This window comes from Zalophus californianus, chromosome 1, assembly GCF_009762305.2.
Source record: "Zalophus californianus isolate mZalCal1 chromosome 1, mZalCal1.pri.v2, whole genome shotgun sequence".
Lineage (NCBI taxonomy): Eukaryota > Metazoa > Chordata > Mammalia > Carnivora > Otariidae > Zalophus > Zalophus californianus.
Window position 1 is genome coordinate 112,642,568 of NC_045595.1, and position 72,089 is coordinate 112,714,656.

The following is a 72,089-nucleotide window of genomic DNA, read 5'->3' on the forward strand; positions in this document are numbered from 1 at the left end:
CCATGCCAAAGGTGACCAGGTAAAACCATAATTTATTGCTCATATAATCACTGTCCTGGTAAGGCTGGCTTTACAGATGGTGCTACCAAGACTGCTTTCTCTCTATATTTCCTGGCTCCACTTTCTCCAAATTGTCTTCATTTTCATATGTACTCCCCTGTCATAGTGACAGGATGGCTGTCATAGACTCCACTCTTTCATTTACTGATGTGTAAATCCAGCAGGAAAAATTATGCCTCAGCCAGGAATTCCTGGGATTAGCACTGATTGGTCCTATTTTGTTTTAAGTTCTATGTTTATCTCTGAACCAACCATTGTGGCCAGGGGAATGGAATGCATTGATTGGCATAGGCTTTGGTTAAATGCTCCAACCCTCGGACCCAGGGGAGAGAATTGGCTTCATCCAAATTCCATATATTTAGAGTGAGGGAGCGGTGGCTCTCCTAAAGCATATTTGGGGTCTTCTTACAAGAAAGGGAATGAATACCAGGCAGCAAAACCAACAAATGCCTATAACAACTTCTCTGATGTGACAGTGCCCTGGTATGTCTCCTACTTCACTCTTTTCAGTCTTATTCACTGTATTGCCCTCTTCAACTTGATCCTCAGGGCCCAGTTCCAGACCTTCTCCCCTTCCATGTCTATATTTACTCTCAAGGTAATTTTATTCAGGCCATTGCAAAAGCAGATCGGCATAGCCCAGGACATTTTGAGTCAACCTTGACTAACATGGTAGTTGAAATTGTAGGCATGGAATTTAATAAGAAAGAGTGTTGAATGGGAATTCTTGAGAGGAAGGATGATTGTTGACATAAGTGTTTCTGAGAATGCAGAGCATCAAGCTACCCCTTATCCTTTGCTCCAAAGATAAGGGACAAGGTTGGAAAATATTTACAAATAGTTACCATAAATGCACAAAGAATAAAACGTATTAGTCAGGTGGGTTAAAAGTCCTCTTAAGGCTAGATCTCTATATACGTGCTCTTCTGCATGTGAAATTGAATTTCTGGCTGGTTTATTTGCTGGGAAGGTAAAGAAATCTCCTGGGATATTTTCCTTTATTACAGAGGTTTATTGTAATCATCTATGGAATATAATCTTTAACCCAAGGCTATGGTTACTGCAAAGTTTGTTTTACATATTTGTTGTGGGGCATTGCATTTATTCACTATGTGTCAATTATAAGAAATTGTATGTATTGGAATATGTCTGGGTAGGAGTATGGATTTATGCACCTAAGCTGTTGCATGCCAACCCGCGCTGTTAATGACCTCACTAACTTTATTCCATAACTCCATTTCTACATAAATTCATAAATCCAATTTCTAGTCAGAAGCCATTAGAACCCTTTGTCTTGGCTTTCTTGTTACAGGTTTACTTGAGGAAAATAAATCTGTGACTCCACAAGAATAATTTCTAACCAGTATGTGAAGCTTGCTTTTTTCATGCCACCTATGTCTTCATAACCCCCTCATCTATACCCACAGCCCAGTTCTGTCCCCTGAGCTCCAGCCCCGTGTATCCAACTGCCCATTTGGCACTACCTGGATATTTATAAATTTTACCAGCCTAATGTGGCCAAGAGTGAGCTCCTGTTTTCCTTGTTTTCCTCCCACCAAATCTCTCTGCTTAACATTCTTCATAATTTCAGTAAATGGGGCTGTTTCCCCATAGTCCACTCCCCGACTTTCACTCAGTCCGGATTGTTCTGATGTTGAGTTTGGTCCTAGGACTCAAATCACAAGGCCATTTCCCTGAAAACCTGTCCATTCTTTGAACATAACATGTTTGTTCATGACCCAGAGTCTCTGCGATTCCTACCCCCACTCCTTGGAACACATTTACCATAGCTCTTTTCTCTGCATGGCTGAATTCATCTTATCCTTCAGATCTTAGCTAAAATGTCATGTTCTCAGAGAGCTTTTTAGTGTCTAAAACAATTTGTGCTGTAATCCCTTACTATAGGACCTTGTTTACTTTATATGTATGTGTGTGTGTGTGTGTGTGCATGTATAAATATATATAAATATTTTTTTTACAAAATCTGTGTTTATTTATTATTTTGCTTGGTTTTTGTGTATCTCTCACTAAAATGTAAATTAATTAAGGTCAGGGACCTTGTCTGTCTTGTTCTTTATATCTTTGGGCCTAGCAGTGCCTTGTACATAGTACGTACTCAGTGGATCTTAGCTGAATGAGGGATGATCCTTTTTATTTTCTTAGAAGGGAGGGAGACAAGTGGCTTGCTCTGCTGAGGGTCATGTCACCTCTCCCACCCCAGCAGGATGGACTTTATTGCTGGATTCATACAGATGATAATGGGCTAGCTTCTGAGACAGTGGTTGTTGGACGACTACCATCATGGATGGGCATAAAGAGAAGTAGCTTGAGCCTTCATCCTCCAAGGCCTTGACTCGGGGAGTGTTGGACTTCTCTCTGGCCCCTTCTCTTTAGCCTCCAATTTAGAGCTCTAAACCAATTTAGAGCAGTTTAGAGCAATCTTAATTTCACGCAAAGATCTTGTTACCTTTGATATGAGATGTGCATTCTTGAGAAGGATAAGTAAAAAGCATCAGGAGTAATCCCACAACCAACTTTTCACACAGCTCTTGGAAAGGAAGTTCTGTGCAATGTGGAAGTGAATACATAAAAGAAAAAAATATGAATTATGGCTTGTTCTCATCTTTAAAAATAGTGTATTGGGCTAGTCTCTCTAGTCACAATGTTTTGAGTTGTTTATGATAACTGACCAAACATTTTTGTTGTTTTTGCTTTTTTTAAAAAAATATTAATTTATTTATTTTAGAGAGAAAGAGATAGAGAGTGTGTGCACAAGCAGGGGGAAGGGCAGAGGCAGAGGGAGAGAATCTCAAGCAGACTCCCCACTGAGCATGGAGCCCGATGTGAGGCTTGATCTCAAGACCCTGAGATCATGACCTGATACTGAAACCAAGAGTCAGATGTTCAACCTGCTGAGCCACCCAGGCACCTCTGTTGTTTTTCCTGTTTGTTGATAACCGTATCAGCCAGCTTTTACTAGATTATGCTGCAGCAACAAAGAACTCAAAATCTTACTGGTTTATGATGGCAAAGTCTTGTTTTTCACTCCCAATGTGTTAATTGTGAGTCAGGTTCAGCTTTTCTTTGTGCTTCTTCATCCCAGGATTCAAGCTGAAGGAGTAGTCCCAATCTGAGACGTGCTTGTCTTATAGCAGAGAGAAAACCAGAGAGATAAAGGAAACATGAAATAGCTTTTAAAGCTTCTGCTTAGAAATAGCATGCTTCACTTCTAGTCACATGTCATTGGTCAGAGTAAGTCACACAGTCAAGCCTGTTACCAATAAGGTGGTTTAATCCTCTCGCAGAAAGGCGGAGCAAATGATTGAGAATGTTAATATAATCTTCCACAGGAATTTTCTACTGAAGACCTAAAATACTCTTGCCGAAAAGTTATGGCAATATGAGATGAATCAAAATTTTAAAAAGAATGAATATTTTTAATTGTTATGATGTATTAGCATTATGTGCTAGTCACATAATGTAGGACAAAGAGCATGAAATGGAGGATCTGGAGTCTTTGTATGCCAACAGTTAACTGTGTGAGCTTGGACAATACATTTATTATTGCTGGGCTCCCATTTCTGTAAAACAAAGGGTTCAAATGAGATAATCTTCAAGTTCATTATAAATAAGAAATATCTATGCTCCTCTGATTCCAAGTACATGATGGGTGGTGGTCCGAGTGATGGCAGAATTGAGGACTCAATTTGTGGGGCATCTTAGGGCTGTTCGAAAGCATTGCTCTGTACTTTGTAGGCAAGTGGGGAGATCTAAGACCTCCACCCTCAGCCAACTTTCAGGGGATGGATCCTGTACTTAATTTCTTCCAAACTGAAGCCTTGCCACTTGCCCACATGAGACTACTGTTCAGTTTAAAAGGATTTTTCATTCTTAGTTCACTTAGCCAGAGGGCAAGTTCTGACAAGGTGGCTGTTTGAGTATTGTCAATGAATGATGATGAAAAAAAGCAATGAGCAGTAAGATGTGAATGGAAATCCTGACTCCAGCCTGGCCCTAAACTGTTAGTTTTTGGAAAGAAAAAATTAAGAAAACTGAAATCAAACTTTAAAAATCTCATCCATCTGCAACTAATTCTGTGTAACTCTTCATGTTGGATGAGCCTCAGAGGTTATGGGAAACTTGTCCAGTGAGAAGCTAACCTGAACCTGTCAAGATTTTTTTTTTCTCTCAGTACACCTATTCCTGTTTTTTCTTGCTATTTAGGTCTAGTTGGCATATGTCTTAAATTAAAAACATTCAGCTCTTTTCAACCAGATTTTCAGCTTATATCAGACCCTGCAGAGCTTCAGCCACTGAATTAACCACTTGACCAAGTTCTGGTTGACCTCTACATGCCCATTCATCTCCATATAAGTGATTTCATATATTTTCCAATATGTTTCCTGAAAATGGTGGCTTTGATTTATTCCCAATAACTTAAACATATCGCTGTCATTGTTGTCACTATAGCAATTAGGATATTAGTTCAATTTGGTGGACTACTTTCCTCTAATGTGTTAAAACGTTTTACAAAGATACTGTCCCTCGGGGATGCTCTCCTACATGAGCATCAGGAGGTAGATAAACACAAAGATATTCACTGCAATATTGTTTGTGATCAGAAAAAAAAGAATGCCCAAATATCAATAGGAGAATTGATGTATATATTGTACTATAATTATACAATATTCATGCAGCAATTAAAGTGAATGAGCTAGAACTATTTGTATCAATATGAATATATCTCAAAAACATGTTGGGTGAAAAAAAGCAAGTTTCAGAATTATACATACAGTATGAAACCATTTACTTAAAGTTCAAAAACATAATACAAGACTGCATGTTATATATAGATACACACATTTATAATAAAAGTAAAAATAAAATGTAGGATAAGGGTACACAAGAATTTTGGAATAATGGTTACCTCTGGGGAAGGAAGGGAAGATAGACACAGGGGGAGTGATTTCTGTCTGTAATGTTTTATTTCTCAAAAAACAAAAACCCCAATAGTGTAGGCTGTTAACCTTGGCTAAATCCTGCTGGTGAGCATGAGGTTATTCATTACTGTTTCTTTATGCTTTTTTGCATGTGGGAAATATTTAATAATAAAACAGTTCATCCCCCTTCCCCATTATCTCCCTTTTCATCTTACCGACTTCCAAGCAATCTAATAGCATTGTATGCGGAAAAACAACTTCTAGAAGTCCCGGTTTACTTTATGTGGTTTGGAGAAGGTGACCTCTTCTTTCTGTTAAATTTAAAAACATTACCTCAAACTCAGATTCGAGATTGGTTTTGAGAAAGAGCTGGTCAATCAGGGCCTTTTCGTTCACAGTGATTTGTTTCACATATCCCAGAGGCTCTTCCCCCACTTCTGCCACCTGCGTGCTCAAAATTCTCTAATGGCCTCCTGTTGTCCTCAGAATGAAGCCCCAGGCAGCCTGCAGCCCTACAGCATCCTGCCCCAGGCTTCTCCCCTGACTGTTGGACTTCTGACTTCTCCTATCACAGTCCCGGTTCTCCCTGTCCAGGGTCTTCACAGGTCAGCAGCTCTGCCTGGCTTACTGTTATCCCTCATCTCCCTTCAGCTTTAAGCTCTAGGTGCTTCTTTAAGGTTGGCCCTGACCCCTCTGTGGGGTCTGTGTTGGTCTCATTCTTTGCTCAATCTTCACAGTTCCTAGGACACATGATCAATACATATTTATTAACTCTTACTAACCTGAAATTAGAATTGTAGAGATTAAATGAATCAGGTTGCACCCTAACACCTACTTGTCCCTCTTTATGAATGGTGATATGTCTATTTATTCTTGCTTCATTTTTGCTATCATAAGACAATAATAGGTATAAAGTTAATTATCTTAACAGACTAATGGAAATTCCTACCATGGGTTTTGGACATATCTCAATTTAATATTACTTAGTATTTAGTAAGTGACACATAATACAAAGGGAATCATGAAGTAAGTATTAGTCATTATTTTTAAGTCAGGTACCTGTAAAACAGATGATCTGTGCTCCAATTTAGGAGCATATATGGGTAATGAAAAATCCTTAGAATTTCTCTTGAGTTTAATTTCAGTATTGGCAAGCACTATGCACAGGAAAAAAGTCACTGAAACACATTCTAGGAAAGTAGAAGTCTATCTGAAGCAGACTTGTTTTACACCGGAGAGCTTGATTACTAAAGTGTAGGATTTTTTTTTTTTTTTTTGAGATTTTATTTATTTATTTGACAGAGAGAGACACAGCAAGAGAGGGAACACAAGCAGGGGGAGTGGGAGAGGGAGAAGCAGGCTTCCCGCTGAGCAGGGAGCCCAATGAGGGGCTTGATCCCAGGACTCTGGGAACATGACCTGAGCAGAAGGCAGACGCTTAAAGACTGAGGCACCCAGGCGCCCCAGGATGATTTTTTGATAGTTTTCTTTTATCAGGTAGTTCCTTGGGAAGGATTCACAGGGTGGTGTTAGAATCAAAATCCTCTGAGCTTACTAGTGCAAGTGAAAATTTATATAGCGTCTCTCTTGCTTTTGTGTAAGGGATTGAAAGTCTGCAAATCTTAGTAGGGTATGTCTAATAACATGTTAATAACCCACAAATTGCCAGCTTTGGACTACAGACCTTGAGTGAAAGGGTCTTCATAAATTATACATGTCTGACAAATAGGTGATACATTTTTCAAATCACATAAGCTCCTCAGAATCAAGTCTGCGCTGTGGAGATAATTAAAGAAAATCAATGTGTGTTGATTGATAGATATTTGACTTGAAAACACATTCTCCACGCTGCCTCAGACAATGGGGCGCCCGAGCTTTAAGACTGTTCTCTGAAGATGGTATGAGGAGTGCGGTGGAAGGCTTGAGTGTGCTGAGTGTAGTGTTTATTACTCCACATGGCAGTTCTCACCTCAGTGCTGGCCCTGACCCCAACTCCCCACACTGCCAAGCGCAGCTGATTTGACCTCTCTCTGCCTCCTTCCCTGAGTGAAAGAGTAGGACTCTCTGTTTTAGTCTCACTGGGACAGTGGGAGGCTTAATTCATCAATGTTGGTAAAGTGCTAGGAAGATGAGAAGTGCTGTGTCTACTCTAAGCAACATTATTGATTCAATTTTTTCCTTGTGGTTAATATAAAATCCTCCACATATCAGATAATGGCTCAGTATTGCATATACAGCCAAGAATTGCTGGCAGAAGAGATGTGGCCTTTGTTTTCCCTTAGGAAAATTGATGTCTGTAAAAGGCCTTCAGTTTCTCTGAAAAAACATTATTACATGATTTAAACTGATTATATATTGTTATTGTATTTTTATTTGCCTATCAGAGTATTTTCTTCTTATTTGTTTGGTTTGGTTTGCTTTTTAGTAACTGTCTATAGTAATGTTGTGCCCAGTAAATGCTTTAGATTATGGAAGGTCTAGACTGGTAAACATTTTGCTTATCCATTCTGGATTATTCTGTTCATCAAATAATAGGGGAACACGGATGTTGTGTGTATTTCCACAAATATATATATATATATTGAACATATGTAATATATAATACATATTGAATATATATAATATATATGTGTGGTGTGTGTATAGACATATATGTATATATAAATATAAAATCTAATTTGCTTTATCCATAGTGCATAATCCTGTTCATTAAATAATAGGGATAAATAAATATATATATCATGTTAATATGCTTATCTATGTCTGCACTATTATTCTACTGAAATAGTAAATATGATAAGTAACTACTAATTATGATATTTAGGTAATTCACCATTCTTAAAAAGATTTAGGAATTGCACTCCTAAAATTACTTCCCACAAGGTATTTTTTTAAAATCATATGAGAGATCTTGGCCAGTTACTTTACCATTATCTTAAAAAACCCCTTAAATGTAATAATACTGGATCATCTAGCTTATTATTTATCAGACTTGGTTCTGGATCACTTTTCCATGCTTCCAAACTCCAAATAGAGCCTTGGAAGATGGAAAATTCAACATCATTGGTTATTGTGAAACAAAATGTGCAGGGGGCTATAAATATTGCATTGAGGATAAAGACTCTCCTTTGGGTACATGGGGTCTGGTTTGTTTGTTAAAAAAAATTCTGTTTCTACTGGTATTATGATTATGGCTCTTAAAAAGTTTTTATCTTCTCATGATACCTACTGGAAAAAGAAATTAGTTTCATTATCATATGGTCACACTATTTGTATGTAGCTCAGCCATGAAAGTAGAGTCTACAAGGTTTTATGAATTTGCTTGTTTCATTTGTTATTCATCAATTTATTTCCTACACCATTTATTGGATGCTTGGTATGTACTAGATGCCATGAAATGTGTTGGAGAGTAGAAGATAGTCTTTACTCTTAAGGAAGTTGTGATCTAGTTGAGTCAAAGAAAATGCTCTAGAGGCAAGAGATGATATAAATTACGATGGTCAGAGGCTGGTAGTTGTCCTCCAACATCTGTTCTCCTCTTCTTTTTCAGTAACAGAATTCCCAGTTTTTAGCTGGCACATGGCCGCCCAGAGTAAAGATGCATCTCTGAGCCTCACTTGCAGCTAAATGTGACCTGTGCTAAGTCTGGACAATGCTGTGTAAGAGGAACTGTTCTGTGGCAGCTACTGAGACCCTTATTTTCCTCTATGTCCCCTTTGGCCCTTCTTTTTCATGTCTTCTTCTTGCTCACTGGATGTGGATGTAACTGCTGGAGCTCCTGTGATCATTTTGGACCCTGCAGATGAGGGCCTCACCTAGGAATGGAGGAGTGAAGTCTGGCAGGAGCCTGAGGCCCTGTGTTTATGAGACTGTCTTGGGCAGCCTACCTCTGGGCTTCTATGTGAGAGAGCAATAAACTGCCATCCGTCTGTTATTTTAGGTATCTGATACTTCCAGCCAAATATAATCTTGGCAGGCACATCCTGCAAAGTGTACATTGTAAGCGTGGAGAGGACAATATGCAGAGCAGTGATCAGAACGGGGAACAGCCATGAGGGAGGGCTTCTTGGAAGGATTTTGCTATCCCCGCCCCAACTCTTCTCTTACCTATTATTTCCTTCATCTCACCATTTCTTGAATTTGACAACACTCTCTCTTCCTCACCTTTGCTCATGCTGTCCCTTCTTGCAATGCTTTCTCTATGCATCTTCCTGCCTGTCAAGTTCATTATATAATTATATTAAATTATATAATCCCCAAAAGCACTGAACACAGTTAATTAAACTGTGTAAAACACTCAGTACATTTAGCTGTTATCCTCATTGTTATTATTGGCCAGCTCAAATTTTGCCTGTTTTCTAAAGCCTCTCTTGAACACTCTCCCCCTTCCCTCAGACAGAACTGCCCCTCCATAGCCTATAACCCGGCACTAAATAATACTCAAGGAACTGAACTGTTTGGGGAAGTGACTGGCTAGTTACTTGTGTAGCTACCTCTCGGGAAGAATGGAGGGGCAGGAGGAATGTGGCCTTCCAGCATTCCTTCTGTGCTTCCTGGCTGCTTCTTTGACACTGTGTCCCCTCCCTATCCCCAGGCTGCTGTTTCCATAGCCACTTCTCAGAAAGAAGGCCAGAGCAACTCCTGGATCCTGAGCTTTCCCAGCATGAGTTCTCATCTTTGCTGTTTGGGGTCAGGAGAGCCCCAGCAAACAGATTAGAGTGTGGGCCTGGGGACAGGCAAGCTGTGTTTGTAAGATTACCCCACCTCTTTTTTTTTTTTTTTTTTTTTGATAACTACAGGACTGGCATTGTAAGACCAACTTTACAACCCTGTTGTGCTGCTCTTTGGTTTCCAGGTGTTTCTGCTATGGGATTGCTATGCCAGCATGCCCCACACATGGGCCTTACCCTTAGACACACCACACTCAGGGGTGTTCCCTGCACAGGTGCTCAGGGGTCCTCCCTGCACTTTCCTCCCTCCACCCTGTTCAGTTGCTGTCCTAATGGGCCGGGACATAGTCACACAGGTGGCTGTGCAGCTGACCACGCGTGGTACAAGCAGGCACTATTCTGGCGTCTCATTTGGGCTAGCACGGAGATTTCTTGCTTTGTCTTTGGGAGTTGAAACACAGCAAAACAAACAAACAAACAACCCAAACCAAAAAAACTCCCATCAGGAATAATGAGGGCCTTGTCACTCACAGAATGAGGTGGTTTTCACTCCAGATGGTGGTCTTTAGAAAAAGAAACTGGTACTGTCAGATTTGAGGTTTTTAGTCACTGAAAAAGAAGGACTGATTTTGAGACTCATTTCCACAGTCCCTCCCCTATTCCTTGGTCTTGTTTCTGTCAGAGAACTGAGTGAAGGAAGATGTCCATTCAGCTTTCTCCCATTGGTGCTGACATACCGATGCTGGCTGGATTTTTGTACCATATTCTATAGTGGCATGTCTCACTTTCCTGAGCCAGGCATACACAGGATGATATTTCATTGTAACTGCCTATTTCATTGAGGCCTTATTAATCTTACTTGCTTTACCCAGTAGGGCAAATTCTTCCTTATTTAAAAGTTTTCTCCCGATAATAGGTGATTATATTTTCTTCATCTAAGCCTATCCACTTGTGTTTCCCGAAGAGTAAAGTTCTCCAGGTGAATATTGGCTATCTTTTTTTCTTCTTTTTTTAAATAAAGAGGCTGGGAAGATTGAGCTCTAATATTTTTTCAGTGCTATTGTTTTTTGAGTCTACATTGAGAGTTAAGGACATATTTTTTAAAAATACAGTTAGACCAGGATATGTAGATATACATACATATATATGCATATGTATCATAACTTGCATTTAGTAAACAATACCAATTGAAAAGTAGAATTGAAAGTGTTTCTGGAATTGTTTAGAACATATGCTGAAAAAAAATTTCAGCAGTGAAAAAAAAAATCCTTAGCATACAGTGTGTAAGGAACCACCTACTAGCTGAAATGTAAACTAAGGGTATCTGATATCTTATTATATGTTTTTTTTTTTTTTTTTGCAAACCTGGGTTAAGTAGGGCTTACAGAGCTGGGGGCAAATCTGGCCTCCAAATACTTGGGAAAATGCTTTTGAGTTTCATTGCTTAGATTTTAACAACCGTGCACAGAAATCTCATGATCTTCTGAGCAGCTCTGCTGGCTCATGAGGGCAGAGAGGCGCACAAAACCTTTGCGTCTCTTACTTATTGAGACACCTAAGATTAGGGGAACTAATCATTTCCGTTTCTGAGAGAAGGCCTCCCCCCCCACCCCCACGCAGTGGGAACCAGTGGGCCTACAGTCAGTCCTCCCGGCAGCCCTCGCGGACTCTGCCCGGTGCGGGGCATTGTGGGAGTGAGGAGGCAGCAGCCCGCCGAGCTCACGCTCCGCGCCCAGGCGCGAGGACGCACGAGGATCTGGGGGAGAACACTGGCACCTCACAACCGGGTGGCTGCAGTTGCGGTTGCGTTGGAGGAGGAAGTTCATGGCTGTAGCGCTTCTGTGTGCCTGTCGCTCTGGGAGGTATCCTCCAGGATGGAAAGGCAGATAATTAAGTTCCTATTCACAAATAAGGGGTCCTGGGAGAGCAGATGGGGTGTTGGGGTCAGTGTGGAATGAGTGTGGTCTTCTCAGAAACGCTTCTCTGTTGGATTCCAGAGTACCCCCAATTGCAGTGAAATGTGGAGAGCAAGAGTTGAGCTGGCCAAATGTAGCTTTGCCTGAACAGGCATAACCGTTGAAGGTGATTGCGTTTGCGCGGCCAGTGCGCCATGCTTCGGGCTTGAATGAGCCCCGAATGAGCCCCGAATCTCAGAGGTTGAGGGGAAGGCTGGGAAATGCAGAAAATCTGTTCTTCATTAGGAGGCCAGGTGGCTGAGGGGCATGTTTGCAGTGTCATCGGTTTGTCGTCCTGCTTCAAAATCCGGGGACCTATAGGCAGGAGGTAATGGTACTACACGGATCAGGGCCAAAGACAAACACTGGTAAACTTTCTCAGAGGACTGTGAAAACTAGCATTTTGGTCAGTCTTCTGAACACTCCTGCAAGGGAGTTGTTAGCTTTAGTTTACAGGCTGGTTATCTTTGTTTGTTTTGGTGTGACATTAGAAAATGCCTAAAAAAGAGCTTTCCCACTGTGATTTTCTTTTTCTCCCCTTGTCTCCTGGGTTGGAACAATAATGCTAGCAAAATGGCAGCTCTAGAATGGCGAGTGGCCCACAGACTTTTTATTTGGCTTTGCAGAGGATTTAACATTTTGGGGGGAATTAGTTCCTAATTAGTAAGCGGGAAATTTCACATAAAAATGATTTCCAACTTCTCCTGAAAAGTCAGTTTCATTTGATGACAAATGAAACGTCTCATTTGATGACAGTCAGCTAGTACTGGCTAATGACTGCCTCTCTTAGCTGAGGCGTTTGCTCACCAGGTCAGCGTGGCGCACATTTGTATAGTTTTGTTCATTATCGGTTCACCCTCAAGAGGCATTTCAGTTTGAGACCCTTGACAGAGCTGCCTCCCTAGCTGTGTATATGTGTGTATATATATATATATATATATATACACACATATATATATTTATTTTAAAAGCCTTTTTAGAAATCACTCCTTTCTACCTGACCATGACCTGTTGAAGTGGGGATTATTATTGCCCCTCTTTTGCAGATGAGCCCTAGAGAAGGGTCAGAGCACCTGCCCCAGGTCTTAGTCACTCAGTCCAGCAGGGCATCAGGAACCTTTTAAAATTTTTTTAAAATTTGAAACTAAAAAAAATTTTTATCTGCATTGTGCATGGCCACAATTTTAAGCTTGAATGTTTCCGTATACAGAAATGTATGTAATTTCTATGTATTTATATATATGTAAATGTCTATAGTCACAGCTTAGCACACAAATATCAGGATTATTACTCACATTCACCCTATCAATGCCATTAAGAGACCCCAAGGGGGAAAATTTCCCAGGACTACTTACACCTGTAAATTTCTCAATTTAAACTTTTGGCATCCTTAACTATTAAATATTTTTTAAAGATTTTTTATTTACTTATTTGAGAGAGAGAGAGAATGAGAGATAGAGAGCACGAGGGGGAAGAGGGTCAGAGGGAGAAGCAGACTCCCTGCTGAGCAGGGAGCCCGATATGGGACTCAATCCCGGGACTCCAGGATCATGACCTGAGCCGAAGGCAGTCGCTTAACTGACTGAGCCACCGAGGCGCCCCTTAACTATTAAATATTAAAAACAAATACATTTTTAGTATCAAAATAGACCTTGGCACTTCTAAATATTCAGAAATTTGCAAACCACCATCATCTTTTAAACCATATCCACCTACTATTACATTCTTAAAATTTTAAAATTTAAATTGACTCAATTTAAATTTGAATTTTAAAATTTTAAGAATTGGGCTCCTGGGTGGCTCAGTCATTAAGCGTCTGCCTTCGGCTCAGGTCATGATCCCAGGTTCCTGGGATCGAGTCCCACATCGGGCTCCCTGCTCTGCTGGAAGCCTGCTTCTCCCTCTCCCACTCCCCCTGCTTGTGTTCCTGCTCTCGCTATCTCTCTCTGTCAAATAAATAAAATCTTAAAAAAAAATAAAATTTTAAGAATAGCCACATCTTAAATAATAGAAATATGGAGTTGGTTTGCTAGTTGTTTTTTAAATGTCAATGAAAATAAATATATTAACTACTAATTTCATTTGAAGGTTCGTTTATTCGTATTATCTAAAATCATGGCACATTTGCTACTGTTTGGGAAACTCTGCTTCTGATGGAAAAATCATGCAAATTGTAGCTCTTTATATCTGTGTCACCAGTGAGTTTCCTTGGCTTAGTGTTGGAAATGTATAATGTATAATACAACAGTCATGAAACAAAATCATTGGGGGACTTGGCAACATCTGTGTAGTTCTCACAATCTGTCAGGTCTTCCTAGGATTTTGTGTGGTGATGGGCGAAACTGGTGCCTTGGTGGTTATGGGATGTGCTGGGCACATATAATGACCTATGTCCTTATGGTGTTCCTGCCCCAAGGCTGAGGACCTGCATTCTTCACCTGGCTTTGTGGAAAAATCTAAGTTCATCCCTGGTTGGTAACCTCCATCTATAAGAACTCACAATAGGAACTGTCATATGAATATTTATTTTCTCTAATCCAAAATGTTAACTTGGTTTAAGAGATGGTAGGAAAATATTCTTCATGTCTTGAACATTGAATTTAAATGTACTTTAGAGTTGTAGCAGTAATTCATTTATTTTATCTTATATATTTAGACTTTGAGCCTTTTGAACTCAATTAAGCAAATTTATGTACATCATAAGCTAGTTATTAATTTGAACAAAAGGTCCTGATCTTTTTTTAAATAGATTTCAAGTACTGAAGATAAAGTGAGAAAATTTTTATGTATTTATATAAAAATATCTGAGTACTGAAAGCAACACTAAAACCAACAGGAATTCTTGTGGTTTAGGTGCCAGAAATTCACATTGTTTGGATCCCAGTGTCTTCCCAAGCACTGACTTTATTTTATTTTTTTAAAGATTTTATTTGACAGAGAGAGAGAGAGAGAGCACAAGTAGGCAGAGTGGCAGGCAGAAGGAGAGGGAGAAACAGGCTCTCCGCTGAGCAGCGAGCCCGATGTGGGACTCGATCCCAGGACTCTGGGATCATGACCTGAACTGAAGGTTGACGCTTAACCATCTGAGCCACCCAGGCACCCCTTAAAGATTTTATTTATTTATTTGAAAGAGAGGGAGACAGCGAGAGAGGGAACACAAGCAGGGGGAGTGGGAGAGGGAGAAGCAGGCTTCCCGCTGAGCAGGGAGCCCGATCGGGGGCTTGATCCCAGGACGCTGGGATCATGACCTGAGCCGAGGGCAGACGCTTAACAACTGAGCCACCCAGGCACCCCAGCACTGACTTTATTAATTGAGTTATCTATATGGTTCATATTGGTAGGGGAAGATGGAGTCATCTTACAAGATCCAGGACAATAAAGAGTTTGGGAGATGACCTTTGGGCAACTTGCAAAGAAGAAGGCTCTGATAGTGCAGCCTACATATATATATATATATATATATATAATCACCTCAGTCTTTTGAAGACCAACAAAGCAATCACCGTGTGACATTTCTTAATACAGTTTTTGAAAAGCTTATAATGTTCTTTAAATATGTTTACCCATCGTAATAGGCACTGTAGTCTTCTGAAAAATAATTCATAATTTATAATTTGGGAGTGATTATATTTTTTAAATGTATGCATTCAGTCTAGAATAGCTCTCAGAGGATATGCTGCACATATAAATACCAGGCTGCAGACAGGGCTTGGATTAATAGACCATGGAGGGCTATTTTTATGCAAAGTTTAAGTGCATATTATTATTATTCCCAAACTGTATTAATAATAATATCCTACACATGTCCAGCATGCGTATGACATTTTACTGTTCTACAAGAGTGCTGTTGCATATGTCATCTCATTTGTTCCTCGCGGCAAGCCTGGGAAGAAAGTTAGGATGTTTTCAAATGTTGACATTGAAATCCTTTGCTGGAGATAAATTCCTAATAATGTGGGGCCAGGGGGAAGATGCTATAGAAACACAAGCATTTTTTTTACTGTATTTTTGACCGATGTCATAGCAATTGCTTAGATTGGTTCTGGACATGTTAGTCTCCAGGGAGAGACAGTATTTCATCATTTCTTCTGCCTGGTAGGAAAAAAAAAAAAACAAAATACATGAGTGCTTTTTTGGAGGAAGAACTGCAAGATTAAAGGATCCACTTCCACTTCACAGCAATTAACAGAAAACCCTTGGATTCCCTGTCGAGCTCTTCTCTATATCCTTCTTGTTTAAAAACACTTTTCTATATCCCTCTTGTGCCAAACATGGTAAAATCTGGAGAATCAAGTAAGCACGTAGAGACCGTCAGAGGAAACAAACTATTTTGTTATTATAGTCAATAGTGATTAAATTTAGATTTATGTATTATTTATGTAATATTTTGGGCTTTCCTGTTTTACCAACAGCAACAAGGGAACTCAGAGACAACAAGCTGCATGCGTATTGATAGTCAGACTGGAATAGTGAACCCAGGACTCTGGTTTCCTAGAATCTGTGCTGAGAAATACTTAAATAATTTATCATAATGATTATTTCTACAGGATACAACTCTAGGATTAAATGATAATTTTATTTGACTTACATAAAGGGGAATTATTACAGCAGTTACTTTTAAAGAGCTCCCTGGGTTTGCAGGGAGTATCTGAATTAACAGAAAATTGAGCACCATTACTTATTAATGGGGTCCAGCTGATATATTGGTGGTATATCTGGCAATTAGCCATTCTGCATAGTGTCTTTTGTTTGGCCATTACTTTTTCACTATTGAGTGCAAGCTCAGAGATGAGCACCTTGAACCAATGGGGAAGTCTGGCCTGTCAACCTAATAGGGCCTTGCATCATTTTAATGGTGAATTATGACGTGTCTTGAAGGATATTTGGACACACTTAATATCTTTTGGATGACAACCCTTGGAGGCATAAGTGAAGGTACATGTTGTCATTGAACCACTAAAAATCTTTATTCATCACTGGATAGCCATTATATTATATGAATCTCTTTGGACATTTTTTTTTTTTAATTATACACTTGCTTTTGGCTTTTGTGGCATTTATAGAATGAATTGCTGTGAGTGAACTGTAGCACAGCAAGTTATGGCCAATAGTATTTATTTGCAAGAGTCACTTTGGGGTGCCTAATTTGTCCTCAGGAGAAATATCTTTTGCTCAGCCTGCAAAATGTTGTAATAAAAATTGATGATTGATGTTGATTATAAGATTAAATGGCTGGGCCACAGTGGCCAATGTCATAAATTAAAGCAGCCCAAAGTTGTGATTGGCCACTAGAGAAGGTTCTAAGTGGGAGTGTTTTTTTAATGAGTCACTATATTTCAAGTCTTTATAGTATTGACTCCTAAAGTTTATTGAAACTGTATTTAAAACATCATTCTACAGTATTTTAAATAAGTTTCTAGTACAGTTTTATTTTGCTTACCTAAGCATGCAGTAGTGGAAGAAAATAGATAAAAATGTCCTTGTGATAGGGAAAACAATTTAAAAGATGGTTAGCATAATGTTGATTGTTCAGCAAAAGACTTGATCTTCTCAATCCATATTTTGTTTTTTCCTTTTTTTGTGTCATGAAGAATGCTCTTTGGACATCGAAAGGAAGAGTGGACAGTGATAAAAGTTTTGAGGGGCTGGAGATGGGAGGTCGTGTTATAACAACACCTCTGGCTTTTTAAAAGTGGTTGTGTTATATTCAGGGTCATAGAAGAACTTCCCTGTGAATTTTTTAATCGATGCTTATAATTGCCGAGGAATTATTTTGCTCCTAGCTGTAGATAAGAGAAGTCTGGTAGTCATAGTTGACCCAGACTTCAGAAAGGCAAGAGACAATGCTTTTTCTGATAGCTTCTGTCAGTTTATATATTCTGAAAACACTTATTTACCCCTTACTGTCTTAGTTTATTTGGGCTACGTATAACAAAAGTACCACAGACTGGGTGGCTTATAAACAACTGAAGCTTACTTGCCACAGTTCTAAGAAGTTATGGCTCTGGCATATTTGGTATCTGGTGAGAGCTGTCTTCCTGGTTCATAGATGGCTGTCTTCTTGTTGTGTCTTCACAGGGTGAAAGAGGAAAGAGGTAGTTCTCTGGGGTCTTTCTTATAAGGGGCTAATCTCATTCATGAAGGCTTTACCCTCATGACCTAATCACCTTCTAAAAGCCCCATGTCCTAATACCATCACATTGAGGACTAGCCTTCAACATAGGATTTTTTTTGGGGGGATACAACATTCAGTCCATAGCACTTACTGTATGTGAATCACAGAGGATTCAATATGAATGTGATATGCTGTCAAAGAATATGCAGGGTGAGTGGGAGATAATACATAAATAAATGTGATATCAAACATGGGTTGGCAAATTATGGTCCATGAACCAAATCCATCCTGCCACCTGTTTTTGGAAATAAAATTATTGGAACACAGTCATTCCCATTGATTTATATATTGTCTGTGGTTGTTTTCATGGTAAAATGGAAGAGTTTAATGGTTGGAACAGAAACTACCCAGCCCTTTTTTGAAAGTCTGCTGACCTCAATATAGAGCAAAATTGCTGTTAGGAATCATAGTCAAAATGCTACGGAAACATGGAACCAATTAATTGTGGTGGTGGGGAGGTACATTTGGGAAGTCTTCAAAAGATGGGAGCAGTTGAGTTGGACCTTAATGATATGATGAAAATTCCTAGAAGGCCATAACCCCTTCCCTCTCTTTTCTCTTTCTTCACGCTCCAGCCTTCTTATTGTTCTCTATCTCTATCTCTACGTCTATCTCTCTATCATTTTGTTAAAGTTGCCTTTTCAGTATTTCATAAAGGTTTAATTCTATATGCTTCATGTTCTAGTCAACTTGGATATGGAAATCAGCAAAAGTCTGTGAAGTGTAAGGCCAGGAAGTGGTATTACTATGGTGAAGTAGGTGGTCAGAAATTCTTCATTTTGGTAGGCAGATATCTGGAGAGTGCTACAGAGTGGTATCTGGAAAAATGACCTAAGAATGATGTTACAGCCACTCCTTGAATCTACTGTTGGTGCAGAGTTGGGTGCTGTTCTTGGCTGTGGTAGACCAGTGTGGCTCCAAAATTTCTTGAAATTACATGTTGTAGTACCTATGACTATTTCAAATTAGTGAATCATTTCATTAACTGTATTTTTATACAGCCTGCTGCTGAAGCCATTATCTCGTAATTCTAACCTAGTTCCCTTTAGAGTTTCCTTTCCACTTTCAACAGAAGCCAAAAGGAAAGGTGACATAGGGTTGGTGGCTCCTTCATCTCTGTCTTCCCCAGGTACTCGTTTTCCCAATCAGTGGGATAACTTTATAATCTCTTTTAGCAACTGAGAAAGATTTCCTTCTGCCTTCCATCTTGCCAGGTGCTAGTTGAAATTTTCAGATAATTTAAGTACAGTGGTTAAATGTACTCATTAACCACTTCACTGAAGCTCAAAACTCATAAACGTGGTTCAGAACACAAACAGCTTTCTGTCATAGGGGCCATATCACTTCCTAGTGACAAATCCAAGCTTAACCAGCATGTATATTTCCAAAACACACTCAGAATTAATTTAAAAGTTTATAAGAACAAAACTATAAAGAAATTTCACCCCAATATATTGTTATTTATTTCAGATTATACTCTTGGCCTTTTTATCAGATGCTCTCAGGGATTGAATCCAAAGCAATAAACAGTGGGGTAATTTTCTGGAATCTGGAAAGATTATAAATAAGGTTTCAGGAGCAAGGGTTTTATTGCCCTTCAGTTGCCATTTTGGGTTATTATTTACTCATAGCCAGGTCTTATTTAGAATCCCAAATGTTAACAGAGTAAAAATTCTTTTGCTCGTGGTTCCTGAATCAAATAAGAGAAAACCACCAGAAAAACCCCAGTGGTTCTGTTGCTTGACAAAAATAGAAGTTACGTCAGTTGGGAAAACCTAAGCAACAAAGCCTTTCTTTTCTTACAACTAAACCACCAGTCAATTTGGCAATAGCATATTCCCACTAGAAATAAACACATTTATCTTTTATTGTTGAGAACAAGGAAGAAACCCGAGACTGCTGCAAATAGCTTTTCTCCCTCACCAAATGAGTATGCCATGTAGATTAATCTGCTCAGCATTTATGCATACCAGCTTTGTGCAGGGGCTGCAATGGGCAATGTGAAGATGTGAAAGTAAGTCCTAGGTTAGTCCTGAAGAAGTTTTCTTAGTACATGGCTTTGCTTTGTGTGGTTTCTTAAGAACCTGGGGAAAGTGAGAGGTAGGTCTTGGTAGTTGAATCAGTAGATCTCTCTCACGAAGAGCAAGTGAAATGTAATTTGGTGGCTTCCGTCTTAAGGAAATGGGACTGTCAGAATCATCACAACATTGGCCTGAGCAACTAACTGAACTAGGCTTTCATTTAGCTTTGCACATCTTTTCTTGTTGTGCACTAATTGTTCACTGTGATTCATACATTGTTCTGACAAGATGGCAAATGGAAAATGTGGAAAGTAATTAAAATAAGTGTGTGGTTTAAATTATAATAATCTATTGTCCTTAGCTGAATGCCATTATCAGGGGAAACAGGAAGAAGGGCTGCATTCAGGCATAGAGGACTAGTAGTTTCTGGGTTTGTCTTTATAACAAAAATTCAACTCAAGGAAATGAACTGAAGAGAGACTTGGAGCTTAACCTGATAGTTCTCAGAAGTTGAAATAAGAATTCTGTGTCATTGGTTAAGATCAGATTTTCTAGGGTGTTATCCATATATATAAATTGATTAGGAGGGCTATGATTGAATTTATATATGCTTTGCATATGAAAGTATAAATTTTGACTGTTAATTGAAGTAACATTAGAATGTAGGTCTTGCAAATATTCCTTATAAATACAACTGTACATCTCTAGAATTATTTCCCATAGACTATCAAATATTTGCCTATTTAGAAATAATCAAATATTTGCCTATTTAGAAAGTTTGAAAAGTGCTTTATTACAAATAGCTTACATTTATTATTATAAATATAACAATGCTTACTATAGATATTTTAGAAAACAGACAACTGTACAGAAAAAAATTCTTTGCATTCCCATTAGGCTCATCTGTGTAGATCTTCTGGTCTTTTATTTTTTAAAAAATAATGTGTGTTTGTATGTTTACATAATTAGTTTTACATTGTACGGTGTTTCATATCATGATTTTCTTCATTTTCCATTTCATTTAAACTTCTAGAAAAGTTTATTTTTGGTGACTACATAATATTTGATTTTGGGTCTGGGCCATAACTTGTTCAACCTATATATAGACATGTGGGGTTTGCCCACATTTTTGGTGCACAAACATTTGACCGCACCTTATTGACTTCTCCTACATGGATTCCTTAAAGCAGAATTTCTGGGACAAAAGGTTTGATGCCATCTTAAAAGGTTACTTTAGTACAAATGACAAATGTGGAACAGTTGAATTGAAGTGGATCTCATTTTTAGAGTCAGGGTATTATTTTTGGATTATTTTTCTTCTGTTCTCATTTGGTTTTCATGGTGCTAGAGTTCTTTGGACTTTAGAACCATGAAGACCAAGATTCAGATTCTAGCTTGGCTCCTTATTGCTACTTGATGTTGATCAAATGGTTTAGCTCCCTATCTAGTGTTCTCATCTATAAAATGGGATCAGTAGTAGGTTTTCTGTGAGGATTGAGTGCCTGTCTCTTTCTAGAGGCTCAAGAAATCCTCATTCCCTTTTCAAGGTGTGTACAGAGCTGATAAAGATGTGCGGGCATCTGGTGGCTCAGTGGTTAAGCTTCTGCCTTCGGCTCAGGTCATAATCTCAGTGTCCTGGGATCAAGCCCCGCATCTGGCTCCCTGCTCTGCGGGAAGCCTGCTTCTCTCTCTCCCACTCCCCCTGCTTGTGTTCCCTCTCTCGCTGTGTCTCTCTCTGTCAAATAAATAAATAAAATCTTAAAAAAAAAAAAAGATGTGAACATCAATTAGATGATGAGGGCAACAAAAATGCTTGCAGTTATATTTTGAGATATCTGCTTCCCATTATTTAAAATTTAATATGAATATTTACAGTAGACAGGGATCAAAACCATATATCATTCAGGGGCGCCTGGGTGGCTGTTGGTCAAGTGACCGACTGTTGATTTCAGCTCAAGTCATGATCTTAGGGTTGTGAGAGTGAGCCCCGTGTTTGGCTCCATGCTGAGCATGGAGCCTGCTTAAGATTCTCTCTCTCCCTCTGCCCCTCCCTCCCTACCACTTTCTCTGTCTCTAAGAACTTAGGTGCTCTGCTGTGCTGTGCTGGCAGAATCGCTGGAAATCTGCCCTCTGAGGTTCAGGAAAGCATCCATAAGAAGGTACCATACCTTGGAACTCACCTCAAGGTGACCCAAGGGGAGGCTGGGGAAAGCCATTCATAGACATATGTGTTGCCACTGTGAAGCTGCCTGAAGGGGTGCTGGGGAAAGCTTTTGGCCACTGGGGACTGCCAGATGCTGTATGCCATAGGAACTGGTGCTGGAGAAGCTGCTTATGCCATAGGAGCAGATGCTAGTGAGACCATGTATGCTGTAGGACCTTCATGAGAGGAGCACACCTGACTAGAATAGGAATCCCTTCCTTCTCCAGTACCATCAAGTGATTAAACCTATCATGCCAGCTGGCAAAAGAGAAATATTTACAGATCTCAATACCATAGAGGAGGTAATAATGGGTCTATCTGCTTCTCAGGGGCAGTACATTGATAATTGCTACAGTACAGTCCTTTGGTTACTCCGCTTCCATATACACTCTGCTATAAATATTTGAACTTCTGTACAACAATGAATAAATCCTTACAAGTGAGGAAGATCTTATCCTTTTCCCAAAATGAGAGGACACACAGTCCCAGCAGTCATTGTATCTATCACTGGCTATATTCATTACTCATCAGATTCTGTCAAAGACCCACAGAATATTTTGTTTCTCACAAATGAAATTGTAAAGTTAACTTCCAACAACTTGTATATAAAATAAAGATGAGAAGGAGATAGAAGAAGAAAATTGTTAGCATATATAAATATACACATACATATGGCAAGCAAAGAGAAAATATGCAAAGCTACTCTAGATCTTGTTTCTCTAAATGGTCATAAGGCTGTAATTGATACCAGTGGCATTATTTTATTTCCTCTTCCTTCCTGCTAGAACCTCAGCTGGTTGGGGTTATCTGGTGGAGTAACCCAAACCTTCCTGAAGGCTCTGACTCCTCAATTATCCTGCATTTTGTTTGGTTGCTATAGTTTTACATTAAGCTTTACTATTGTTCTTGGAAATGTGGAGAGATCACTGCAAAGAATCTCCTGTGTTCCAGAAATAGTTCTTTTTGCCCTCATTTGTAGCAGCAGCCTAATTTTCCCTTGCTAATTGGAATCAATTACTCCAGCCAGAAGAGTAGTCTTTTTTTCCCCCCTGCTTGTTGGTTTAGTGGCATAGACCTAAAATGGCCAATCTCATTTTCTAGTTCAATGGAACCATTGTGCCCTCTGCGTGTAGCCTTGCCCCCTTGTGAACTAAGACCTCCAAATTAGCAGAGCTCAAGTTGCCAGGACAGGAAGCAACAATTCTGGGAGTGATTTATTAGCTATAATAATAAGAGGAGCCACTCCCATGTGTAGGGTCCTAACTAGTGTCATAAATGAGTCTTCAGTAAATTACTCCACTTTTCAACTAGCCAGTTTATTTTATGGGTATAAGCCCATTGCTGCACTTTGCTGTGGAATAAGTTCATTGGTCAGAAGCAACAATATGAAGAATGCTATGACTATGTATGACATACTTTGTGGGTTTATGGATGGTGATTCTCCACTGCCACCTTCCCCCTTCAGCAGGGCAGGCAAATCCATATTCAGAATAAGTGTCTATTGCAGTGATGATGAATTTATGCTCCATCCATGTTGGATGCATTGTAATCAACCTGCCACCTGGTAGTGGTCTGTACTCCTGGAAAATGGTGCCTTAACTTGGGGTCAGTGCTAATCACAACTATTGACAGAATTAATCACACTTAGCCTCGTCATTTCTAGGGAAAGTCCATGTTGTTGAGCATAGGCATAGCCTTCATAGTCACTTTGTTCATGGTCCCATTGAGAAAGCCCTGGGGTAACTGGGGAAAGAGAATAACTGGCATCATTTTGCCATCTGATTACTAAGAGCTTCTCTGCAGTGGATAAATATGGGGATTCTTGTGGAACACAAATATCTTTCTCAGTCACTGGTGTCATAGGAATCCAAGGGTTGAGAGAGAGGAGGCAATGCAACTGGAGTTGTGTTAAAGAGGTCTGAGTGACTTGTTAATACAGCTTGTCGAGTAGAATATGACACTGCTAACCAATGCCTGGGGAGGACTCCAACTACATGGATGATAGCAAAGATCACAAATGCTAGCCACCAGAAATGGAACTCAAACAGTTCTACCCCACTGTCTTAGGATTGGAGTCACCAAGGAAGACAGAACACTGTCATGCACTGGATAGAACAGTGCTTTTCATAGAGAAGACAGAGCAAGATCAATTCTAGTAGTGTGCTTTGGTCTCTCATGACTAGAGGCTGCCCGTGGCAGCCAATGCAGGGCAATTGACTTATATGCACCTCTGTCATGCCTTGGCAGAAGGACTTCTCCCCCACTACCATGGAGTCTGAAATACTGAAAGCTAGGGCTATGCCTTTGGGTTATTGATGCACACACTTAAGGAGAACAAAGGAGCAGACATAGAGCCAAAAACAGGAAAAGGTAATACCACATAAGGCAATAAGCCCAGCACAGGCTGCATGAACTCTTTATCTCTTGAGAAAGACATGTTCAAGACCCCAAGGCCCATTCTAACTTGGCTAAGTTGGGGTCAAAAGACTGTGCCCAGGAAACTGCCTTTCCCAGCACAACTTTTTTATACCTTCCAAACCTGCTTCATTTTTGTTTTATGATAGGTAGATTGCTATTGCACATGCTTCACCTATGGCTAGAAAGCACTCAGTTCATCATGGGAAGTTCAGGCCTCATGATCACCTGCTGTCCCATGGTTAGGAGTTCAGTCTCTATCAGGGCGCAGTAGAAACCCAAAAGATGTTTCTCAAAAGAATAATAGTTATCTACAGAAAAGGGCATACATTTTTTCCATCCTAGTGGCCTGCATTGTGAGGCCCCTATTGGTACTTGCCAGAGGTTCTAACCAACATCCCTATTTGCCTCAGAGATTTCAACTGTCATTGAATTTGCTTTGCTGGATAGTAAAGGTCAAGTGGTAGAGAGGCTTGTACTGCAACTTGAACTTACTGCAGTGCCTTTTCTTGTTCTGGGCCCCACTTGAAATTGGTAGACTTGTGTGTGGCTCTCTAAAGGAGTTAAAGTAGCACACTGAAATGTGGTATATATTGCTTCCAAAATTAAAAAAAGGCCTCTCAATCACTATGCCTTTAATTTGGTGGTAGTTGGTGTGAAGTGCAAGAACTTATTTTTAACCTTGGAGGAAATATCTCAACTTGTTCCAGACTGTTGAACCCATAAAAACTTCACTGAGGTGGTGGTGTGGGGGTTCTGAAATTTTGGGGGGTTTATTGCCCATATGTCTTACTAAGACATTAAGTATTTGCTCCTTCCTGCTCGTTAGATCCCATCGGCATAATCTTGTCAGTGTAGTGTGAAGTTAGTGGAACATCAAGACAAACAAGATCTCTGCATATTATATTATGGCAGAGAGCAAGAAAATTTATTGGGTATTTCCTTTTTTCCAGTGTGCAGACACTCCAGCAAATAGCTATACATCCTTTGGGGAAGATTTGGAGGAATTTATAGTGAGCAGTTATGGTCTCTTTTAAGGCAAATTTCATCACAAAGTTAAATAGCTAGGAAATATACAGTTTCCCTGAAGCAAGACTGTGAAGGTATACTGTCTTCCCTTTGAAGTAAAACCATTTCTGATGGTCTTGGCAAATTACTATGGAAAGAAAGGCGTTAGTTACATGCCATGTGACAGACTATTTGCTTTAGTAAAGATACCGCATCTAGGTCAGCAGCTACATTTATAGTCACTACTTGATTAAGACTGTGATAATCCACAGTCATTCTCCAAAATCTATCTGATTTCTGCACAGACCACATTGGTGAGTTAAGTGGGTATGTGATAGATACCCCATCGCTTCTTTCCAGACTTTGATGGGGCCCTTAATCTCTGAAATTCCCCCAGGGTTACTATCTTGGTAGGGAGGGGAAGTGCCAATAACTTTCACCCATAGAGATACTTCCATTTGCCAAATGTGTCTATTCCAATTATACATTCGGAAATTGAGGAATAACTGCAAGGTAGGTCCATGGACAAGATGGGGCCACTGTAATTTGAAATTCATGTAAGACTCCATCTATCACATAAGCACTATAAGCCCCACATATAGCTCACAGTGATATTGTTGGTTTCTTAGAAATTAGTGTCAGTTCAGAGCCAGTGTTTAGTAATTTTTGAAAGATTTGGGTATTTACTTTTTTCATTGTATAGACATTGTAGTAAATGGCCACAGTCTTTTAGGGAAAACTTGGGGGAATATTTATAGTGAGAACTCATGGTCTCTTTTGAGGCAAATTCCATCAGAAACTTAAATAGCTAGGAAATATATAAAGATTAACATCTTTATCTGAAACTCTGTTTTATTGGTTAATTTATCAATAGTGTGGTAAACATTTCCTCCAAAAGATACAGCAACAGGAGAAAACATTTGCCTGACTTTTCCAGCTGAAATTAAAGTCTGGGCCATTTCAAGGGCATCATCACTCAAACCCTGGTTCTTTGCAGACTTGCAGAATAATATTTATAATGACCCAGACCTGATATTGGAAACAATAAAATGAAAGCTAAAAGAATCATTCTCTTACAGACCAGAAGGCAGCAGATTACTATGACAAAGGTCTTTGCAGCCAGCAAAGGTCAACTTGTCACCTTTGTTCTAGCTGCAAATCCTTTTCAACGAGTTGCCTTTGAAAAGTTACTTAGGGCAATAGACGAAACATGTGCTTCCTGACTATCTGAAAAGACAAAGCAGTAGTGAGCCTAGACATTTGAAATATAAAAGCTGACCAATTTAAGGTGAGCAAAATACTCCCCAATGTTGCAAATGACATACTGGATAAAGGGTTAGTATCCAAAATCTATAAAAAAATTATCAAACTCAATGCCCAAAAAACAATTAATCCAGTTAAGAAATGGGCAGAAGACATGAATAGACACTTTTTCAAGGAAGACATCCATATGGCTAACAGACACATGAAAAGATGCTCAACATCACTCATCATCAGGGAAATATAAATCAAAACCACAATGAGATATCAGCTCACACCTGTCAGAATGGCTAAAATTAACAACACAAGAAACGACAGGTGTTGTCAAGGATGCAGAGAAAAGGAACCCTCTTACACTATTGGTGGGAATGCAAACTGGTGCAGCCACTCTGGAGAACAGTGTGGAGGTCCTCAAAAAGGTAAAATTAGAACAATTCCAGCAGTAGGTATTTACACAAAGTATACAAAAACACAGATATTTTTTTTGAAGGGGTACATGCACTCTGATGTTTATAGCAGCATTATCAACAATAGCCAAACTATGGAGAAAGCCCAAATGTCCATCAAATGATGATAAAGAAGATGTGATATATACACAATGGAATATTACTCAGCCATCAAAAAGAATGAAATCTTGCCATTTGCAATGACGTGGATGGAACTAGAGTGTATTATGCTAAGTGAAATAAGAGAAAGACTAGTTAGAGAAAGACTAACTGAACTAAGAGAAAGATAACATATGATCTCACTCATATGTGGAATTTAAGAAAGAAAACAGAACATATGGGAAGGGGTTTGGGAAAGGAAGAGAAAGAAAAAAACCATAAGAGACTCTTAACTATAGAGAACAAACAAACTGAGGGTTGATAGAGGGAAGTGGGTGGGGGGATGGGCTAGATGGGTGTTGTGATGAGCACTGGGTGTTGTATATAAGTGATGAATCATTGAATTCTACTCCAGAAACCAATATTATACCATATGTTAACTAAGTAAAATTAAAAAAAAAAGTGACCAATTTAAGGTGAGCAAGATGTTCCACAGTGTTACCAAGTTAGGGAAAAACTCAAATCCACACTTGATTCTTAGAGCCTAGTTGAAAACTGTATATTCATTTGTTCACCCCATTACCTATTTTACTGGTTCTACAAATTACACCTACAGAGCTTGGCTTGAGGGTCATCCTTCTCTTTCTGAATGTACACTGTTACTGCTAATGAGCAAGGACATAAGGACTTGGCTCAAAGTGGGTGTGAAGCAAAGAGCTTTGGAGAAATCACAAACTGGAAAACTTGACAAATAATTGACAGCTTAGCAGCCTATGCAAGCGCTGTCCAGAAGCCTGCTTCCACAAGTACAGAGGCACAGCATTACTTTCCTGGGAGGAAAGGTGACCTTTGAAATTACGTGCTAGAAGCTTTCACAGTTCAGATTGGGCTGCCCATTCGAGGGAATAACTTATTTAAAATGTCTCATTTGAAATCTTTATTGCTAAAGTTCATTTGTCTAAGGCCTCTTTTAACAATAATCTCATTTCTAGTTTTAAATAATTTTAAAATCATTGGTTTCTCTTCTTTTCTTTGATTTATTTTATCTTTTTAAATTTTATTTTATTTTATTATGGTATGTTAGTCACCATACAGTACATCATTAGTTTTTGATGTAGTGTTCCATGATTCATTGTTTTTGTATAACACCCAGTGCTCCATGCAATATGTGCCCTCCTTAATACTCATCACTGGGCTAACCCATCCCCCCACCTCCTCCCCTCTAAAACCCTCAGTTTGTTTCTCAGAGTCCATAGTCTCCCAAACCCTTAGTTTGTTTCTCAGAGTCCATAGTCTCTCATGGTTCATCTCTCCCTCTGATTCCCCGCCCCTTCATTTTTCCCTTCCTTCTCCTAATGTCCTCCATGCTATTCCTTATGTTCCATAAATAAGTGAAACCATATGATAATTGACTTCCTCTGCTTGACTTATTTCACTTAGCATAATCTCCTCCAGTCCCATCCATGTTGATGTAAAAGTTGGGTATTCATCCTTTCTGATGGCTGAGTAATATTCCATTGTATATATGGACCACATCTTCTTTATCCATTCATCTGTTGAAGGGCATCTCAGCTTTTTCCACAGTTTGGCTATTGCAGACATTGCCACTATGAACATTGGGGTGCATATGGCCCTTCTTTTCACTACATCTGTGGCTTTGGGGTAAATATCTGGTAGTGCAATTGCTGGGTCATAGGGTAGCTCTATTTTTAATTTTTTAAGGAACCTCCACACTGTTTTCCAAAGTGGCTGTACCAACTTGCATTCCCACCAACACTGTAAGAGGGTTCCCCTTTCTCCACAACCTCTCCAACATTTGTTGTTTCTTTCCCTGTCCATTTCTGCCATTCTAACTGGTGTAAGGTGGTATCTCAATGTGGTTTTGATTTGAATTTCCCTGATGGCTAATGATGATGAACATTTTTGCATGTGTCTGTTAGCCATTTGTATGTCTTCTTTGGAGAAGTGTCTGTTCATATCTTCTGCCCACTTTTTGACTTGATTATTTGTTTTTTGGGTGTTGAGTTTGAGAAGTTCTTTATAGATCTTGTATACCAGCCCTTTATCTGTAGTGTCATTTGCAAATATGTTCTCCCATTCCGTGGGTTGCCTCTTTGTTTTGTTGACTGTTTCCTTTGCTGTGCAGAAGCTTTTTATCTTGAGGAAGTCCCAAAAGTTCATTTTTGCTTTTGTTTCACTAGCCTTTGGAGATGTAACTTGAAAGAAGTTGCCGTGGCCGATGTCAAAGAGGTTACTGCCTATGTTCTCCTCTAGGGTATTGATGGATTCCTGTCTCACATTGAGGTCTTTCATCCACTTTGAGTTTATCTTTGTGAATGGTGTTAGAGAATGGTTGAGTTTCATTCTTCTGTATATAGTTGCCCAATTTTCCCAGCACCATTTACTGAAGAGACTGTCTTTTTTTCCATTGCGTATTTTTTCCTGATTTGTCGAAGATTATTTGACCATAGAGTTGAGGGTCCATTTCTGGGCTATCTGTTCTGTTCCATTGGTCTATATGTCTGTTTTTGTGCCAGTACCATGCTGTGTTGGTGATCACGGCTTTGTAACATAGCTTGAAATCGGGCAACGTGATGCCTCCAGCTTTGTTTTTCTTTTTCAACATTTCCTTGGCGATTCAGGGTCTTTTCTGAATCCGTACAAATTTTAGGATTTAGATATACTTGTTTGACATTTCATCAGATTAAAGCTTAGATCTGGCTTGCTTTTTAAAACTACTTTCATGGAGGAGAGAAGGAAAGATGGTGGAGGAGTAGGGGACCCTATTTCAACTGGTCCCTGGAATTGAGCTTGATATCTACCAGACCCCTCTGAGCACCCACGAAACCACCCTGAGATGTAAGAGGATCTGGATCTCTACAAGCAGAATATCACAGGCAGTTGGTTTTGAGGTACGAAGTGGGGAGCCCTGATTCCATGGGCAGATATCGGAGGATAAATGGCAGTGGGAGGGTGCCTGTCCGTGGGGATCCTACACCACCAGTGAGCGACAGCCTCGTGAGCTGGGGGCGGGGCACAGACTCGAAGACTGGTAGCCGCGGGGGGGAAAGGACTTTCGGGCAGCCCCCGGGGCGGAAACCCTGAGCAGCAGGGTTGCGTGGGCGAACTGGGAGCGGCTGGCGGTTTTAGAAGCACAAAGGGCAGATATGTGCCCCGACCTGGAGGCAGGACTGTGGGGGTGCTGCAGAGGGGTACACAACCCAGGATGCTGCAGTTTATAGCAGCACAGACAGAAATGAAGACAGTGTGGCCTGGAGAGCTCACTGAACAGACTGCGGTCTCTCTGCTCTGAGGCAGAGGGTTGGAAACAGTGTCTTCTGTTCTGACTCGCAGAAGAGACATGGAAAGCCACCAGAGAACAAAAGCCCCCAAAACTGATTCCTGCTGAGCCCATCCCCCACCACAGCGGGGCAGGGCAACTCCGCCCAAATAGGGTTGCCTGAGTAACAGCGCGCCAGGCCCCTCCCCCAGAAGACAGGCTGGGAAAACAGGAGGCCAGCAACCCTAAGGTCCCAAGAAAACAGGTGCATCTTTCTTGGGTTCTGGTCAATAATTTGGACTCTATACATTCCCTCAAGCACCCATCAACAGAATGACTAGGAGGAGGAACCCCCAAAATAAAAAACTCAGAGATTATGATTTATGCTGCAGATTTACAAATGGATGCAGATATATCCAAGATGTCGGAGATGGAATTCAGGCCAACAATTGTGAAGACAATGGCTAGAATGGAGAAATCAATTAATGGCAACATAGAGTCTCTAAGGGCAGAAATGAAAGCTGAATTCGCAGCACTTAAAAACGCTATCAATGAGATCCAATCCAATCTAGATAATCTAACAGCTAGGGTAAGTGAGGCAGAAGAACAAATAAGCGACCAGGAAGACAATATAATACATAAAAAGGGAAAAGAGGAGGCCAGGGAAAAACAACTCAGGATCCATGAAAATAGAATCAGAGAAATAAGTGACACCATAAAGCATTCCAATGTCAGAATAATTGGAATCCTGGAGGGAGTGGAGAGAGAGAGAGAGGACTAGAAGATGTATTTGAGCATAGCTGAGAACTTCCCTAATCTGGGGAATGAAACAAACATTCGCATCCTAGAGGCAGAGAGGACCCCTCCCAAGTTCAAGGAAAACAGGCCAACACCCCGGCATGTAATAGTAAAACTTGCAAATCTTAGAACCAAGGAAACCATCTTAAGGGCAGTTAGGGGGAAGAGATTCCTTACATACAGAGGGAGGAACATCAGAATAATGTGAGACCTATCCACAGAGACCTGGCAAGCCAAAAAGGCCTGACAAGACATATTCAGGGTACTAAATGAGAAGAACATGCAGCCAAGAATACTTTATCTGGCAAGGCTGTCATTTAGAATGGATGGAGAGATGCAGAGCTTCCACGACCAGCAGAAACTGTAAGAATATGTGACCACTAAGCCGGCCCTGCAAGAAATATCGAAGGGGGTTCTATAAAAGGAGAAAGACCCCAAGAGTGATATACAACAGAAATTTACAGGGACAATCTATAAAAACAACATCTTCACAGGCAACATGATGACAATTAGTTCATATCTTTCAATAATCACTCTCAACGTGAATGGCCTAAATGCTCCCATAAAACGGCACAGGGTTGCAGATTGGGTAAGAAGACAGGATCCATCCATATGCTGCCTACAAGAGACTCATTTTGAACCTAAAGATACATTCAGACTGAAAGTGAAGGGATGGAGATCCATCTTCCATACCAGTGGACCTCAAAAGAAAGCTGGGGTAGCAATTCAGACAAATTAGATTTTAAAACTAAAGTGTGTAATTAGAGACACAGAAGGACACTATATCATTCTTAAAGGGTCTATCCAACAAGAAGATCTAACAATTGTAAATATCTATGCCCCCAACATGGGAGCAGCCATCTACATAAGCCAACTGTTAACCAAAATAAAGAGTCATATTGATAACAATACGTTAATTGTAGGAGACCTCAATACTCCACTCTCAGCAATGGACAGATCATCTAAGCAGAAAATCAACAAGGAAACAAGAGCTTTGAATGATACACTGGACCAGATGGACCTCATAGATGTTTACAGAACATTCCACCCTAAAACAACAGAATACTCATTCTTCTCAAGCCCACATGGAACTTTCTCCAGAATAGACCACATACTGGGTCACAAATCAGGTCTTGACTGATACCAAAAGATTGAGATTATTCCCTGCATATTCTCAGACCACAATACTTTAAAACTGGAACTCAATCACAAGAAAAAATTAGGCAGAAATTCAAGCACTTGGAAGCTAAAGACCACTCTGCTCAAGAATGTTTGGGTCAACCAGGAAATCAAAGAAGAACTTAAACAATTCATGGAAATCAATGAGAACGAAAACACATCGGTCCCAAACCTATGGGATACTGCAAAGGCGATCCTAAGGGGGAAGTACATAGCCATCTAAGCCTCACTCCAAAAAATAGAAAAATCCCAAATTCAGCAACGAACTCTACACCTTAAAGAACTAGAGAAAAAGCAACAAACGATGCCTAAGCCATGCATTAGAAGAGAAATAATTAAAATTAGAGCAGAAATCAATGAATTAGAAACCAGAAACACAATAGATCAGATCAACGAAACCAGAAGTTGGTTCTTTGAAAGAATTAATAAGATCAATAAACCACTGGCCAGACTTATCCAAAAGAAAAGAGAAAGGACCCAAATTAGTAAAATTATGAATGAAAGGGGAGAGATCACGACTAACACCAAGAAAATAGAAACAATTATTAGAAATTATTATCAACAATTATATGCCAATAAACTGAGCAGTCTGGATGAAATGGAGGCCTTCCTGGAAACCTATAAGCTGCCAAGACTGAAACAGGAAGAAATCGACAACCTGAATAGGCCAATAACCAGTAACGAGATTGAAGCAGTGATCAAAAACCTCCCCAAAAACAAGAGTCCAGGGCCTGATGGATTCCCTGGGGAATTCTACCAAACATTCAAAGAAGAAATAATACCTATTCTTCTGAAGCTTTTTCAAAAAATAGAAACAGAAGGAAAACTTCCAAACTCATTCTCTGAGGCCAGCATTACGTTAATCCCCAAACCAGGCAAAGACCCCATCAAAAAGAATTTCAGACTGATATCCCTGATGAATATGGATTCCAAAATTCTCAACAAAATCCTAGCTAATAGGATCCAACAATACATTAAAAGGATCATCCACCATGACCCAGTAGGATTTAGCCCCGGGATGCAAGGGTGGTTCAGCATTTGCAAATCAATCAAGGTGATAGAACACATTAATAAGAAGAGGGAGAAGAACCATATGGTCCTCTCAATTGATGCAGAAAAAGCATTTGACAAAATACAACATCCTTTCCTGATTAAAACTCTTCATAGTATAGGGATAGAGGGAACATTCCTCAAGTTCATAAAATCCATCTCTGAAAAACCCACAGCGAATATCATCCTCAATGGGGAAAAGCTGAGAACCTTTCCCTTAAGATCAGGAACACGTCAAGGATGCCCACTGTCGCCACTGTTCAACATAGTACTAGAAGTCCTAGCAACAGCAATCAGACAACAAAAAGAAATAAAATGTATTCAAATTGGCAAAGAAGAAGTCAAACTCTCTCTTTTCGCAGATGACATGATACTTTATGTGGAAAACCCAAAAGACTCCACCCCCAAATTACTAGAACTCATACAGTAATTCAGTAATGTGGCAGGATACAAAATCAATGCACAGAAATCAGTTGCTTTCTTATGCACTAACAACGCAACTGTAGAAAGAGAAATTAGAGAAACGATTCCATTTACAATAGCAACAAAAACCGTAAGATACCTCGGAATAAACCTAACCAAGGAGGTGAAGGATCTATACTCTAGGAACTACAGAACACTCATGAAAGAAATGGAAGAAGACACAAAAAGATGGAAAAATATTCCATGCTCATGAATCGGAAGAATAAACATTGTTAAAATGTCTATGCTACCCAGAGCAATCTATACCTTCAATGCCATCCTGATCAAAATTCCAATGACATTTTTCAAAGTGCTGAAACAAACAATCCTAAAATTTGTATGGAATCAGAAAAGACCCCGAATTGCCAAGGAAATATTGAACAAGAAAAACAAAGCTGGGGGCATCATGTTGCCCAATTTCAAGCTATATTACAAAGCTGTGATCACCAAGACAGCATGGTACTGGCACAAAAACAGACATATAGACCAATGGAACAGAATAGAGAACCCAGATATGGACCCTCAACTCTATGGTCAAATAATCTTTGACAAAGTAGGAAAAAACATGCAATGGAAAAAAGACAGTCCCTTCAATAAATGGTGCTGGGAAAATTGGACAGCCACATGCAGAAGAATGAAACTCGACCATTCTCTAACACCATTCACAAAGATAAACTCAAAGTGGATGAAAGACCTCAATGTGAGACAGGAATCCATCAATATCCTAGAGGAGAGCATAGGCAGTAATCTCTTTGACATCGGCCACAGCAACTTCTTTCAAGATACATCTCCAAAGGCTAGTGAAACAAAAGCAAAAATGAACTTTTGGGACTTCCTCAAGATAAAAAGCTTCTGCACAGCAAAGGAAACAGTCAACAAAACAAAGAGGCAACCCACAGAATGGGAGAACATATTTGCAAATGACACTACAGATAAAGGGCTGGTATCCAAGATCTATAAAGAACTTCTCAAACTCAACACCCAGAAAACAAATAATCAAGTCAAAAAGTGGGCAGAAGATATGAACAGACACTTCTCCAAAGAAGACATACAAATGGCTAACAGACACATGCAAAAATGTTCATCATCATTAGCCATCAGGGAAATTCAAATCAAAACCACATTGAGATACCACCTTACACCAGTTAGAATGGCAGAAATGGACAGGGAAAGAAACAAATGTTGGAGAGGTTATGGAGAGAGGGGAACCCTCTTACAGTGTTGGTGGGAATGCAAGTTGGTACAGCCACTTTGGAAAACAGTGTGGAGGTGCCTCAAAAATTTAAAAATAGAGCTACCCTATGACCCAGCAATTGCACTCCTGGGTATTTACCCCAAAGCCACAGATGTAGTGAAAAGAAGGGCCATATGCACCCCAGTGTTCATAGTGGCAATGTCCGCAATAGCCAAACTGTGGAAAGAGCAGAGATTCCCTTCAACAGATGAATGGATAAAGAAGATGTGGTCCATATATACAATGGAATATTACTCAGCCATCAGAAAGGATGAATACCCAACTTTTACATCAACATGGATGGGACTGGAGGAGATTATGCTAAGTGAAATAAGTCAAGCAGAGAAAGTTAATTATCATATGGTTTCACTTATTTGTGGAACGTAAGGAATAGCATAGAGGACATTAGGAGAAGGAAAGGAAAAATGAGGGGGTGGGAATTGGAAGGAGAGATGAACCATGAGAGATTATGGACTCTGAGAAACAAACAGGGTTTTAGAGGGGAGGGGGGAGAGGGGTTTGGCTAGCCCGGTGATGGATATTAAGGAGGGCACGTACTGCAGGGAGCACTGGGTGTTATACAAAAACAATGGATCATGGATCACCACATCAAAAACTAATGATGTATTGTATGGTGACTAACATAACATAAAATTAAAAAAAAAAGTGTCCAACTCCTGGTTTCAGCTCAGGTCATAATCTCAGGGTCCTGGGGTTGAGCTCTACATCGAGCTCCATGTTCAGCAGGGAGTCTGCTTCAGATTCCTTTCCCTCTCCCTCTGCCCCTCCCCTCGCTCATGCTTGCTCTGTCTCTCTAAAATAAATAAATTTTTAAAAGGGAAAAAAACTGCTTTCATGTATTTAAAAATAGTAAACATTGGTGATGTTGCATTACTGGAACTTTTTTTCCTTCCACTCTTCATCTCTGACCACTGTCACTAATTACAAAATATGAAATGAACAAAAAACAAGACTAGGAGAATGAATTCTATGACATACCTAACATACTATGCACAGGATGTCACATTTTAGAAACCCATGTATATTTTTAAGAGCCAGGATCACATTAGAATATTATGGCATACAGCTTTCGTAATCAGCTTCTGTTGATTTTGAAAAAAACAATAATCATACAGAGACAATTTTTTTCTTTTTTTAAAAATTTTATTTATTTGAGAGAGAGAGAGCCCAAGCAGGGGAAGTGAGAGCAGGAGGAGGAGAAGCAGGCTCCCCACTGAGCAGGGAGCCTGACGCAGGGCTTGACCCCAGGACCCCGGGATCATGACGGGAGTGGAAGGCAGACACTTAACCGAGACAATTTTCTATACTTAATTTTTTTCCTGATCTTTTCCAGGTAAATATCTATATAATCTGTGGCCATAATGTGTAGTATAACTTTCAAATAATTCCATGTGTTGGTGCATTCATTTCAGAATCATATATTCCACAGCTTTGGACCTATGCTCAATAATATTTGTCACATACAATTCCGTCTTAAGAAATTTCTTTCTTGGGGCGCCTGGGTGGCTCATTCATTAAGTGTCTGCCTTTGGCTCAGGTCATGATCCCAGGTTCCTGGGATCGAGTCCCACATCGGGCTCCCTGCTCAGCAGGAAGCCTGCTTCTCCCTCTCCCACTCCCCCTGCTTGTGTTCCCTCTCTTGCTGTCTCTCTCTGTCTGAAATAAATAAATAAAATCTTTAAAAATAAAAAAAGAAATTTCTTTCTCTTGGCTTAGTACTGTTAATTGTCATTTGACTCTTGGGGTGGAGGGAGACATTTTAAAATATAAAATCAACTTGCTACATACTCCTAGAAATGCCTTAATATTCATAATTTGAGGCACTGTAAAATGCTGTTTACCTGTTTCAGGAGGGATAGGGATTTATTTTGGGGAGAAAAGAGAATCATCTTCAGGTGATATATGGTAAAACACTAGTGGGAGGAGAGCCCAAGGTACAGATAGGCATTCCTAGACCACCTTTCAGTTACACTGAATAGGCCTTGGTCTCTAAGTTCAAGCAGATGGAAATTTAAGTGAAGAAGGAACCTGCACAGGTGATCTGTTATTTGGAGAAGATGTGGGCAAATATATTTTTTTAAATTTTATTTTAAATTTTTAAATTTTTATTTTTAATTAACATATAATGCATTATTTGTTTCCGGGGTACAGGTCTGTGCATCAGTCTTACGCAATTCACAGAGCTCACCATAGCACATACCCTCCTCAGTGTCTATCACCCAATTGGGCTAATATCTTGATCTCTGAGGTAGAAAACGGTAGATTCTGGCAGAATATAACCTGGTAATGGATTCCGGTAAAATGGTAGAATACAACCAGTATAGAGTGTCTAAGGAAACTCTTGGTAGCTTTTATTTACTATAAAACATTGGCTAGCTATTTAGAGGTACTTTCAGTTAGGTTGAATCACATGAAATTGGTGATAATGGAAGATTTTTGTCTTAATAAGATTCCGCCTACTGACTACTGTGTTTTGATATTAACAAAGCATTTTTTAAAAAGCTTTCCAAGAGTGAGATGATGAAATCTAACCTGAGTTAGCTGCTTCAGCCCTAGTGCATAGATAATAGCTCAGTGTCACCTTGACTGGTGTGTCTTGCTGAGTTCTAAAATAAAGGGCTCTAACTTTGGCTCCAGCCTGTCCAGTGTTTTCATCAGTGTCTTAGGTAAAGCTAAACAAAGCAGACTTACTAAATTTAGAGGGAATATGAATTAAGAAGTATAACTAATGCTGAGTTTAGAATGCAAATGACCTCAACTAAGTGAATCTCAAGGCTGATTAAAAAATTAAGTAAATAGCAATGGATGGAGTTTCCTAAATTGAGATTTATTTAGTTCACTGGCTCTTATTGAGTCCCTACCATGTACTAGACACTGATCCAGGTCTTGGCTTTACAGTGATGAACAACCCTGCTAGGGTCCTGCTCTGATGCTTGGGCTAAAAAAATAGACAAAGACCAAATTTCCCCTCACCAAAATAGGAAAGGAGAAGAAAGATCCACAGTGCAGCAGGTTCTTGGGAAAAAATCTGGAGGCTTTTGATCATTAGGAGCTTCCATGCCACAGAATTTCTGGATGTGTTAGGAATTGTACTAAAATTGTTAAGCATATGGTATGTTTGCTAAAAGAAAAAGAGCCAATGAAATCTTAGGATTTGTTTTCATAAATGCAATGTTCAGCCCTTTGGAAGTGATTTGCCCAGTTTTCTGGGCCTTTCAGACCACCCAAGGGTCACCATTCAGGGGTGGGGTGGGGTGGGGTGGGATAACATTATAAAAGGGATGTTGACAAACTAGAGTGTGCCTAGACAAGGGGAATCAGGATATCGGTGGATCTGGAAGTCATGTATTTTAAGAAATAGCTAAAGGAACTGTAGAAAAACACTAACGGGAGACATGCTAATTGCCTTTAAATATTTGAAGAGCTGACAAGTAGACAGGGAAGGAGCTTATTCTTTGTTGCTGCACTTAGCAGAAATAGCATAAAGCAATGGGAATTTCAGGAAGAGAAATTTTTATTTGGTATCATAATGACACTTCTCAGATATAGAAGCTGTCCATTACTGGGACACATGGTGCTTGAGGTAGTGAGCTTCCTGTCTTTGGAAGTATTTAACCAGAGGCTGGTTGATTCTTGACCAGGGGCAATAAGACAGCATTCCTGCATTGGATAAGAGGTAGGAGGAGGTGCCTTGGTAGTATATTTTCAGCTCCATATCTGTGATTCTTGTGGTGTAATTTGCATGTATTTATGTGGAGATGCGGGTACTGTGTAGGTTTTTTTTTTATCCCCAAAGGAAAAAAGACCAGTCTAAGTTGGATTTAGAGGTAGGTTACCTCCAAATTTTTGGGACCAGTCTAAGAGTTGGAGAGTCATTACACATTAGGTAGAGAAATGTTAGGAAGGGGTGAGGAGTGGGCCATGAGCCTATTCCAACTGGTTTTATGTCCATGACCATAACTGGGAGCAGGCAAGGCTCCAGTACAAGAAGGTGAGATTTTACTCTAGTTGCCAATCCTAGACTCTGGGGTGGGAGTGGGGGTGCTGGTTAGGACTGTTGGTTGCATAGACAGAAACCCCAACTCAAATTGCCTTAAACTAAAAAGAGATTTACTGATTCATATAACTAAAAAATCCAGGGGTTGATCCGACTTTCGGCATGACTGAATCCAGATGCTCCAACCATCTGTCTCCCTTCTTCCCTCCCTTTTGTTTTCCTCTGTAGACTTAATCTGCCATCTAGAAGGGTACCTGACAGGGTAGATATCTAACAAAGATTTGCTGAATGCATACATGAATGAGCCTGCCTGCTCAGCAACCCCAGTTAAAGGCCCCATAGCCAAAGTCCCAGATGGACTTTAGTTTGGCCAGACTTGGACATATGCTTGACTTTAAACCAATTGCTAACGATGAGGAGGATGGAACACACTGATTAATTAGGCCATTAGGCTGGACTGACTAGACCTGGGAGTTTGCAATATCTGGTTGCATTTTATTCTCCATCTTTTCTGTAGGCTCTTTAAGGGGAGAGGGAAGGCCCTCTTACTTTGTGTGTGTGTGTGTTGTGTGTCCTCATGAAGACTAGTACTAAGTGCATCGTTTTTAGTCAGCACGTGTTTATTCTTTTCCTCTAATCCATAATGGCTCTTAAGAAGCAAAGGTACTGAAATAACTGAATTGTGGCATCTTTTTTAAAAACTGTGCAACAAAAGATTTGAATGAATTCAGAATTTGATATATTGCTTCCAAATAATTTTTATGTGGTACATTAAAAAGAAATTCATTTTGCATGAATATAAGTGATAAATAGGAATTCTGAATTCATTCTACTCACCACAGAAAGTTATCCTTTCAGCTTTTTCCATGTAATTAAAAGATTAAAATTGAATGAATATTTCTTGCAAGAGGAATAATTTTCATGGAAAAGCTTTATCTTTCCATTGAGAGTATCTGACTTCTATCCCTGGAACAAAATTAAGGAATGATTAATTTTTTATATGCTTTCAGACAATTTTTAGCTCTTTTATAGGAGTAGGGCTGGGTTGTGTGGATACTAGAAAATGGTACAGAAAATGAACTCGAGCAAGTAAAGAGAACCTTACAAGTAGGATTATTTTTAAATGTTTTGTGGAGGCAGCCATCCTGGCCTGGGGCTGCCCTGCCCCCTACTACTGCTGGGAAGTGGAGTCAGTGGGCTCTTCTTTTTAAACCTATGGGGAGCAGAATGAACACTGGAATGTTTCAGTGATTTGGACTGCAAGGATATGATGGGAAATATCCTGATACAGTGTTTAGGGGCCTATGTTTTTCTAACAACAAAAGGAAATGATTCTTTTCCCTCAGAGAATCCTTCCATTTTATATTTGAAATGACCTTGCAATGATGCAACAGAACTACAATCTGTGTGGATTTTTTTTTCTTCCAGTCTAATTTAACAGAAAACTGAAATATACTCCTGTTTGGTGGAAATTAAGTGTATTTGCAGTATATTTATTCTACCTGGTCACTCTTTAGTTTTTTTTTTTTTAAGATCTCATTTATCAGAGAGAGAGACAGAGATAGTGACAGAAGGCATCAGTGGGAAGGAGAGGGAGAAACAGGCTTCCCATTGAGCAGGGACCCCACATGGGACTCCATCCCAGGACCCTGGGATCATGACCTGAGCTGAAGGCAGACACTTAACTGAGTGAGCCACCCAAGTGCCCCCACTCTTTAGTTTTTTAATCATGTTCTTTCCATGTCATTATTACAGTATTCTCTGATACTGTAAGATATATGATCATTAAGAAAAAAACCAAACCATGAGACTAACACCTCTAATGAAAACAGGCCTGTCATTATTTTATAGGTAGAGCTGGTATTAGAATAAGAATCAACAGAGACTCCATTGATAAATATAACTCTAGCATTCAAAATGAACAGATATTGAACATCATTTTACTTGTGTATATATTTATCTTTTATTAAATCTTGTCTTTCTCCATCAGCTTCTCATAATTGAGATAAGATAACTGTTAGAGGGAATGAAAATGAGGATAACATTGTACTGCAGTATAACCAGAACATGTTGAAGAGTTTTATCAGTGTTGTTTTATTTGTATTCTGTATTTATATGATGGCTACAGATGTTACCATTATTCTCACCTATTAAGGCAGATGATATTTGTGGTGGAAAACATGTATATAATTAACTACTTGCAAATACTGTATTTTATAGCTAGATGGAAAAGTCTACTTAATAGGTTTAAGTATCTTATAATTTTCTATTCAAAAGTCTAATTATCTAAAGAACATCAGAACCACTACTACCAAAAGAACTGAACAAGTTAAAGGCATGACTAGTGACTTCCTGTTGGTTTGACAAATAATCTTACTTTAAGGAGCAGAGAAGTCTGTCTAGGAGATTGAGCGGACTGCTTGTACCAACCTTCCACTTTTATGCTTGTAGTGTTTTGTAAGGGCTGTCAAATGACACTTTCCACTTGAGGAAATCATAGCTTAGTGCCTTCAGAATCTCTACAATAACCACTTGGGTATTAAAATACTTTTCTAGCTGGGTTTTAAGCTATAAGTGCAATAGGTGGAAAAGGGCACATGGAACATTTTATAAACTCAAACATTTGTTTTTTAAACTAGCCTCTCTCCGAGAATTTTTATTGTAATTCTGAACATTAGCTGCATCATGGCAAATTTTAGTAAATAGAAAACACTCCTTTGAACCATAGTTTAATTTTTGGGAATCATTCAGATACCCACCTTTCTCATATAGGCTAAAACCAACACATTACCATTTGAAACTTGAGTGATCTCCTACTAAATTGTGCTAAACAATGAAAATTTCATCAGTATTCTTTAGCATTCCTCTTGCTTAGTATAGCATTCCTCTTGCTTAGTAACTTTTATTCATTTGTGTCGTTCTGGTTGTCAACCTGATGGATTTTGCATAATTTAGGTGCCTGTGCATCTTTTAGAAGGAAGCCTAGCTTTCCAGAATGCATTAATATTGATTGTCACTACATTGTGTCCAGGGAGATTAATGTGCACTTCTTAGAGTTTCACACAGTTTAGTCCTGGTTGACAGAATTTGATTTATGTATAGACATTGTGGATGGTCCCTTGCAGATATTATATGAGGGCAGTAAGAAAGCCCTGCCCAGAAATCTCTTCCATTTCTAGGATACCTGAAGTTGTACTTTATGATATTTGCTACTTTGGGTTAAGCATTGTGTTCTTTGGCTAATCTTCTTTTAAAACTACAAAAATGGGTGTCTGGGTGGCTCAGTTGGTTAAGCAACTGCATTTGGCTCAGGTCATGATCCTGGAGTCCTGGGATCCAGTGCTGCATTGGGCTCCCTGCTGAGCAGGGACTCAGCTTCTCCCTCTGACCCTCCCCTTCTCATGCTCTCTCTCTCAAATAAATAAAATCTTAAAAAAAAAAAAAAACTACAAAAACTTGGGTGCCTGGGTGGCTCAGTCGGTTAAGCGGTTGCCTTTGGCTCAGGTCGTGATCTGAGGGTCCTGGGATAGAGCCCCGCATTGGGCTCCCTGCTTGACGAGGAGCCTGCTTCTCCCTCTCCCTCTGTCTGCTGCTCCCCCTATTTGTCCCCTTTCTCTGTCAAATAAATAAATCTTTAAAAGAAACCCACAAAAATACAAAAAACTTAGTAGGAAGTAATTTCTCTCAGTTGTATTTGTTTTGTTTTATGGAAACACATATCATATTGTTATTTTAGGCCTCTCAACTGAAGAAAAAGTATATAGAAAGAGCTTTGCTGAAGGTTAATTCAAGTTCCTTCAAAATTTTTGCTAATGGTCAACCTTGATGTGTGAAAGATCTTTTTCAGAAACTTGGCTTTCTTATTTATGTTTCTAATTACTTCTATTTCTGATTAACCAATACAATATGTTACAAAACAGTAAGCACAAAACCAGAATGATCCCGATGTTGCAAAAAAAAAAAAAAAAAAGAAAAAAGTAGGTTACAGATACTGCATGTTGAAACAGATTGATCCTTTTTTTTTGCAAATAAAATAAAATACAACTTCTTAATTATCTGAGATAGATTACGCTTTGGATGGACAGTGATAGAAATAATAATACATGGTATACTCGTTAAAGAGTAGCATTTCTAAAATAATTGAAAACATGTTCATATTGGGGGTCTCTGTCTTTTGGAAATACATAATAGCCCAATCACTCTATGACAGTAAATCGATTTTCTGGTGGAGAACAGTTGTGAAAATAATATTAATTTGTGTCTTGACAGGGGTGGCCGTGAATTGAGATCTGAAGCACTGAGGGATGATGATGATGATGTTATCTCTGGCCTGGAGTGGTCCTGGCCCAAAGTGGAAGGAGGAGAGTGACACTATGGTGTGCTCTTGATGGGGTTGGGGGTGAACGCAGGGTTCATGAGAATGGTGATGTCTGGTGGCCAGTGAGTAGAAACAGAGTCATGTCTAATGCTGGCTTTTATTGTCTGGACTATGTTGCTGGATTCTTTAGAAAGATGAGCGGATAATTTGCTTACTGAGAAGCAGATGCTGCACAGTCTTCATTTGAAATAAGGACAGATCAGCTATGAAATTGAGCAACAATACAATTTTATATAAAAGCTACCATGGGATAGTAAATATTAAAAAATGTTTCTATTATTAAATAAATGTATGTCCTGTTGACTGTTTTTTTTTTTTTCTCTGTGGTTTGGGATGGATCATTACTTCCTTTTCCCCAGACCCCTGTTATTGTTAATTGTGTGCCTAGTATAGACACCAAAAGGAAATGCACCAGAAGGTTTGCAGTGGTTATCTTTGGATAGAAGAATTGTGGGTGATTTTTATTGTCTTTGTTTTTGTTTTTCTCCATTTTCCAGATTTTCTGTCATGAACATTAATAACTTTTGTAGTACGTAAAAAAAAAAAGGTGTAATGGTAGCGGGATATTTTGATCTCGACATGAACGTGTTGAATCTAGTTCTGCCAGCCAAGGAGGCTGCTTCCTTTGCACAAATTGGACTAGTGGGAAGACAGAGTTACAGTCTTCATAAATGTGTCAAATCCCTCTCCACTACTCTAATTGCTTCCCTAAAGGGTTGAAACTGTTAAATTATCAAAAGTTTAATATACTGCGGGAGGTAATTTACTTACCATGTAGGATTATATCAAATAAACATGTTTTATAATTTGTATTAGAAACCTAGCCCATTTGTAAAACTCACTGAAACTTTGATTTAGAATTTTTTGTACTTATTTATTTAGTAGTTTTATGGTTTTATTAACAGAAATACAACATGCACATAAAGCTGTCTGTTCATTTTCTTTGCTGTGCAGCATGGCCTTGGGATTGGTGACTCTGATGGCCTGCTGGGCTGCTCTTTCCATATGGCTTTGCGGTTCTTGGAGGGGACATTGTGAGCAATCTCTGCACAGTAAGATCTGTTGCACATCAGGAGCACTTCAAGCTCCTTGATGTTGTGGACTAGGAACTTCTGGAAACCAGAAGTTCCTAGTGGTTTTTTTTTTTCTTGTTGCTCCTGTAACCAGCATTGGACATCAAGATCTGGCCCTTGAATCTTCTGTGCAACCTATTGTCAATGCCTCTGGGTTTCAACCAGTTAGGCTTATTTTTGACATATTGGTCTGACTGGTGCTGGATGAACTTCTTGGTCTTCTTTTTAAAAATCTTGGGCTTCACCAGAGGTCTGAGGGCGGCCATGATGCTGAGTAGGAGATGGCTGACACCTCTGCAGGCAGCACAAAGGAAGGGTGGTTTAGAACTTTATTTATTATTATTTTTCCTTTTTTTTTCAATTAAATTCAATTAGCCAACATATAGTACATCATTGGTTTTTGGTGTAGTGTTCAGTGATTCATTAGTTGTGTATAACACCCAGTGCTCTTCACATCACATGCCCTCCTTAATGCCCATCACCCAGTTACCCCATCCCCCCCACCTCCCCTCTGGCAACCCTCTGTTTCCCGGAGTTAAGAGTCTTCAATAGTTTGGCTCCCTCCCTGATTTCTTCCCATTCAGTTTTCCCTCCCTTCCCCTATGATCCTCTGTGTTATTTCTTATATTCCACATACGAGTGAAACCATATGATAATTGTCTTTCTCTGATTGACTTATTTCACTTAGCATAATACCTTGCAGTTCCATCCATGTTGATATAAATGGTAGGTATTCATCCTTTCTGATGGCTGAGTAATATTCCACTGTATATATGAATCACGTCTTCTTTATCCATTCATCTGTTGAAGGACAATCTTGGCTCCTTCCACAGTTTGGCTAATCTGGACATTGCTGTTATGAACATTGGGGTGCATGTGCCCCTTCTTTTCACTACATCTGCATTTTTGGGGTAAATACCCAGTAATTCAATTGCTGGGTTACAGGGTAGCTCTATTTTTAACTTCCTGAGGAATCTCCATACTCTTTTCCAGAGTGGCTGCACCACCTTGCTTTCCCACCAACATTATAAGAGAGTTCCCCTTTCTCCACATCCTCACCAACATTTGTTGTTCCCTGTCTTGTTAATTTTAGCCATTCTAACTGGTGTGAGGTGGTATCTCACTGTGGTTTTTCCCAGGTGACAAGTGATGTGGAGCATTTTTTCATGTGTCTGTTGGCCATTTCAATGTCTTCTTTGGAGAAGTGTCTGTTCGTGTCTTCTGCCTATTTCTTGACTGGATTATTTGTTTTTTGGGTGTTGAGTTTGAGAAGTTCTTTATAGATCTTGGATACCAGCCTTTTATATGATATGTCATTTGCAAATATCCTCTCCCATTCTGTAGGTTTCCTTTAGTTTTTTTTTAAATTTTTTATTGTTATGTTAATCACCATATATTACATAATTTGTTTTGGTGTACTGTTCCATGATTCATTGTTTGTTCATAACACCCAGTGCTCCATGCAGAATGTGCCCTCTTTAATACCCATCACCAGGCTAACCCATCCCCCTACCCTCCTCCCCTCTAGAAACCTCAGTTTGTTTTTCAGAGTCCATCATCTCTCCTGGTTCGTCTCCCCCCCTGACTTACTCCCCTTCATTCTTCCCCTCCTGCTATCTTCTTTTTCTTTTTTCTTAAAATATGTTGCGTTATTTGTTTCAGATCTGTGATTCAACAGTCTTACACAATTCACAGCGCTCACTGTAGCACATATCTTCCCCAATGTCTATCACCCAGCCACCCCCTCCCTCCCACCCCCGACCACTCCAGCAACCCTCAGTTTGTTCCTGAGATTAAGAATTCCTCATATCAGTGAGGTCATATAATACATGTCTTTCTCTGATTGACTTATTTCACTCAGCATAACACCCTCCAGTTCCATCCACGTTGTTGCAAATGGCAAGATCTCATTCCTTTTGATGGCTGCATAATATTCCATTGTGTATATATACCACCTCTTCTTTATCCATTCATCTGTCGATGGACATCTTGGCTCTTTCCACAGTTTGGCTATCGTGGACATTGCTGCTATAAAGATTGGGGTGCACGTACCCCTTCGGGGCCCTACATTTGTATCTTTGGGGTAAATACCCAGTAGTGCAATTGCTGGATCGAATGGTAGCTCTAATTTCAACTGTTTGAGGAACCTCCATACTGTTTTCCAGAGGGGTTGCACTAGCTTGCATTCCCACCAACAGTGTAGGAGGGTTCCCCTTTCTCCACATCCCCGCCAACATCTGTCATTCCCTGACTTGTTAATTTTAGCCATTCTGACGGGTGTGAGGTGGTATCTCATTGAGGTTTTGATTTGGATTTCCCTGATGCCGAGCGATGTTGAGCACTTTTTCATGTGCCTGTTGGCCATTTGGATGTCTTCTTTGGAAAAATGTCTGTTCATGTCTTCTGCCCATTTCTTGATTGGATTATTTGTTCTTTGGGTGTTGAGTTTGATAAGTTCTTTATAGATTTTGGATACTAGCCCTTTATCTGATATGTCATTTGCAAATATTTTCTCCCATTCTGTCGGTTGTCTTTTGGTTTTGTGGACTGTTTCTTTTGCTGTGCAAAAGCTTTTTATCTTGATGAAATCCCAATAGTTCATTTTTGCCCTGGCTTCCTGTGCCTTTGGTGATGTTTCTAGGAAGAAGTTGCTGCGGCTGAGGTCGAAGAGGTTGCTACCTGTGTTCTCCTTTAGGATTTGGATAGACTCCTGTCTCACGTTTAGGTCTTTCAACCATTTGGAGTCTATTTTTGTGTGTGGTGTAAGGAAATGGTCCAGTTTCATTCTTCTGCATGTGGCTGTCCAACTTTCCCAACACCATTTGTTGAAGAGACTGTCTTTTTTCCACTGGACATTCTTTCCTGCTTTGTCAAAGATAAGTTGACCATAGAGTTGAGGGTCCATTTCTGCGCTCTCGATTCTGTTCCATTGATCTATGTGTCTGTTTTTGTGCCAGTACCATACTGTCTTGATGATGACAGCTTTGTAATAGAGCTGGAAGTCCGGAATTGTGATGCCGCCAGCTTTGCTTTTCTTTTTCAAGATTCCTCTGGCTATTCGGGGTCTCTTCTGGTTCCATACAAATTTTAGGATTATTTGTTCCATTTCTTTGAAAAAAGTGGATGGTATTTTGATGGGCATTGCATTGAATGTGTAGATTGCTCTGGGTAGCATTGACATCTTCACAATGTTGGTTCTCCCAATCCATGAGCATGGAACGTTTTTCCATTTCTTTGTGTCTTCTTCAATTTCTTTCCTGAGTATTTTATAGTTTTCTGAGTACAGATCCTTTGCCTCTTTGGTTAAATTTATTCCTAGGTATCTTATGGTTTTGGGTGCAATTGTGAACGGGATCGACTCCTTGATTTGTCTCTCTTCTGTCCTGTTGTTGGTGTATAGGAATGCCACTGATTTCTGTGCGTTGATTTTATAGCCTGCTACTTGACTGAATTCCTGTATGAGTTCTAGCAGTTTTGGGGTGGAGTCTTTTGGGTTTTCCACATAAAGTATCATATCATCTGCAAAGAGTGAGAGTTTCACTTCCTCTTTGCCGATTTGGATGCCTTTGATTTCTTTTTGTTGTCTGATTGCTGTGGCTAGGACTTCTAATACTATGTTGAATAGCAGTGGTGAGAGTGGACATCCCTGCCGCGTTCCTGACCTTGGGGAAAAGCTCTCAGCTTTTCCCCATTGAGAATGATATTCGCTGTAGGTTTTTCGTAGATGGCTTTTATGATATTGAGGTATGTACCCTCTATCCCTATACTCTGAAGAGTTTTGATCAAGAAAGGATGTTGTACTTTGTCAAATGCTTTTTCTGCATCTATGGAGAGGATCATATGATTCTTGTTCTTTCTTTTGTTAATGTATTGTATCACGTTGATTGATTTGCGGATGTTGAACCAGCCTTGCAGCCCAGGGATAAATCCCACTTGGTCGTGGTGAATAATCCTTTTAATGTACTGTTGGATCCTATTGGCTAGTATTTGGGTGAGAATTTTTGCATCCATGTTCATCAAGGATATTGGTCTGTAATTCTCCTTTTTGATGGGGTCTTTGTCTGGTTTGGGGATCAAGGTAATGGTGGCCTCATAAAATGAATTTGGAAGTTTTCCTTCCATTTCTATTTTTTGGAAGTTTCAGGAGAATAGGTATTAATTCTTCTTTAAATGTCTGATAGAATTCCCCTGGGAAGCCATCTGGCCCTGGGCTTTTGTTTGTTGGGAGATTTTTGATGACTGCTTCAATTTCCTTAGTGGTTATAGGTCTGTTCAGGTTTTCTATTTCTTCCTGGTTCAGTTTTGGTAGTTAATACGTCTCTAGAAATGTACCCATTTCTTCCAGGTTATCTAATTTGCTGGCATAGAGTTGTTCGTAATATGTTCTTATAATTGTTTGTATTTCTTTGGTGTTGGTTGTGATCTCTCCTCTTTCATTCATGATTTTGTTGATTTGGGTCATTTCTCTTTTCTTTTTGATCAGTCTGGCCAGGGGTTTATCAATCTTGTTAATTCTTTCAAAGAACCAGCTCCTAGTTTCGTTGATCTGTTCTACTGTTCTTTTGGTTTCTATTTCATTGATTTCTGCTCTGATCTTTGTTATTTCTCTTCTCCTGCTGGGTTTAGGCTTTATTTGCTGTTCTTTCTCCAGCTCCTTTAGGTGTAGGGTTAGATTGTGTATTTGAGACCTTTCTTGTTTCTTGAGAAAGGCTTGTATTGCTATATACTTTCCTCTCAGGACTGCCTTTGCTGTATCCCAAAGATTTTGGACAGTTGTGTTTTCATTTTCATTGGTTTCCATGAATTTTTTAAATTCTTCTTTAATTTCCTGGTTGACCCATTCATTCTTTAGTAGGATGCTCTTTAGCCTCCATGTATTTGAGTTCCTTCCGACTTTCCTCTTGTGATTGAGTTCTAGTTTCAAGGCATTGTGGTCTGAAAATATGCAGGGAATGATCCCAATCTTTTGGTACCGGTTGAGACCTGATTTGTGACCTAGGATGTGATCAATTCTGGAGAATGTTCCATGGGCACTAGAGAGGAATGTGTATTCCGTTGCTTTGGGATGGAATGTTCTGAATATGTCTGTGAAGTCCATTTGGGCCAATGTGTCATTTAAAGTCTTTATTTCCTTGTTGATCTTTTGCTTAGATGATCTGTCCATTTCAGTCAGGGGGGTGTTAAAGTCCCCCACTATTATTGTATTGTTGTCAATGTGTTTCTTTGCTTTTGTTATTAATTGCCTTATATAATTGGCTGCTCCCACGTGAGGGGCATAGATATTTACAATTGTTAGATCTTCTTGTTGGATAGACCCTTTAAGTAGGATATAGTGTCCTTCCTCATCTCTTATTACAGTCTTTGTTTTACAATCTAGTTTGTCTGATATAAGGATTGCCACCCCAGCTTTCTTTTGGTGTCCATTAGCATGGTAAATGGTTTTCCACCCCCTCACTTTCAATCTGGGGGTGTCTTTGTGTCTAAAATGAGTCTCCTGCAAACAGCATATGGATGGGTCATGTTTTTTAATCCAATGTGATAGCCTGTGTCTTTTGATTGGGGCATTGAGCCCATTTACATTCAGGGTAACTATTGAAAGGTATGAATTTAGTGCCATTGTATTGCCTGTAAGGTGACTGTTACTGTATGTTGTCTGTGTTCCTTTCTGATCTTTGCTGCTTTTAGGCTCTCTCTTTGCTTAGAGGACCCCTTTCAATATTTCTTGGAGGGCTGGTTTCGTGTTTGCAAATTCCTTTAGTTTTTGTTTGTCCTGGAAGCTTTTTATCTCTCCTTCTATTTTCAGTGACAGCCTAGCTGGATATAGTATTCTTGGCTGCATATTTTTCTCGTTTAGTGCTCTGAAGATATCTTGCCAGTCCTTTCTGGCCTGCCAGGTCTCTGTGGATAGGTCTGTTGCCAATCTAATATTTTTACCATTGTAGGTTACATATCTCTTCTCCCGAGCTGCTTTCAGGATTTTCTCTTTGTCTCTGAGACTCGTAAGTTTTACTATTAGATGTCGGGGTGTTGACCTATTTTTATTGATTTTGAGAGGGGTTCTCTGTGCCTCCTGGATTTTGATGCCTGTTTCCTTCCTCACATTAGGGAAGTTCTCTGCTATTATTTGCTCCAATATACCTTCTGCCCCTCTCTCTCTTTCTTCTTCTTCTGGGATCCCAATTATTCTAATGTTGTTTCGGCTTATCGAATCACTTATCTCTCGAATTCTGCCCTCGTGATCCTGTAGTTGTTTCTCCCTCTTTTTCTCAGCTTCTTTACTTTCCATCATTTGGTCTTCTATATCACTGAGTCTCTCTTCTGCCTCATTTATCCTAGCAGTTAGTGCCCCCATTTTTGATTGCACCTCATCAATAGCCTTTTTGATTTCGACTTGGTTAGATTTTAGTTCTTTTATTTCTCCAGAAAGGGTTTCTCTAATAACTTCCATGCTTTTTTCAAGCCCAGCTAGTATCTTTAAAGTCATGATTCTGAACTCTAGGTCCGACATCGTACTAATGTCCGTATTGAGTAGGTCCCTGGCTGACCGTACTACCTCTTGTTCTTTTTGCTGAGGTGATTTTTTCGTCTTGTCATTTTGTCCAGAGGAGAATAGATGAATGAGAGAACAAAATGCTACAACGTCCCCAGCAAATATACTGTATACAAATCAGAAAAGACCTGAAACCAGGGGAAAAGAAAGGGAAAGGAAGAAAAAAGAAAGAGGGAAAAAAAAAGAAAAAAGAAAAAAAGATAAAAACAAAAACAGAACAATACAAAAAAAGCAGAATGTGATCAAATATGATCAGGCTAATGCATAGATCAGTGCCACACACTAGATTTTGGGCGTATTTTGGTCTGTTAGAAAAAAGTACCTCCTAAAATTTTAAAGGAAGAAAGACATATATGTACAAAATAAGGGTTGATACAATGAAGGGATAGAAGATGAGTGTAAAGATGAAAATTATAAAAGATTTTATAAAAGGACTTGATAAGATAAGAAGTTGTTTGAAAAAAGAAAGAAGATTTAAAAAAGAAAAAAAAAGGGAGATAATGTGATCAGGCAGGAGACTAGAACAGAACCATACACTAGCGATTTAGGGTATATTTTTATCTGTTAGAAGAAACTGTATCTCAAAATTTTAAAGAGAGAAAAACTTATATATATATGCCAAAAATAAGGGTAACTACTATGAAGGGATAAAATATGACTCTAAAAATGAAAAATAAAAAATGTTTTTGTTTTTTTTTTTTTTAAAAAAAGATTGATAAGATATTGGTTGAAAAGGGGAAAAAGAAAAAGAAAAAAAAAACAGTTAACAAAAATTAACTTTGATGAACTAATGAATCATGGTAAAAAAAAGCCATGAATTCTATGTGCAGTATTCCCCTAGCGCTGGAGTTCTCCCGTTCTCCTTGATCGGTAAACTTGGTCTTGGCTTGCTGGCTGTTCGTGCTGATCTTCTGGGGGAGGGGCCTGTTGCTGTGGTTTCCAAATGTCTTTGCCGGAGGCTGAATTGCCCCGCCCTTGTCGGTCCGGGCTAAGCAAGCTGCTCGGGTTTGATCTCAGGAGCTTTTGTTCCCTGCAAGCTCTCCGTACAGCCTTGGAGGACCAGGGCAAAAATGGTGGCCTCCCAATCTCTACCCGGAGGAGCTGAGAAATCGGGGCCCCGCTCCTCAGTGCGCCCCCAGAGAAAAGCAGTCACTCCCTTGTCCCTGGTCTCCGGCCGCTCTCCATGCTCACCCAGCCTGTGACCGAGCGTTTGTATCTCTGGCACCCGACCCCGTGTGGAGTCTCCAAACCCAGCAGATCCCTGCGGTACGTTCCCGCGCCGCTCTGCCCCGGGAAGGAAGGGGAGTCTCCCCGGATCTGCCACCTGTTGGGTCCCTGCTGCAGGAGCAGTGGCCCGACTGGGCCGCGGATCACAGTTTATGGCAACCCCAAGCTGAGAGCCCGCGCCTCAGCTCCGTCTCTGCAGCCGGCTTCCCCGCTCCGACACCTGGGAGCTCTGGCGCACTCAGGCACCCCCGGTCTTTCTGTGACCCTGAGGGTCCTGAGACCTCACTGTACCGCGAGGGTTCCACCCCCGCTTAGCCACTGGAGCGACGTCCCTCAGCCGACTTCTAAAAGGTCCGATTTTGTGCTCCGCGGCTCTAGCACTTGCCAGAAGCGGCCGGCGGAGGCCCCTCCCCCGCCGTCTATCCTCCCGAATATCGCCTTGGATTCACTTCTCCACACGTCCTACCTTCCAGTAAGTGGTCGCTTCTCTGTTCAGATAGTTGTTGCTACTCTCCTCTTTGATCTCCTGTTGAATTTGTAGGTGTTCAGAATGGTTTGATCCCTATTCAGCTGAATTCCTGAGACCAGACGAAATCTAGGTCTCCTACTCCTCTGCCATCTTGCTCCGCCCCCCGGTTTCCTTTAGTTTTGTTGACTATTTCCTTTGCTGTGCAGAAGCTTTCTATCTTGATGAAGGCCCAATAGTTCATTTTTGCTTTTGTTTCCCTTGCCTTTAGAGACATGTGTTGCAAGAAGTTGCTGTGGCTAAGGTCGAAGAGGTTGCTGCCTGTCATCCATTTTGTGTTTGTTTTTGTGGATGGTGTAAGAGAATGGTCTAGTCTCATTCTTCTGCATGTGGCTGTCCAATTCTTTCAGCACCATTTATTGAAGAGACTGTCTTTTTTCCATTGGATATTTGTTTGTGCTTTGTCAAAGATTAGTTGACCATAGAGTTGAGAATCCATTTCTGGGCTCTCTATTCTGTTCCATTGATCTATGTGTCTGTTTTTGTGCCAGTACCATGCTGTCTCGATCACAGCTTTGTAATAGAGCTTGAAGTCTGGCATTGTGATGCCACCAGCTTTGGTCTTCTTTTTCAACATTCCCCTGGCAATTCGGGGCCTTTTCTAGTTCCATACAAATTTTAAGATTGTTTGTTCCAGCTCTGTGAAAAATGTCAATGGTATTTTGATAGGGGTTGCATTGAATGTATAGATTGCTCTGGGCAACATAGACATTTTCACAATGTTTATTCTTCTAAGCCATGAGCATGGAATGTTTTTCCATCTCTTTGTGTCTTCCTCAATTTCTTTCATAAGTGTTCTCTAGTTTTCAGAGTACATATCCTTTACCTCTTTGGTTAGGTTTATTCATGGGTATCTTACAGTTTTTGGTGCAATTTTAAGTGGGATCAATTCCTTAATTTCTCTTTCTTCAGTCACATTTTTGTTGAATAGAAATGCAACTGATTTCTGTGCATTGATTTTGTATCCTGCCATGTTGCTGAATTCCTGTATGAGTTCTAGCAATTTGGGGGTGGAGTCTTTTGGCTTTTCCACATAAAGTATCATGTTATCTGTGAAGAGTGAGAATTTGACTTCTTCTTTGCCAATTTGAATGACTTTTATTTCTTTTTGTTGTCTGATTGCTGAGGCTAGACTTCTAGTACTATGTTGACTAATAGTGGTGAGAGTGGGCGTCCCTGTTGTGTTCCTGATCTCAAGGGAAAAGGTCTCAGTTTTTCCTCATTGAGAATGATATTCGCTGTGGGCTTTTCATAGATGGCTTTTATGACATTGAGCTATGTTTCCTCTATCCCTATACTTTGAAGAGTTTTAATCAAGAAAGGATGCTGTATTTTGTCAGATGCTTTTTCTGCATCAATTGAGAGGATCATATGGTTCTTGTCTTTTCTTTTATTAATGTGATCTATCACATTGATTGATTTGTGAATCTTGAACCACCCTTGTGTCCTAGGAATAAATCTCACCTGGTGGTGGTGAATAATATTTTTAATGTACTGTTGGATCCTATTGGCTAGTATCTTGGTGAGTATTTTGGCATCTATGTTCATCAGGGATATTGGTCTGTAATTCTCCTTTTTGATGGGGTCTTTGTCTGGTTTTGGGATCAGGGTAATGCTGGCCTCATAGAATGAGTTTGGAAGTTTTCCTTCCATTTTTATTTTTTGAAACAGCTTCAGTAGAATAGGTATTATTTCTTCTTTAAATGTTTGATAGAATTCACCTGGGAAGCTGTCTGGCCCTGGACTCTTGTTTTTTGGGAGGTTTTTGATTACTGCCTCAATTTCCTTGCTGGTTATTCGTCTGTTCAGATTTTCTACCTCGTCCTGTTTCAGTCTTGGTAGTTTATAAGTTTCCAGGAATGCATCCATTTCTTCCAGATTGCCTAATTTGTTGGCATATAGTTGCTCATAATATGTTCTTAAAATTGTCTGTATTTCCTTGGTGTTGGTCGTGATCTCTTCCCTTTCATTCATGATTTTATTAATTTGAGTCATTTCTCTTTTCTTTTGGATAAGTCTGGCCAGAGTTTATAGATTAATTCTTTCAAAGAACCAGCTTCTAGTTTTGTTGATCTGTTCTACTATTCTTCTGATTTCTATTTCATTGATTTCTGCTCTAATCTTTATTATTTCTCTTCTTCTGCTTGGTTTAGGCTTTATTTGCTGTTCTTTCTCTAGGTCTTTTAGGTGTAAGGTCAGCTTGTATATTTGGGATTTTTCTAACTTTTTAAGAGAGGCTAGTATTGCAATGTACTTCCCTCCTAGGACCCCCTATGCTATATCCCAGAGTTTTTGAACCAGTGTGTTTTCATTTTCATTAGTTTCCATGAATTTTTTAAGTTCTTCTTTAATTTCCTGTTTTACCCATTTATTCTTTAGCAGGATGCTCTTTAACCTCCAAGTGTTTGAGTTCCTTCCAAATTTCCTCTTGTGATTGAGTTCAAATTTCAAAGCATTGTGGTCTGAAAATATGCAGGGAATAATCTCAGTCTTTTGGCATCAGTTGAGGCCTGATTTGTGACCCAGTATGTGATCTGTCTGGAGAATGTTTCATGTGCACTTGAGAAGGAGTAGTTTGTTGTTTTAGGATGGAATGTTCTGTATATATCTGTGAAGTCCATCTGATCCAATGTGTCATTCAAAGTCCTTGTTTCTTTGTTGATATTCTGCTTAGATGATCTGTCCATTGCTGTGAGTGGGGTGTTGAAGTCCCCTACTATTAGTGTATTATTATCAATATGTTTCTTTACTTTGGTTATTAATTGGTTTATATAATTGGCTGCTCTCATGTTGGGGGCATAAATATTTAGAATTGTTATATCTTCTTGTTGGATAGACCCTTTAAGTATAATATAGTGTCCCTCTACATCTCTTACTACGGTCTTTGTTTTAAAATCTAATTTATCTGATATGAGGATTGCTACCCCAGCTTTCTTTTGAGGTTGATTAGTGTGGTAAATTGTTCTCCACTCCCTCACTTTCAGTCTGGAGGTGTTTTTAGGTCTAAAGTGAGTTTCTTGTAGACAGCATGTGGATGGGTCTTGCTTTTTTATCCAATCTGATGCCCTGTGTCTTTTGATTAGAGCATTCAGCCCATTTACATTCATAGTAACTATTGAAAGATATGAATTTAGTGCCATTGTATTGCCTGTAAAGTCCCTGTTTCTGTAGATTGTCTCTGTTTCTTTCTCATCTATGTTACTTTTGGGGTCTCTCTTAACTTACAGTATTCCCCTTAATATTTCTTGCAGGGCTGGCTTGGTGGTCACATTTCTTTCAGTTTCTGTCTGTCCTGGAAGCTCTTTATCTCTCCTTCCATTCTGAATCACAGCCTAGCTGGACCAAGTAATTTTGGCTGCATGTTCTTCTCATTTAGTACCCTGAATAGATCATGCCAGCCCTTTCTGGTCTGCCAGGTCTCTATGGATTGGTCTGATGTTATAGTCTGATGTTCCTCCCTCCATATGTTAGGAACCTCCTCTCTGGAGCTGCTCTCAGGATAACTTCTTTTTCTCTAAAATTTGCAAGGTTCACTATTATATGTTGGGGTGTTGATCTATTTTTATCGATTCTGGGAGGGGTCCTCTCTCTCTGCCTCTTGGACTTGACTGCCAGTTTCCTTCCCCAGATTAAGGAAGTTCTCAGCTATGATTTGCTCAAATATACCTTCTGACCCTCTCTTTCGCTCCACCCCTTAGGCACCCAAATAATTCTGACATTTTTTCTTTTCAGGGAATCATTAAATTCTCAAAGCCTTTTCTTCATGGGCTCTGGTTGTCTTTCTCTCTTTCACTCAACTTTTTTCCTTTCCATCAGTCTGTCCTCTAGATCACTTATTCTCTCTTCTGCCTCATTTACTCTAGCTGTTAGAGCATCCAATTTGACTGCATCTCATTCATAGCATTTTTAAGTTTGGCCTGATTAAATCTCATTTCTGCCCCTGGAGATTCTATACTGTCATTTATGCTTTTTTCAAGCATAGCTATTAATTTTATAATTTCTATCCTGAATTCCATCTCTGGCATCTTACTTATATCCATATCAATTAGCTCTGTGGCAGAGAACATTGACTCTGGTTCTTTCTTTTGTTGTGAATTCCTCCTTCTAGTCATTTTGCCCAGAGAAGGATGGGTGAGAGAGTGAGCAGAGTCCAAGATATCAACCATGACCCAAGCAAAATACACCCTAGACAAATCCAAAGTAGTCGGAAACCAAAACAGAAAAGGCAACAAAAAACAAACCAGAACATACAAGAAAAAGAGAAAAAAAGAAAAAAGAAAAAAAAGTGGTGGGGGGAGGGGAGAAGAGAGAGTATAATCTAACAGGGTGGACAAAGCAGGGTGATCCACTTGTTCCTGAGTGAGTTTTGGTCTGTGTGTTAGAAGACACTACCTCCCAAAATTGCAAAGAAAGCAGAACTTAACTATATACAAAAAAGAAAATTCAATAGAGTGAAAAAAAGGGCTAAAATGAAGCATATATCTATTAAATGTAGATGTAAAAAATAAAAAGTGACTTAAAAACACAAATTGGTAAAATAAGAAACTGGTTGAAACAGAAAAAGGTAAAAAAAAAAATGGAAAATTTTAGACTGAAAGATAAACGAGTCGTGAGAAAAAAACCTCAAGCTCAATATACCATTTTCCCCTGGCCCTGGAGTTTTACAGTCCTGTGGGATCCATAAACCCTTTGTCCACCTATTCTTCCAGTCGGTCTTCTGGGGGAAGGGCCGAATGTGCTGCTTCTCTTGTGTCTTTGCCTGGGCTGAGTTGCCCCACCCCTTGCCAGGGGGCTGGGCTCAGTGTAAGCTGGTCCTCTGTGTGCTTTTGTTCCCAGAAGATTTCCACACCTCTTATTTTTATCAGAATAAAAATTGCCCTGGTCTCCAGCCCCAGAGCTGAAAGATCGAGGTTCCCCCCTCTTCAATAAACGCTCTGGGACAAACAGTCTTTACTTTTGTGTGTTCCAAACTCTGTAGACTCTTGCAGTTCATGCCCACTGTAATCCTCCTGGGGGGAGTCCGAGAGACCCCTATCACTGCCCTTTGTGTGCCCAGGATCTGAGAGCGGTTGCAGGCTCTTGAGGGTACCCACTCCCCTACTCCAGGGCTAGTGCTGGGTGTCACCCTACTGTCCTTTCTGGGTTGCTGCCCTGAAAGCTGTTGCCTGGTGGTGGGTGCGGCCGTTTCGCACCTCCCGGGGGATGGTAAATGGCCCTTGATTTCCAGTCTTTTTCAGGGTTCTCAGGCAGAGAGCGGTCACCCATCCGTCTGGCTCAAGTTTTATGGCAAACTAAGCTGAGAGCCCCTTCCTGGGCTTGCTAACTGCAACCAATTTTCCCACTCTACTGCTTGGGCACTGTATCAGTTAAGGCACCCTGGTCCTTTCTGTGTCTCCTGGGACCCTGGGACCCTGAGACCACAACTACCCACCTAGAATTCTACCCTTTTCATCCTGTGAGCCCCTTTCAGAAAGGAATGTCTCTCACTGGAGCAGATTTGTAAGGGTTCCGATTTTGTGCTCCAGGGATATATCACTTTCCAGTAGCCAGCTTGTGGAGGCTTCCTCCCCTCTCTGTTTATCTTCTGATACCTCCCCACAGATTCACAACTGTGCACCCCCTACCTTAGAAAAAGCAGTCACTTTTCTACTTGTAGAGTTCCAGATGTATTTTCTTACATCACACGCTGAATTCGTGGGTGTTCAGAATGGTTTGATAGCTATCCAGCTAAATTCAAGGGACCGGATGAAACGAGGTCCTCTACTTTTCTTCCATCTTCAGCAATCCTGATTTAGAAATTTAACAAACATAAAGAAAATTAAAAGGCTTGGGGGGGCAGGATTTTCATTGTGTTAAGAAATATGACTTCTGAAGCAAATTAATAGCATTAACTTAGTTTTAAAAAACTTTTAAAAGAGCTTTTAGCTCACTGTTAACACGTTTGTGTAGTCTCTGAAGTTTTAAAAATACAGATGAAAGTGTTATTCTAGCTGAGCCAAGATTCTGCCAAATTTTATGTAGAAATGTATATATACACATATATGAGTGTATCTTTTAAATATTTTACTTATAATTTATTCATATCCTGCTTAATTTTAGAAAAGGATTTGATGAAGCTTATTTCTACTTCCTATTGAAGGAAGTACAGTTGTTTTGCTTCTTCATATTCTTATTTTCTTTACTATTTTTAAGCACAAAAGCTAGAAGTAGGACTACTGGGTCAAATCATAGGCTTATTGAGCTGCAGTTGTGACTGTATTCTCATAAAAGTGTGTTTCTCCAGTTTACCATGCTGGATGTTACTCTTCTTGTAGGTTTGTGCCAGTCTCATCATTGAACAAAGGCATCTTGCTTTTACTTAATTTGTCTTTTCTTGACTACTGGTCAGGTCTTTTCTGTGGCCATTTATTTTGTTCTTCTGCCACTTGCCTAGTCATACATAGCCTTTACCTACTTTTTGATTGATTGCATTTTCTTCTTATCACTATGTAGTAGCCTTATGTATTTTATGAACAATAATCTTTTATTGTCCATCTGTATTATAGTCTTTTTCACTGCATATTGTTTGGGTCTTTTAATGGTATGTTTTGCTAAAACAAATTGCTTAATTTTTATGTCATCAAATATTTTCCTTTATGACTATGGACTCTGAGAAACAAACTGAGGGTTTTAGAGGGGAGGAGGGTGGGGGATGGGTTAGCCTGGTGATGGATATTAAGGAGGGCACGTATTGAATGGAGCACTGGGTGTTATACACAAACAATGAATCATAGAACACTACATCAAAAACTAATGATGTAATTAATGGTGACTAACAACATAACATAATAAAATAAAATAAAAATATTTTCCTTTATGGCTTTTAGATTTCCTGTCTAGCTGAGAAAGGTCTCTTCAGCTCCCAGTTTATAAAAATATTTTCTCATGTATTTCCTACATTTTAATCTATTAATTTTATATGTTAACATTTGATTCATTTGGAATCTGTATTTTTAAGTGGTGTGAAGTAAAATTCTACCTTCTTTTTTTCCAGATGCATAATCAATTGTGCCAGCATTATTATAAAATCAATCACCTTTTTTCATTTAAATTTAAATACTACCTATATTATTCCTCAAAGGCTAATGCATACTAGAAGAGATAATTAAAAACACAGGCTCTGAAATAAGTATCTTGTCCACCCAGTTGACTAATGCAGTATAATGGTAAATGTGATGCATATTCGTGCATATATAGAGTCTCCCAATATGACACTAGCACCCTCTTTTACTAATTGCTCTTGAAATTCACATAATGCGCATTGTTTACTAATGAACCTTGTTCACTAGTTTTTAATCCTGAACTTGCCAAATTAGAGCTGGTCCAGGAAAGGTATTTTTTACTACTGGACATTGTTGGACATAGTAGTTCCATGGCAGCATCAATCATAAATTTTTGTTGAAATATATGAATTTTAAGCAACAAAACCCACCCTCTAAGCACCTTAAGGAAGGAAATTAGTGTTTTTATTATTTATGTATTTCCTTAATTTAGCCTTATCCAGATTCATCAGATATATTGTACTAATCAATTTGCTTTTGATTTATGCTATTTTATGATATATATATTTTATGATAGATATATTTTATGATATATATATGTAGTGCTTCAAGTAAATGAAGTTGTATTGGCAATATTTCTAGACATAAATATAACCAAAAGTCATGAGATTTTATACACTGATAGAGGTAGAACTCTTATTTAATGTAATATTCATGATCTTCTCATTTAAGAGGGTAAATTGACTTGAGATTATTATTTACACCACTGTAGCAGTTGATTTAATGGACTGTTGTCCCACAGGTTTATATATCACCCATGTGACTGGGTTAGAACCAGTCCTTAAAAAAATAATTCTAGAAATTAAGTAGGTATATATAGGATCTTTTTACTATAACCTAAACTTCTAATTTTCTCTATTTTAATTTTGAAGATAGCTAATATAAATTAAAGTATAATTAAATTATTTTTGGTTTTATCCCCATAACTAAGGAATAAATGAAATGAAAAGAAATGGCTAGGACTCTTTTTTTAAAAGTTTTTAAAATTTTTATGACAATACAGTGTTATGTTTTTATATTTATTTTAGATTAGTATATTAGTGTATAGCATAATGATTTAACAATTCTATATATTACTCAGTGCTCACTACACATTATAGTCACTGTCATTGAGTAATATAAACACAGTATTACTGACCATATTCTCTATGCTGTACTTTTCATCTTTGTGACTTATTTTATAACTGAAAGCTTGTACCTCTTAATCCCCTTTATATATTTTTTTTTTGAAGATTTTGTTTATTTGAGAGAGAGAAAGAGAGAGAGAGCATGAGAGGGGGTTGGATCAGAGGGAGAAGCAGACTCCCTGCTGAGCAGGGAGCCCGATGCAGGACTCAATCCTGAGACTCCAGGATCATGACCTGAGCTGAAGGCAGTCACTTAACCAACTGAGCCACCCAGGTGCCCCCCTTTATCTATTTTATGCATCATCCTACCACTTCCCCTCTGGCAACCACCAGTTTGTTCTCTGTTTTTTCTTTTTTAAGATTTTATTTATTTATTTGTCAGAGAGAGAGAGAGAGAGAATGGCAGGCAGAGGGAGAAGCAGACTCCCTGCTGAGCAGGGAGCCTGATGTGGGACTTGATCCCAGGACCCTGGGATCATGACCTGAGCCAAAGGCAGACATTTAACTAACTGAGCCACCCAGGTGTCCCTGTTCTCTGTTTTTAAAAGTCTGTTTGTTTATTTCTTTTTGCTTGTTTGTTTTTTAGATTCCACATGTAAGTGAAATCACATAGTATTTTTCTTTTTCTGTCTGTCTTCATGTAGCATAATACTCTCTAGGTTCGTCCATCTTGTTGCAGATAGCAAAAGCTCACTCTTTATTTATGGCTGAGTAATATTCCATTGTGTGTTTGTGTATGTGTGTGTGCAAACAGCACATCTTTATTCAGAATCATCTATTGATATTTGGGTTGCTTCCATATCTTAGCTATGGAAATAATGCTGTGTAACAAACATATCTTTTGATGTTCAGTGGTTTTTCTGAATAAAGGTGTTTTCTTACCTCTGCATCTGTGTCTTGAGCCCTTGTGGTAGTCATCACTGCTACTTATAGACAGCCTAGCTCGCCTACTGCTGGACATATACCAGGATCGTCCTCTCTGGCTCTGTGAAATTAATGATGCCATATGACTTGCTTTGGCCAATGAAATATGAATAGAAGTGACACGTTTACCTCTGGGCTAAGCAAGTGAGAATGGTCTGTGGCTGCCATGTCCCTGTCCTCCATTTGACCAGAGACATTTCTGAGGCTAGAGGCACTGTCAGCCTGGTTCCCAGAGTGAGGATGACATGGAGAAGAGCCCCCTACTTACCTGAAGCAGACATGGAGTGTAGGTGGAAACTAAACATTTGTTGTTAGAGGACTTTTAAGATTTGGAGATTGTTATTACAGCATAGCCTAGCTTATTTTACTAGACAGAAGCCTCTTACAAATGTTGGGAAGCACTGAGAGGCAATAGGTACCTATTTAGGTTTCTTTCAAGCTCATTATAACACACCCCTTCTCACCTTGATCCCCACAGGGATGAGTACCTAACAGCCAAATTTATACTATTTGCTAGACCTTACCTTTTTTTGGCTGTAGTTGATGGGATACCTCACCCAGAGCTGGGCCAATCAAATTATCTTTCCCAACAGTTTATTTTTAATTTTTTTAATGTTATGTTAATCACCATACATTACATCATTAGTTTTTGATGTAGTGTTCCATGTTTCATTGTTTATGCATAACACCCAGTGTTCCATGCAGAACGTGCCCTCTTTAATACCCATCACCAGGCTAACCCATCCCCCCACCCCCTCCCCTCTAGAACCCTCAGTCTGTTTTTCAGAGTCCACTGTCTCTCATGGTTCATCTCCCCCTCCGACTTACTCCCCTTCATTCTTCCCCTCCTGCTATCTTCTTTTTTTTTCTTAACATATATTGCATTATTTGTTTCAGAGGTACAGATCTGTGATTCAACAGTCTTGCACAATTCACAGTGCTCACCATAGCACATACCCTCCCCAATGTCTATCACCCAGCCACCCCATCCCTCCCACCCCCCACCACTCCAGCAACCCTCAGTTTGTTTCCTAAGGTTAAAAATTCCTCATATCAGCGAGGTCATATGATACATGTCTTTCTCTGATTGACTTATTTCACTCAGCATAACACCCTCCAGTTCCATCCATGTCATTGCAAATGGCAAGATCTCATTCCTTTTGATGGCTGCATAATATTCCATTGTGTATATATACCACATCTTCTTTATCCATTCATCTGTCGATGGACATCTTGGCTCTTTCCACAGTTTGGCTATTGTGGACATTGCTGCTATAAACATCGGGGTGCACGTACCCCTTCGGATCCCTACATTTGTATCTTTGGCATAAATACCCAGTAGTGCAATTGCTGGGTCGTAGGGTAGCTCTATTTTCAACTGTTTGAGGAACCTCCATACTGTTTTCCAGAGTGGTTGTACCAGCTTGCATTCCCACCAACAGTGTAGGAGGGTTCCCCTTTCTCCACATCCCTGACAATATCTGTCGTTTCCTGACTTGTTAATTCTAGCCATTCTGACTGGTGTGAGGTGGTATCTCATTGAGGTTTTGATTTGGATTTCCCTGATGCTGAGCGATGTTGAGCACTTTTTCACGTGTCTGTTGGCCATTTGGATGTCTTCTTTGGAAAAATGTCTGTTCATGTTTTCTGCCCATTTTTTTGATTGGATTATTTGTTCTTTGGGTGTTGAGTTTGATAAGTTCTTTATAGATTTTGGATACTAGCCCTTTATCTGATATGTCATTTGCAAATATTTTCTCCCATTCTGTCGGTTGTCTTTTGGTTTTGTGGACTGTTTCTTTTGCTGTGCAAAAGCTTTTTATCTTGATGAAATCCCAATAGTTCATTTTTGCCCTGGCTTCCTGTGCCTTTGGTGATGTTTCTAGGAAGAAGTTGCTGCGGCTGAGGTCGAAGAGGTTGCTACCTGTGTTCTCCTTTAGGATTTGGATAGACTCCTGTCTCACGTTTAGGTCTTTCAACCATTTGGAGTCTATTTTTGTGTGTGGTGTAAGGAAATGGTCCAGTTTCATTCTTCTGCATGTGGCTGTCCAACTTTCCCAACACCATTTGTTGAAGAGACTGTCTTTTTTCCACTGGACATTCTTTCCTGCTTTGTCAAAGATAAGTTGACCATAGAGTTGAGGGTCCATTTCTGCGCTCTCGATTCTGTTCCATTGATCTATGTGTCTGTTTTTGTGCCAGTACCATACTGTCTTGATGATGACAGCTTTGTAATAGAGCTGGAAGTCCGGAATTGTGATGCCGCCAGCTTTGCTTTTCTTTTTCAAGATTCCTCTGGCTATTCGGGGTCTCTTCTGGTTCCATACAAATTTTAGGATTATTTGTTCCATTTCTTTGAAAAAAGTGGATGGTATTTTGATGGGCATTGCATTGAATGTGTAGATTGCTCTGGGTAGCATTGACATCTTCACAATGTTGGTTCTCCCAATCCATGAGCATGGAACGTTTTTCCATTTCTTTGTGTCTTCTTCAATTTCTTTCCTGAGTATTTTATAGTTTTCTGAGTACAGATCCTTTGCCTCTTTGGTTAAATTTATTCCTAGGTATCTTATGGTTTTGGGTGCAATTGTGAATGGGATCGACTCCTTGATTTGTCTCTCTTCTGTCCTGTTGTTGGTGTATAGGAATGCCACTGATTTCTGTGCGTTGATTTTATAGCCTGCTACATTACTGAATTCCTGTATGAGTCCTAGCAGTTTTGGGGTGGAGTCTTTTGGATTTTCCACATACAGTATCATATCATCTGCAAAGAGTGAGAGTTTGACTTCCTCTTTGCCAATTTGGATGCCTTTGATTTCTTTTTGTTGTCTGATTGCTGTGGCTAGGACTTCTAATACTATGTTGAATAGCAGTGGTGAGAGTGGACATCCCTGCCGCGTTCCTGACCTTAGGGGAAAAGCTCTCAGCTTTTCTCCATTGAGAATGATATTCGCTGTAGGTTTTTCGTAGATGGCTTTTATGATATTGAGGTAGGTACCCTCTATCCCTATACTCTGAAGAGTTTTGATCAAGAAAGGATCCTGTACTTTGTCAAATGCTTTTTCTGCATCTATTGAGAGGATCATATGACTCTTTTTCTTTCTTTTGTTAATGTATTGTATCACATTGATTGATTTGTGGATGTTGAACCAACCTTGCAGTCCAGGGATAAATCCCACTTGGTCATGGTGAATAATCCTTTCAATGTACTGTTGGATCCTATTGGCTCGTATTTTGGTGAGAATTTTTGTATCCATGTTCATCAAGGATATTGGTCTGTAATTCTCCTTTCTGATGGGGTCTTTGTCTGGTTTTGGGATCAAGGTAATGGTGGCCTCCTAAAATGAGTTTGGAAGTTTTCCTTCCATTTCTATTTTTTGGAACAGTTTCAGGAGAATAGGTATTAATTCTTCTTTAAATGTTTGATAGAATTCCCCTGGGAAGCCATCTGGCCCTGGGCTTTTGTTTGTTGGGAGATTTTTGATGACTGCTTCAATTTCCTTAGTGGTTATAGGTCTGTTCAGGTTTTCTACTTCTTCCTGGTTCAGTTTTGGTAGTTGATAAGTCTCTAGGAATGCACCCATTTCTTCCAGGTTATCTAATTTGCTGGCATCGAGTTGCTCATAATATGTTCTTACAATTGTTTGTATTTCTTTGGTGTTGGTTGTGATCTCTCCTCTTTCATTCATGATTTTGTTGATTTGGGTCATTTCTCTTTTCTTTTTGATAAGTCTGGCCAGGGGTTTATCAACTTGTTAATTCTTTCAAAGAACCAGCTCCTAGTTTCATTGATCTGTTCTACTGTTGTTTTGGTTTCTATTTCATTGATTTCTGCTCTGATCTTTATTATTTCTCTTCTCCTGCTGTGTTTAGGCTTAATTTGCTGTTCTTTCCCTAGCTCCTTTAGGTGTAGGGTTAGGTTGTGTATTTGAAACCTTTTTTCTTGAGAAAGGCTTGTATTGCTATATACTTTCCTGTTAGGACTGCCTTTGCTGCATCCCAAAGATTTTGAACAGTTGTGTTTTCATTTTCATTGGTTTCCATGAATTTTTTAAATTCTTCTTTAATTTCCTGGTTGACCCATTCATTCTTTAGTAGGATGCTCTTTAGCCTCCATGTATTTGAGTTCTTTCCAACTTTCCTCTTGTGATTGAGTTCTAGTTTCAAAGCATTGTGGTCTGAAAATATGCAGGGAATAATCCCAATCTTTTGGTATTGGTTGAGACCTGATTTGTGACCTAGGATGTGATCAATTCTGGAGAATGTCCCATGGGCACTAGAGAAGAATGTGTATTCCGTTGCTTTGGGATGGAATGTTCTGAATATGTCTGTGAAGTCCATTTGGTCCAGTGTTTCATTTAAAGTCTTTATTTCCTTGTTGATCTTTTGCTTAGATGATCTGTCCATTTCAGTCAGGGGGGTGTTAAAGTCCCCCACTATTATTGTATTGTTGTCAATGTGTTTCTTTGCTTTTGTTATTAATTGCCTTATATAATTGGCTGCTCCCACGTTAGGGGCATAGATATTTACAATTGTTAGATCTTCTTGTTGGATAGACCCTTTAAGTGAGATATTGTGTCCTTCATCTCTTATTACAGTCTTTGTTTTAAAATCTAATTTGTCTGATATAAGAATTGCCACCCCAGCTTTCTTTTGGTGTCCATTAGCATGGTAAATTGTTTTCCACCCCCTCACTTTCAATGTGGGGGTGTCTTTGGGTCTAAAATGAGTCTCTTGCAGACAGCATATGGATGGGTCTTGTTTTTTCATCCAATCTGATAGCTTGTGTCTTTTGATGGGGGCATTTAGCCCATTTACATTCAGGGTAACTATTGAAAGATATGAGTTTAGTGCCATTGTATTGCCTGTAAAGTGACTGACTGTATATTGTCTGTGTTCCTTTTTGACCTATGCTACTTCTAGTCTCTCTCTTTGCTTAGAGGACCCCTTTCAATATTTCTTTTAGGGCTGGTTTTGTGTTTACAAATTCCTTTAGTTTTTGTTTGTCCTGGAAGATTTTTACCTCTCCTTCTATTTTCAATAACAGCCTAGCTGGATATAGTATTCTTGGCTGCATATTTTTCTCATTTAGTGCTCTGAATATATCATGCCAGTCCTTTCTGGCCTGTCAGGTCTCTGTGGATAGGTCTGTTGCCAATCTAATGTTTCTACCATTGTAGGTTACATATCTCTTCTCCCGAGCTGCTTTCAGGATTTTCTCTTTGTCTCTGAGAGTCATAAGTTTTACCATTAGATGTCGGGGTGTTGACCTATTTTTATTGATTTTGAGAGGGGTTCTCTGTGCCTCCTGGATTTTGATGCCTGTTTCCTTCCCCACATTAGGGAAATTCTCTGCTATAATTTGCTGCAATATACCTTCTGCCCCTCTCTCTTTCTTCTTCTTCTGAGATCCCAATTATTCTAATGTTGTTTCGTCTTATCATATTGCTTATCTCTCGAATTCTGCCCTCATGATCCTGTAGTTGTTGTCTCTTTTTCTCAGCCTCTTTATTCTCCATCATTTGGTCTTCTATATCACTGATTCTTTCTTCTGCCTCATTTATCCTGGCAGTTAGTGCCCCCATTTTTGATTGCACCTCATCAATAGCCTTTTTGATTTCGACTTGGTTAGATTTTAGTTCTTTTATTCCTCCAGAAAGGGTTTCTCTAATAACTTCCATGCTTTTTTCAAGCCCAGCTAGTATCTTTAAAGTCATGATTCTGAACTCTAGGTCCGACATCGTACTAATGTCCATATTGAGTAGGTCCCTGGCAGATGGTACTACCTCTTGTTCTTTTTGCTGAGGTGATTTTTTTCGTCTTGTCATTTTGTCCAGAGGAGAATAGATGAATGAGAGAACAAAATGCTAACAGGTTAACAACGTTCCCCGCAAATATACTCTATACAAATCAGAAAAGACCTGAAACCAGGGGAAAAGAAAGGGAAAGAAAGAGAAGAGAAAGAGAAAAAAAAGAAAAAGATAAAAACAAACAAAAACAGAATAATACAAAAAAAACAGAATATGATCAAATATGATCAGGCTAGTGCATAGATCAGTGCCACACACTAGATTCTGGGTGTAGTTTGGTCTGTTAGAAGAAAGTGCCTCCTAAAATTTTAAAGGAAGAAAGACTTATATATGTACAAATTAAGGGTTGATACAATGAAGGGATGGAAGATGACTGTAAAGATGAAAATTATAAAAGGTTTTATAAACGGAATTGATAAGATAAGAAGTTGTTTGAAAGAAGAAAGAAGATTTAAAAAAAAAAAAGGAAAAAGAATAGGAGAGACTGTGATCAGGCAGGAGACTAGAACAAAGCCATACACTAGTGATTTAGGGTATATTTTGATCTGTTAGAAGAAACTGTATATCAAAATTTTAAAGAGAGAACTTATATATATATATGCCAAAAATAAGGGTAACTACTATGAAGGGATAAAATATGACTCTAAAAATGAAAAATAAAAAATGTTTTTTTAAAAAAGAGATTGATAAGATGTTGGTTGAAAAAGGGAAAAAGAAAAATTCAAAAAAACCCACAAAAAATAGTTTAAAAAATTAACTTTGAAGAACTAATGAATCATGATAAAAAAGGCATGAATTCTATGTGCAGTATTCCCCTAGGGCTGGAGTTCTCCTGTTCTCCTTGATCGGTAAACTTGGTCTTGGCTTGCTGGCTGTTCGTGCTGATCTTCTGGGGGAGGGGCCTGTTGCTGTGGTTCCCAAATGTCTTTGCCCTAGGCGGAATTGCCCCGCCCTTGTCCATCTGGGCTAAGCAAGCTGCTCGGGTTTGATCTCAGGAGCTTTTGTTCCCTGCAAGCTCTCGGTACAGCTTTGGAGGACCAGGGTAAAAATGGTGGCCTCCCACTCTCTTCCTGGAGGAGCTGAGAACTTGGGGCCCCACTCCTCAGTGCGCCCCCAGAGAAAAGCAGTCAATCACTCCCATCTCCCCGGTCTCCGGCCGCACTCCCTGCTCACCTGGCCTGTGACCGAGCGTTTCTATCTCTGGCACCCGGCCCAGTGTGGAGTCTCCAAACCCAGCAGATCCCTGCGGTGCACTCCCACGCCGCTCCTCCCGGGGGAGGAAGGGGAGTCTCCCCGGCTCTACCGCTTGTTGGGTCCCTGCTGCAGGAGCAGTGGCCCAACTGGGCCGCGGATCACAGTTTATGGCAACCCCGAGCTGAGAGGCCGCGCCTCGGCTCCGTCTCTGCAGCCGGCTTCCCCGTTCCGATACCTGGGAGCTCTGCTGCACTCAGGCACCCCCGGTCTTTCTGTGACCCCAAGGGTCCTGAGTCCACACTGTCCCATGAGGTTTTCACCTCCCGCTTAGCCACTGGAGTGACGTCCCTCAGTGGAACCGACTTCTAAAAGTTCCAATTTTGTGCTCTGCAGCTGAAGCACTTGCCAGAAGCGGCCAACGGAGGCCCCCTCCCCTGCCGTCTATCCTCCCGAGTATCGCCTCGGATTCACTTCTCTGCAGGTCCTACCTTCCAGTAAATGGTTGCTTCTCTGTTCAGAGAGTTGTTGCTACTCTCTTCTTCGATCTCCTGTTGAGTTTGTAGGTGTTCAGAATGGTTTGAACCCTATTCAGCTGAATTCCTGAGAACAGACGAAATCCAGGTCTCCTACTCCTCTGCCATCTTGCTCCGCCCCTCTTTCCCAAGACTTTAAAGCAGACACTGAGAGAAGTGGAGTCCTGGGTTTGGGTGCATGAGTAACGAGTGACATTGACCAGGGCACTGCTGGACCCTTGTATTGCAGAGAAGTAGAGAACAGCAGTTTCAGAGAAAGCTGAATGAAGTACATGTGCAGAGAGCAGCAGGCCAAGAGACTCAGAGAGAGGAAGGAGAGGGAGAGAGGGAGGAAGAGAGAAAAAGAGAGAGAATAGGAGAGAGAGGGAGAAAGAGAGTCTGAAGGAAAGGCTGCTGCTTTGTTTCCTGATTGCTTTTGAGTATCTGGTTTTTATCCTTCCCTAGGATTCTGGTGAGGCACATGCCTATTGTAGTAAATCTTCCTCCCCTTCCCTCCCCTCTGTCCCCTTAGGTGGTTTGGAATGGGTTTCTGTTAGTTAAAACCAAAAATCTTTGGTTAAGGCAGTATCCATTGCAAGTGCTACAACCCAGGCCTTCTGCCAATTATCCCTGGGGGGTTTAGGGCAGCAATTTCCATTTCTATTTGAAAGTCTGCTTTTGTCTGTGAGTGAGGGTGTGCCACTCTGCCACAGGGCTGCTTGGCAGAATGCAGTAATAAGTCTGTTAATTGTGAAAACAAAACTAAAATAGTCTCTTTATTGAATTTTGGGGACAATAGGGTGTGGCTGATGCAAACAGAGGAAACTATTGAGTTTTGCTACCTGTCCTCAATAGTATCTGAGAAAATCTGTCTTTAAGACAAACTATAGAACATTATTATAACACTAAGCTCAGAAGACTCCTGTTGCATATAGGGTTTCCAATTAGAGGGTATGGAGTGCATGACATGTACACCACATCCAACATAGACCCACATAATGGTGGGCTCCTTTCTGATACTGGGGAAAATTTGGGGGATTAGGTAGGAAGAACATTGCTACCTCTAAGGTTAATTTCTACTAAGAAAGGCTGGATAAAGAAACAAAAACATGCAGTGTCCAAATTGTGAAATAAGTAATATCAATGATGACCTACCCAAATCCCAATTGCCTCCCTGATGCATCCAAGTGTATTTAGAGTAAGATCACTGATTGCCAAATAGTGTCTTGGGGCCAAAATTAGCAATTGCTGCTTTAAATTTTGAATTAAAGGTGTACAGTCCAGGAAGGGGGTGGGGTATTGACTATGAATGAAACAGGGGCAGAGCAAGAATTGTAATTAGGCTTGATATTTACAGTTTTGTTAAAAAAATTGCATTGAAGTTGGGAGGACTCCAACTAGATCTTACACTCTTTTTATGACTATTTTCAACTGAAATAAAATTTTATAGTTTAATTAATTAAATTTTTTGTTCATTCAACAAGTTTTTGTTAAGCCTATACTTTATGATAGACACTATGTAGATCCTGGGATTATAACAGTTCTATATTCTTAGATCTTTTTTGTCTAATCTGAATACAAAAGCTATAAAATTATAGTTTGCTTATAAAGAATTTACTTAAATCTATCTAGACCCTACACTATTCCAAAAGGGATTTAAAGGAGGTTCAAAAATTATTGTAATTAGCTTCAGATGTGGACTGTATTTGAATTATTTAAGCCCCATTTATCAGAAGCAATACAGACTGCTGTTCTAAACTCCCAGGCTCATATGCTTGTTATCTAGTGATGATAAATAATTAAAATAGTTACAGGATCTTTAAAATTCACAGAAGAAAAAGCAGTCTTTGTTCTGACAATGTGTCTCCCCGTATAGGTGATATCATATGACTATAGCATAAAGAGTATATAATTATGAGATATATTTTTAAATTTACTTTGAGTAGGTAATGCAGGTGCATGATATATAATTCTAGATATAAAATGGCATATAGTAAAAAGTGAGTTGCCTGCCTTCTGTCTCCCAGTTGCCTAGCTCTGCTTGCCGAATGGCGATTACTTTTTTTGTCTATTCTTCCTGAGATAATTTTTGCAATTTACAAACATAGGTATATGGGTGTATTTATTAGTCCCTACATCAATGATAGCATACTTTATACTGTTTTGCACCTTACTCTTTCGTTTGTTTAATATATCTTGGGGACCATTCCTTATCATGTCATGCTATCCCATTTTTTTTTTTTACATGGCTTCATTGTATTTCATTTTAAGGATAAACTAGAATTTATTTACCTAGTTACCTATTATTGGTGGATGTTTAAGTTGTTTTACATTTTTTGCTTCTATAAAAAATGTTTCAATAAAGATCTCTCTATAAATATCTTTTTCTTTCTTT

At 39.5% G+C, this 72,089-nt stretch overlaps 1 pseudogene; it reads right to left on the reverse strand.

Annotated features, from left to right (window-relative positions):
* Nucleotides 1-11,614: 11,614 nt before the first annotated feature.
* Nucleotides 11,615-58,690, reverse strand: LOC113915967 (annotated as a pseudogene).
* Between the last annotated feature and the right edge of the window lie 13,399 nt (nucleotides 58,691-72,089).